We start from the raw sequence: 72,089 nt of genomic DNA, 5'->3' as shown, positions 1-72,089 counted from the left end.
CACATGACACAGCTGAGGATCAGACAGGAGGTTATAACTCACAAATACAGTCATTACAGTTTACATCATATACCTTTCTAACAGGTCAGTTTTGTGGGAGTGCTTCTTCAACTTTCTAGGTTGTGTCTTAGGGTACTTTCACACTAGCGTTATTCTTTTCCGGCATTGAGTTCCGTCCTAGGGGCTTAATACCAGAAAAGAACTGATCAGTTTTACTCTATAGCATTCTGAATGGAGAGCAATCCGTTCAGGATGCATCAGGATGTCTTCAGTTCAGTCTTTTTGACTTTTCAGGACGGAGATAATGCCGCAGCACGCTGCGTTTTATCTCCGTCCACAATTCCGGAACTCTTGCCGGAATGCCGGACCTGGCATTTTTTCCTGTTGACATGCATTAATGCCGGATCCGGCCCCGAGTGTTCCGGCAAAACGGATCTGGCATTGCGGTCTGCGCATGCTCAGACCGCAAAAAATTTGAAAAAAATAAATGCCGGATCCGTTTTTTCCGGATGACACCGGAGAGACGGATCCGGCAGGCAGTTCCGGCGATTAAAGTACCCTAAGGCTCCATTCACACGTCCGCAACGTGTTTTGCGGATACACGGAGCCGCGGATCCGCAAAACACGGACAGCGGCAATGTGTGTTCCGCATTTTGCGGACCGCACATTGCCGGCACTAATAGAATATGCCTGTTCTTGTCCGCAATTGCGGACAAGAATAGGACATGTTCCAATTTTTTGCGGACCCGGAAGTGCGGATCAGCAATTCCGTGTCCGGGCAGCACATCGTGCTGCCCCATAGGAATGAATGGGTCCGCAATTCCGTTCCGCAAAATGCAGAACGAAATTGTGGACGTGTGAATGGAGCCTAAGTCATATCCATGAAAGTAGCATGACCACAAAAAAAGATCAAAATTGCTCCTGGAGAGGCATAAGAAAAAAAAAAACTTGACATTTTGCCATGGGGTGACCGTTTCTTGATCCTAATAGCAACAACGGGACACTTGATGAGAAGGGAATGTCCAGATAGAAATGTTAATGGTTGCCGCCACTGACAGAGATACATACACACTACAGAAATTACTGAATTTACAGTCATTTTTAATGTTACAAATAAACCAAGAGACTAAATTCAGGAATCTGATATGACAACGGGCGCTTTTAATTTACTTTATGCTATTTCACTCCCATGCAGAAAAACAAATGGGGGGTTAAATTTTGTACCACAAAAGGAAAATCAGATCTAATTTTATGTAATCTGTAGATAGTAGTGACAGATTGTACACAGTCCGAAGAGATTAGGACCCTGCGTTATGTAGGACGATGTTCTGCACGTACAGTATGTTGTAACTAGGCAGAATTGTATGCGAGTTTGCTTCCAAGACTATTTTTATAAACCTGCTACTGGGTGACTGAAAAAAAAGGGGAAAGATCACATTTGGAGGGGAGGGGGTCAAACAACATTTTTTAAAAATTTATAGATCCACTTGGTAGATCCATTTTTTTGTACAACTTTTCAGAAACCTGCTACCGGTGTAATGAAAATATAGAAAATATATCACATTTGGGGGGAAGGGGTCAAATAAAATTAGATTTCTAATTTTATAGATCACCTGTTGGATCCATTTATTGTACAGCTTTTCATTGCAAATATGATTGATCAGATTCTGTTTATACAGTGCAGGATATTAGATCCTGTATTGTACAGTGTAGAGGAGACCAGATCCTGTATTCTACAGTATGAAAGAGATCAGATCCTGTATTGTACATTGTGGAGATCAGATTCTGTATTGCACAGTGTGGAGGAGATAAGATCCCGTATTGTAAGGTGTAAAGGAGATCAGATACAGTATTGTACAGTGTGGAGATCAGATCCTATATTGTAGATTGTGGAGGAGATCAGATCCTGTATTGTACATTGTGGAGATCAGATTCTGTATTGCACAGTGTGGAGGAGATAAGATCCCGTATTGTAAGGTGTAAAGGAGATCAGATACAGTATTGTACAGTGTGGAGATCAGATCCTATATTGTAGATTGTGGAGGAGATCAGATCCTGTATTGTACGGTGTGGAGGAGATCAGATCCTGTATTGTACATTGTGGAGATCAGATTCTGTATTGCACAGTGTGGAGGAGATAAGATCCCGTATTGTAAGGTGTGAAGGAGATCAGATCCAGTATTGTACAGTGTGGAGATCAGAGCCTATATTGTAGATTGTGGAGGAGATCAGATCCTGTATTGTACAGTGTGGAGATCAGATTCTGTATTGCACAGTGTGGAGGAGATAAGATCCCGTATTGTAAGGTGTGAAGGAGATCACATTCTGTATTGTACAGTGTGGAGGAGATCAGATCCTGTATTGTACGGTGTGGAGGAGATCAGATCGAGTATTGTACAGTGTGGAGATCAGATCCTCTATTGTAGATTGTGGAGGAGATCAGATCCTGTATTGTACAGTGTGGAGGAGATCAGATCATGTTTTGTACAGTGTGGAGGAGATCAGATTCTGTATTACCAGTATAACATGTGGAGGAGATCAGATTCTGTATTGTAGATTTTAGAGGAAAAAAGATCATGTATTGTAAAGTATGAAAGAGATCACACCCTGTATTGTACAGTGTGGAGGAGATCAGACCTTGTATTGTACAGTGTCGAGGGGACTAGATCCTGTATTGTACAGTATGAAGGAGATCAGATCCTATAGTGTACAGTGTGGAGGAGATCAGATCCTGTATTGTACAGTGTGGAGGAGACAAGATCCTGTATTGTACATTGTGGAGGAGATCAGATCCTGTAGTGTACAGTGTGGAGGAGATCAGATCCTGTATTGTACAGTGTGAAGGAGATCAGATCCTGTATTGTACAGTGTGAAGGAAATCAGATCCTGTATTGTACAGTGTGGAGGAGATCAGATCCTGTATTGTACAGCATGGAGGAGATCAGATCCTGTATTGTACAGTGTGAAGGAGATCAGATCCTGTATTGTACAGTGTGAAGGAGATCAGATCCTGTATTGTACAGTGTGAAGGAAATCAGATCCTGTATTGTACAGTGTGGAGGAGATCAGATCCTGTATTGTACAGCATGGAGGAGATCAGATCCTGTATTGTACAGTGTGAAGGAGATCAGATCCTGTATTGTACAGTGTGGAGGAGATCAGATCCTGTATTGTACAGCATGGAGGAGATCAGATTTGTATTGTACAGTGTGGAGGGGATTAGATCCTGTATTGTACAGTTGTGGAGGGACTAGATCCCCCCCTTCCACAAGACATAAAGAAGGATGCATGGTAGATGGGGCTGGTACTGTACAATTTAGGCAAGTTACAATTGGTTCTTTAAAAAAAAAAAACTCTGCGGTTCAATTCTTGGCTGGTGTGAATGGATGGGTTTATCAACCAAACACAGTACTGGTGTTTGTGTATGTGTGTGTGTGTGTGTGTGGAACCATCACAAGCAGGCTAGTAAACTAAAATTTTGGTTCTAATGATGGCTTTTTTACCTTTATACACCAAGTAGCTCAGGATATTGATACATGAACATCTGAAATAGTTTTATGACTATCTAACACTTGGGAATCAGCAGGACTTCAGTGGAGGATGAAAGCAATGATCATTCAGATCCAATCACAGGCATTTCTAACAATTATATAGACGCATTATTTCGATGTGCAGACGACAATAAGGACCATGATCTGGTCACTCATACTTAAAATGCAAGAGGTTAAATGTTTGCACAATGTGGGGATCACTTGACCCTCAGTCCATTCACAGCAAGACACCATTATGTCCTGAAAGTACTCCATCCAGACACAGTACAGGCAGGTCAGTCAACAGCAGCTTGCTGACAACCTCCAAGAATCAACAGGAGATTCTTACTTTGGCTAAATAAATAAATACAAATGCAAAAAAAAGGTAATAAAGAGATCTCACAAACATGCAAGATTTTATGTTAATAAGGGTACGTTCACACTAACGTTATTCTTTCCGGTATTGAAAACCGGTAACGGTCTCAATACCGGAAAACAAACTCATCGTTTTGTCCTAATGCATTGTGAATGGAAAGCAATCCGTCCCTGTACGGCATTTGACCAGACAAAATACCGCAGCTCGCTGCGGTATTTTTACGGACTAAATGCCGGAATAATACCGCACTTGCCGTATCCGGTCATTTATTTCCATAGAGATGTATTAATGCCGGATCCGGTACCAAGTGTTCTGGAATTTGCCGCGTCGCCGGATCCGCTTTTACGGTCTGCGCCTGGATATAGAAGGAGCTAGTTTCGCTTTTGATCATTTAAAAAAATGGACATACTGGATCCGTTATTCCGTTTGAAACCGGATGATAACGGATGAGACGGATCCGGTATATCACCGGATCCATCTAACGGATCCGGAAAAATAAAAAAGATATCCGTTTGCATACGGTCTGCCTGATTCTAACAACGCTGGTGTGAAAGTATCCTAAGCGGCAAATAAATTCTAAATTTCTATCCGCCAGTTATCGATGAGAGAGCTTTATCGTTGGGTCATAAATTGACATAAATGTAGTGACCACGACCCCCCCCCCCAAAAAAAATCATAGAACCTACAGTACGCCATCCTATATCTACACGCCGGCACATGCCGTGTACATGGAAATCCAATGACTACGCGACGGCAGAAGCGCTCCTGCAGTCGCAGACAGGTCACAGATATATGGATCACAGTGTTGCATAAAAAAAAAAGATCGCGGCGAGAGAAATCCCATACGGAACTGAAGGCGACCAACATATAGCGGGGGGAAAGAAATTCCAGACAATTTCACCTGTGCCACTTTTTTTACAGTCGCATTCCCCCACACTAACAAGTCCCCCTAAAAAAAAATCATTATAACACAGCCAACAAATAAAATAAAAAAATAACGCTGACGTAGAAGACGGGACGACGAAATTCCCAATGCAAAAGTCTTCACGCCCTAGGGAACGTAGTGGTCATCAGGCACGGAATGAACTCAGTCTGGAGCACTCTGCGGGGGGGGGGGGGGGGGGGGCTGGGACCATGTCCATGATGTTATATTATCCGTGCATCTAGAACACTTAGTGAAGACGCAGGAATCCGGGGGAAATTGTGACGGATCCATGAGCCCGGCTGAGGGAGCAGCGTGCAGTCCAGCGGTGAAGGGGTGCGCGGTGGACAGTCACCTGGGGCTCAGTGTCTTAGGGCACTGTGTGCTTCCAGTGCAGTAGATGGACGATTCCTTTAAGTGATTCCTATTCTATACATAGGCTGGTCACATCTGTATACAGATGCTGTGCAGATGCCAGAGCCGCCTCACATGTGACCTTCCTATAGAGACCCCCTCCCAATGTACACACACAGAACTGCTGACTAATGGCAGCCAGGTGTCTGTGCTACATGTATGTATCCCTAGCTACATGCATGTGCACTTGTCTCCTGCTGCACAGCTAGACAGGGATGACATGCACATGTATGATGCACTGCACAGATTACATACATGCAATCACCTATCCATGCAGCATGCACATGCAGACCAATGCACTCCCTGCCTATCACCTATACATTCTAGAGGATGAGAGCTTGCCCTGCATACACAGACATTACTCATGCATGCATGCATGCCTGCACTCACACGCATGCAGGACACAGGCTTCAGGCCGTGCCAGCACACATTTACTCACGATTTGAGGGGGTTGTGCAGGGCTGTGTTCATGGTGCTGCTGGGTATTAAGCAGGAACACTGCAGCCCCTCTAATATCACAATACTGTACAATTTCATTCATTCTGCACACAGCAGCCAATCACAGGCCAAGCTGAGGGAAGCCGGCCGCTGGGTAGGTCGGGATTTGTAGTTCCCAAGCCGAGCGCGGCGGACGGTGTGGAGACCGGAAGGAACTACGCTTCCCAGGGTGCCGTGCGACAGACAGGTCTGGGAGGCCGAGGAGGGCGCTGATTGGTGAAGAGGGTTAGGGTACTGTAAGAGGGGGAGGTGGGTGACAAAGAGAGGGGGGAAAAGACAGGAAGGAGGGAGGGGGGGACGTGAAGGGGTACAAGCAGTGGGGAGGAGGGAGATACTTCAAGAATGGAGGAAGGGGAGTGATTAGAGAAGGCAGGAGGTGTGCTGGGGAGACAGACTGAGGGAGGGGGTGTCTGGGCACACAGGTAGAGAATGAGACAGACATGGTATGTGAGGGAATGAGACAGACAGGTGGGAAAGGAATGAGACAGACATACTGATTACCAGGGGGGAAGACACCAGCTGCCTATATATATATATACACCCTCCTGAGTGTTGACGGCAGTCATTACTTATAGTAATATATATATATATACAGTATATATATGTGTATCTATAATACAGAGAATTGGGGTATCCATGGTGAAAAATGATTGACAGCTCAGCCGGTAAACTTGACCCGTCATATAAAGATTTACGTTCCGATTGTGAATTTACTGTACAGCGAAACGATTGGCAGAATCCTTACGCCTGTGAATAGCTGTCGCTGTAAGGACGCCACCCCGTCCCAATCTATACGGGTCCAGGGGTTTCCTACATGTCTGAGCGCCTCGGATCCCAGGAAGTGGGATGTGGGCAGATTCTTCGTCCAGTTATCTCACGGCCGCTTACCATTAATAACTTTTCAAAGTCCTAGTCAATGGGGATGAGCTGCAATACTAGACGCAGCCATGGACAACGGTGGCGCTATTTCTAGCAACCTACTTTAAAGGGGTTGTCCGGGTGTGTTATACTGATGACCTATCCTCAGGATAGGGTCCCCGTGATCAGCTGGTTGAAGGGGCGGTATGCACAGCGGTCTCTTCCTAGGCCTATGACGTCATGTTCATCTGTCAGTGGATGGTGCTGTGCTTGGTAAGCCGTGACGAGGTAGCAGCCCTCCCCGGAGTACTACCACCTCTTCAAACAGCTGAGGGTCCATTCACATGTCCGTAGTGTTTTGCAGATCCGCAATACACCCGGCCGGCACCCCCCATAGAACTGCCTATTCTTGTCTGCAATTGCGGAGAAGAATAGAACATGTTCTATTTTTTCCCGGAGCCGCGGCCCGGAGGATCGGGGGGCGCGCTCCGGAAATGCGGATAGCACACTGTGTGCTGTCCGCATCCACTCCTGCCCCATAGAGAATGAATGGGTCCGCACCCGTTCCGCAACTTCCCGAACGGATGCGGACCCATTCTACGGACGTGTGAATGGACCCTTATCGACAGGGGGTGTCGGGTATCGGACTTCCACCGATCAGATACTTATTACCTATACCTGTGATTAGGGATGATGAGCGAATTGACTTCGGATGGAACCGAACCGGAGTTTGGGAAATGTTTTTTTACAGTACAAATTCATTTATGAAGTTATTACGCAAAGTCTCGTGAGCAATAACCTCGGCTCATCGGAGCCAATGCCTTCTAATACTGCACGGGGCTCCTGCTCCGTACAGTATTAGAACAAAGTTTTATGCGAATCGACTTCGGATGTTTTATCCGAAGTCGATTCGCTCATCCCTACCTGTGATGGCTAACCTCCTGGACTCCAGTTGTGGTAAAACTACGACTCCCAAGATGCACACTTGCTTGGCTGTTCTCAGAACTCCATAGAAATGAATGGAGCATGCTGGGAGTTGTAGTTTCACCACAGCCGGAGGTTAGCCGTCACTGAGAGGATAGGTCATCAGTACTCCCTCCGTCAGGGTGAATTCACATGCTGCCGATGCTTACTGCCAAAACTGATTTGCAGTCACAAGAACTTCTGCAACGAAATCTGCCGCCTGTGAACATAGCAGTTTTGTTAACCTGAAGTAACTGGTTTTAATGGGACGCTCCAGTCTGGATCCATATGAGGGAAGTTGCTTAACTAACAATTCCATGATGGAAGTTTTTCATTGGAATCGTTCCATTTGCAAGCATCAAAATGGTGGCCGGCAGATTTTCGTGCAGTTTTTACTTGCGGATTTCGACAGATTTGCTCCAGATCTCGGGCTTTGCATTGTAAAAGGAGAAATCTGCCCTGAAAATCTGCACAAAAATGTACAAAATGCACTGAAAATTTCCGCACTGTGTACATTCGATGTTGCTTTGCTGTATTACGCTGCGGGTTTTCCGCTGTGTGTGCATGTGGCCTTATAGGAGGGCTATGCTCAAATGCTCATATTTCGGAGTTGCTAGCCACGGAACTTGTTTGCTCATCATTAAAGTGGGCCCCAATCAGACCTTCTTACAGGCGGGAGACTCTAGTGCTGTTCCTTTTGTGAACTGGTCAGGTCGGGAATGCTTTTGGCATTAGGCCAGCAGTAATAGTCCTGGCTCGCCTGAAGGCATACGTTTGCTGCACATGGAAACATTTTAGCCTGCAGTATGCTATCCAGGTGTCCCTGTGATCCCTAATCTTAACCGTTTTTGCATCAGAATACCAGATTTACTGCCGACCCCTCTACGTAATGGTATGGGTGTATATGTACATTTATACTACTATAGCTAGGGAGGGTCCCAGTTAGCTTGGATTACTGCTGGCACCCATGATTTCATGGGTGCTCATTGATTTCATCAGGTGCTTTCCAACCAGCAGTTCCCCTGGTGATGACAGCTGATAATGGGGTCCCAGTCAGGCAAATTTTGGGATCCAGTCCTTATAGTTCTTGTCTTATTCCAAGATTATTTCAACTTTTTATTGTGTGATTTATTATAGTGGTTGTTTACCTTATAGAAATATGTCCTGACATATATATATATATATATATATATATATATATATATATATTAGATATTATACATGTCTCAGGATCTGAAGGGTTAACGGCTAGTCCTGTGATTTGATCCTCTTACAGGATAAAACTGACCCACATGACGGTGCAGGGACAATACTGGGGCCACAGCGACATCTAGTGGCTGCATATCGGAAGTGGTTTTAACCATCATAGATCTCTTTTCATGATACAGTCCAGGCTTATTGTTATTCCAGAATAATTACAGTCATGGAAATTCCTTTCAGTTCTATTCTTGCCCATAGGGGGCAGTATTATAGTTCGTGTTGGTATAGTAATAATTGTATTCGTTTCTCAGTAGGCTTGAAGAGTGTGACAACCACTTTCCTGAACTTGAATTGGGTTAGGAATAGTTGTCACATCCCTTACACATCTTACACACTTCTTACACACTTATCACTTCTTACACACTTCTTAGCGTTTCAAGGGGTTCTCCAAGGTTTATTAAAATTTGTCCAAAAAAATGTCACACCTCTCCTGTGCTGTCGCTCCGGCTCCCGCTATTCCGATCGCCACCGAGTCTGCAGCGGTCAAGTGCTTTTCAGCATTCATGTTCATGACTAGTGATTGGGAGCGGCGGTAACGTGATCTATAACCATGAGAGGTGGGACATTTTAAAAGTGAGAGTTTTTTTTATTTTACATAAGCCCCTGTACCCTACTGAATTGTAATAATTCTTGGAGTACCCCTTTACAGAATCAACTATGTAACTACCCCGTGAGATGTCAGATGTTCTGGTTATTATAATGCAGTGGGAAATATTTTCATGGCTGGCTGATGTTACGGGGGGTTGTCTCATCTCGAACACTGGTGGCATATCACATTCTATCTCTAGTTCAGGACAGTGCACTGGGCATGCATGGCCGCCTTCCATTCGTTTCTATGGGAGTTCCAAAAATAGCTGAGCACAATGAATGGAGCAGCACATGCGCAGTGAACTATCGTTTTCTTAGGGAGCTTTGTTTTAGAGATAGGCACCTATCTAAGATTGGTGGCTTATCCTAGCGATATACCACCAACAGGGGTGCACCACCAATGAGGCCAGGTGAGGCGATCGGCTCAGGCAGCACCAGGTAGGGTCAAAAAAGGGGCAGCTGAATGGTATAAAAAATTGGCATTGGGGAGGGAGGGGCGCCATTTTAGTTTTTGCCTCAGTCAGCAAAAAGGCTAAGTGCACCCCGGACCACCAATGTTCCTGGTGAGACAACCCTTTTAAGCCCCGTTCCCACGACATTTGGGATATACATTAGGGCCAAAAATATATATGGTATACATGGTTTAGCCATAACAGGTGATAATCTTGTGTCATTTGCTACTGTAAGATATATTAGGAAGCAAGTGAACTGTCAGCTCTTGAGGTTCATGTGTTGGAAGCAGGAAAAATGGCAAAGGGTAAGGATTAGTAATGAGCGAACTTGCAAGTTCGGGTTATCTAAGAATTCCGTAATGGATTCCGCTACCACTGACCATGACGGAATTCTATGACGGCATACACCACGGAAGCCTATAAGAGGCATTCTGTATTGCATTCCGTCATAATAGAAGTATATGGCTGAACTTGCAATTCGATATTTAAAATGGAGGAATCTAACAGCCTCCTTGATTTTTCTTTATTCAGTGTTGATAGGGTTAATGACCACTTCCCTTTTCTCAGCTGTTGGTCAGTGGTCATCACTTCTACCCTTTATAGTCTGACCCCACCCTTCTGACTATGCGGTAGATAGCTTCATTTGGGTTTGGCTGAGCTGGTGTGAGGTCGTCTCTGGTGTTCCTGTTCTTCCATCTCTATAAAAGTTAAAGGGGTTATCCCATCTTAGACAATGGAGGCATATCGCTAGAATATGCTCCCATTGTCTAATAGGTGCGGGTCCCACCTCTGGGACCCGCATCTACAATGAGAACAGAGCCAGGGAGAGTTGTGGGGTCCGTCTACCACCAGACGCAGCTCCCCGCCTCTCCCATTGCAGTAAATCGGAGCACACCGCGCAAGCGCGGCCACCGATCCCATTCATTTCTATGGGGCCGATGGAAATAGCTGAGCCAGCGCTCGGCTATTTTCGGCGGCTCCATAGAAATGAATGAAGGGAGGCTGCGCTTGCGCAGTGCGCCCTCGTCTACTTTCTCCACTCCGTTCTCTTTGTAGGTGTAGGTCCCAGAGGTGGGACCCGCACCTATCAGACAATGGGGGCATATCCTAGCGATATGCCCCTATTGTCTAAGATGGGATAACCCCTTTAAGTGTTGCGTTTGTTTGTATTTGTTATATTCCCTGTTGTTTGTATCTGGGCCTGAGACAGAGACTTCTGTTTTCCCATCTGGGAAGGAATGGGTTGTCTCTGGTCATATACTTATTCCAGGGCCTTATAGGGAAATTAGGGCCTAGGTATCCTGCATATGCATATTCCTACCTTCAATGTCTATTCATATTGATATTGATAGGTGGTCAGGGCCCAGATTAGGGTTGTCTAGGAGGTGACCTGTTTCCTCCCTAGTTTCCAGGCCCAGTTACTGTTCCACTTCCCTCCTGTGTTCAGTGGGGCGTTCCCAACACACACACACAAATCGTGAAAGGACCAATGGTGATGGAAGGATGACTGGATCTGAATGTCTCCAAAATGACATGTCTTGTGGGATTTTCCTGGTGCATTATTGTTAGTACCATCTGGACATAGCCAGCGGCCATTTGACGAGCCCTGCACTTCCTGAAGCTCCATTGTTCCACTGAAGGAAAAAGCACCCCAGACCATTATGGCGCCCCCCCCCCCACTGTGGCGCGTAGAAAACATCTCAGGTGGGATCTGCTTGTCATGCCAGTAACCTTGGAAACTATCAGGACCATCAAGGTTAAATTTTTTCTCATCAGAGAATAAAACTTTCTTCCACCTTTGAATGTCCCATGTTTGGTGCTCTCTTGCAAAGTCCAAACTAGCAGTTCTGTGGCGTTCAAGGAGACGAGGTCTTTGAAGACGTTTTTTGTTTTTGAACCCTTCAGTCTCAGATGCCGTCTGATGGTTATGGGGCTGCAGTCAGCACCAGTAAGGGCCTTAATTTGGGTGCGAGGATCGTCCAGTGTCTTGACGGACAGCCAATTGGATCCTCCGGCTCAGTGCTGGTGAATTTTTTTGGGGTCTTCCACTTGACTTTTTTGTTCCATAACCCTCAGGATCATTTAAGAAATTCCAAATGACTGTCTTACTGCGTCCCACCTCAGCAGCGATGGCGCGCTGTGAGAGACCCTGCTTATGCAGTTCAACAACCCGACCACGTTCAAAAAGGGAGAGTTTTTTTGCATTTGCCATCACAACGTGTGACAGAAAATGACAATGAATCCACATCTTTGCACAGATTTGGCCTTTTAATGGCATGTGGTCCTAAACTTTTGATCAGCTGAAAAACAGCCTGTTTCAGTTTAATTGTTATTTTCAATTAATTGAATGCTCAAAAAATGTTTTGTCTCACTCTCATTTCTTCTTGTTGCATGTTGAAGCTCTACTTGGAACCTTGTTAAGATCCAACAATGTAAAATATGATTTTTTTGCCATTTTTTGATCAGGACTGTATATACACTGCTCAAAAAAATAAAGGGAACACAAAAATAACACATCCTAGATCTGAATGAATTGAATATTCTTCTGAAATACTTTGTTCTTTACATAGTTGAATGTGCTGACAACAAAATCACACAAAAATAAAAAAATGGAAATCAAATTTTTCAACCCATGGAGGTCTAGATTTGGAGTCACACTCAAAATTAAAGTGGAAAAACTCACTACAGGCTGATCCAACTTTGATGTAATGTCCTTAAAACAAGTCAAAATGAGGCTCAGTAGTGTGTGTGGCCTCCACGTGCCTGTATGACCTCCCTACAACGCCTGTGCATGCTCCTGATGAGGTGGTGGACGGTCTCCTGAGGGATCTCCTCCCAGACCTGGACTAAAGCATCTGCCAACTCCTGGACAGTCTGTGGTGCAACGTGATGTTGGTGGATAGAGCGAGACATGATGTCCCAGATGTGCTCAATTGGATTCAGGTCTGGGGAACGGGCGGGCCAGTCCATAGCATCAATGCCTTCGTCTTGCAGGAACTGCTGACACACTCCAGCCACATGAGGTCTAGCATTGTCTTGCATTAGGAGGAACCCAGGGCCAACCGCACCAGCATATGGTCTCACAAGGGGTCTGAGGATCTCATCTCGGTACCTAATGGCAGTCAGGCTACCTCTGGCGAGCACATGGAGGGCTGTGCGGCCCTCCAAAGAAATGCCACCCCACACCATTACTGACCCAATGCCAAACCGGTCATGCTGGAGGATGTCGCAGGCAGCAGAACGTTCTCCACCGCGTCTCAAGACTCTGTCACATGTGCTCAGTGTGAACCTGCTTTCATCTGTGAAGAGCACAGGGCGCCAGTGGCGAATTTGCCAATCTTGGTGTTCTCTGGCAAATGCCAAACGTCCTGCACGGTGTTGGGCTGTAAGCACAACCCCCACCTGTGGACGTCGGGCCCTCATATCACCCTCATGGAGTCTGTTTCTGACCGTTTGAGCAGACACATGCACATTTGTGGCCTGCTGGAGGTCATTTTGCAGGGCTCTGGCAGTGCTCCTCCTGTTCCTCCTTGCACAAAGGCGGAGGTAGCGGTCCTGCTGCTGGGTTGTTGCCCTCCTACGGCCTCCTTCACGTCTCCTGATGTACTGGCCTGTCTCCTGGTAGCGCCTCCATGCTCTGGACACTACGCTGACAGACACAGCAAACCTTCTTGCCACAGCTCGCATTGATGTGCCATTCTGGATAAGCTGCACTACCTGAGCCACTTGTGTGGGTAGTAGACTCCGTTTCATGCTACCACTAGAGTGAAAGCACCGCCAGCATTCAAAAGTGACCAAAACATCAGCCAGGAAGCATAGGAACTGAGAAGTGGTCTGTGGTCACAACCTGCAGAACCACAACTTTATTGGGGGTGTCTTGCTAATTGCCTATAATTTCCACCTGTTGTCTATCCCATTTGCACAACAGCATGTGAAATTGATTGTCACTCAGTGTTGCTTCCTAAGTGGACAGTTTGATTTCACAGAAGTGTGATTGACTTGGAGTTACATTGTGTTGTTTAAGTGTTCCCTTTATTTTTTTGAGCAGTGTGTATATATATATATATATATATATATATATTGCTTAAAGGTGACTTGAGGAGTATAGCTTAATTTGTGTTTGGGATCATTAAAGAGATTTTCTGGAGTGCTAAAAAAATAAAAGAAGCCTTACCTACCTGTCCGATCCCTCGCTGTTCTAGCGCTGGTGCTCCGTTCCTCTCCGTGGTCTTTGTTTTCAGAGCTGCAGTGATAACATCCCGACCACCCTGGCTTCTGCAGTCATGTGGGAGGCTGGGTCATCGCTGTGGCCCCGTAAAAAAAAAGACTGATGTGAAGCAATGGAGGAGCAGAGCTTGAGCGACAAGGGATCAGGCAGACGAGTAAGGTTTGTTATTTTTTATTTTTATAGCACTTTCTGCCGTTACACAAAATTTTGGAGGTCTTGGATCCTTTAAAGGATTCGTTCCCGAAGGGTGCAATCACACATTGTGGGGGGGGGGGGGGGAACCGAGCTGCAGACCATTTACCACTAGATGCTGAGCTGCTCGTCTACCTGTTATAACAATGGCAGCGCAGATGCAGCCCGACATTAAGCGTCAAACCACATGTGGGTACCACAGCTCAGCCACATGTGTAATGGCAGCCTCATGATGCACCCTTCTCCAAAAAAAAACCAAAAAACTTCAAAACAATCAGCTGATTGCATCAAGTTCAGCTTCTGGAAGCCATGACACTAAAATATGAATTTCCACGTGGCCAGCTGCAACCATGTAATACACAACTGAAATTGGCGGATTCGGCTAGAATACAGCTAATGTTTGTGGTAAGCTTTAGGCCTCTTTCACACGTCAGTGAATCACGAACAGCACGCGTATCCATTGATTTTAATGTGTTTATTTACACATCAGTGATTTTCCATTGACCGTGGGTCAGTGGAAGAACAGAGACATGCACTACCAGGGCTGGCTCCAGGTTCATGTGGGCCCTTGGGCGATAAATCTCAGTGGGCCCCCTTGTGGCATTTGTCATATGTCACCACGGCGGGGAACGGAGCCTGACTGCCTGCATGTCGGACGCTTGAGCTCGAGCTTCTGCTCCACAAACCCGTGTTCCACTGCTAATTTGCTATAACTTCGCTGATATGGTGAAAATAGGCAAAGACAGACCTGCTGAACAGATGGAGACCCCCAAAAAGAAACGAGGTCAGTCGGAAATAGACAAAATCTGGAGAAGAAGACAGTTGTCACCTCGAGCGGGAAAATCTAAGATGGCGCCGGATCCTGCACTAGAGTCAGACGTTACTGAAGACTCAGACATGGACTCAGCTGAACTAGGGGCAGCCGCACATGACACAGACAGGGCCCCACTGTCTCAGAGCATCCTAAAAAGGACATTAGAACAAGCTCTAGCCCCAGTTCTAAAAGAACTTGCGGACATAAAGCATGAAATGCGACACATTGGGAACAGGGTTGAGGCACTTGAATCCAACCAGGCCTCCCTTATCTCATTCAGCGCTGTGGTGAAACAGAAAATCGCTTCACAAAATGAGTCCCTGAACTTGGCGCACATGTTAATAGAGGACCAAGAAAACAGAAGTCGTAGGAGAAATATACGCATAAAAGGCCTACCTGAGGGGCCAGGAGAAGATCTACAGGCTGTCGCCAAGACCCTCTTTTCCCTACTACTGGGCCAAGACCAAGGAGAAGTCATAACAACTGAGAGGGTCCACAGAGCTCTCAGACCACGACCCAAGCAAGGAGAACCCCCAAAGATGTCATTTGTGGCTTACTCAGCTATGTGGATACAGCCGCCATACTCACTGCTGCGAGAGAGTGGAAAGAGCTGGAACTAGATGGGGCACAAGTCCTCTTCTTCCAAGATCTGGCGCCCTCCACACTCGCTAAAAGGCGCATGCTGCGCCCACTCACGGAGCTATGGACACAACTTAAGATCATGTGTAACATCCCAGAGTTATGTTACGAAACTCTTTTACCCCACTACAACCTGTTAAGTGTATTTGTACGGTCATCTAATGTGATTTATCTTATATTCTCACAAATGTGCATATTCTAAGCCTGTTACATGTATTTTGCTGTAATTTCCATGTACACCAGCAGGTGGCAGCAATGTGTTACCAGAGACTTAGTTCAGTTTAGCATTTCTAAACTGGAATAGTACATTCCAGTTTAGCTCCCCCTCTTTGAGCAGGTGTGGAATGTTCCCACATCCTGCCTCATGGGTGGGGAAGGAAGTTACAGTTAGTGTGCCAGCCCCCCCGGCTAGGGGAAGGCTGTGCTGGTAGGAGCTCCCAGTTCTAGGGATTCCAACCCAGGATCTTGTCTCGGCTGAGACCAAAGATCATTCCCAGCCTGAGCCTTCAGCCTCAGCTGGTAGAAAGCAAGCAGCCATCTCCAGAACTCCAGGATAAACCATACCCTGTCAGCTAACTGTGAGTACCATCCAGAGACCAGGAGAAGCCAAATTCCTCCTCAACTAGTCAGTCCCATACACAGCAGAAGACAGAGCAGAAGATAGTAATTCCTGCCATATTCTCCAGGCATATGATAGAAGCAGAAGAAAGATTCCTGCCATACATTGCCAATACCTGCTGGGACCAAGGACTATTGCTGTATCTCGTGTGGATTAATGCTGCATCAAGTAAAGACCAGTTTGAATTATATTCCAAGTCTGGATCTCATTCATTGCTACCAAGTTCCTCAATTACTCCTACTAGGAACACACTCATTTATTGCAAGTGAGCCAGGATCCAGGAGTCCAGCCGTACCAAGGTAGGAGACACCTTTGACACTATTGCCACTATCACACAGAGACATTATACCACTCTGGCATTCCTAACCTGGTACGTGAGTTGCAACACCTTAAAGGGCCCTGAGACGGTACCCTGCGCACGCTGCAATTGGCGTCACAAACAAAAACTCTTAACTGTCATTTACACCTGACCCAGTCATTGCATATTATAGCGTCAGTGTGCATTATTCCAATCCGGTTTACTGCACATGTACAAATGGCTAATCCCGTTCGGGATCACGTTTTTGGTGGAGGGCCAAAGAAGAGTGATCTACAAGATCTACTGCCAATATGGAGCCTCTTAAATGTGGAACCTATGAACATCCCTTCGTGGCTAGCGCTGCCCAGCTCTGGAGATAAGTGGCTAGTCCTGTCGGAACAAGAGAAGTCCCGAGTCAGAAGAGCAGTAGGATCAAAGCACAGTCTGACCATCATATGGACTAAACGTGGGGACTCTGAGGGTGGTAAACTCAAGGTGGTGAGTGGCGCTGCCCGGGGCATGCAAGTGTTGGGGATCCAGGTAGGGCCTCTCTGTAGATCGGGTAGTCTCAGTTACTCGGGCCTCTTGGCCCTTTGTTCTAGTTAGCGGAAGATCTTAAGAACTGGCTTAAAGTTTATCTAAGCCATATCGTACATTTATATTCTTCTCAGGCGCTAAAGCAGGTTAATAATTTAGTTTAACAGTTTTTATTAGTGAAATGCTGGAACGTGGGTGAGGAGACACCATTCAGGATAATGACGTTGAGTCATATTATCTCCTTCCCCATCATATGGAGGGTTCAGAGCGGTGAGGGCTTTCTGTGCCTATTAGTACTATCTGTACAATGCTCTTCATCCACTCTCCCCCTTCGATTTATGTTTCTCTTGAGAGGATTATTCATTTTACTTTTTATTCTCCATTGTTTTGTTTGTTATGTTTTGCTTTCCTTTATCTGGTGGCGAAAGGTAGGGGTGAAGATAAATGCTGGACTTGGTACATGTTTCGTTTTAAGCTATGCCCAGTATTAAGGTAACGTCGTTTAATGTGAGGGGTATGAACACCCCACAAAAGCGTTCACAGGTGTTGGCCACGTTAAGGAGGACCAAGGCAAGCATTTGTTTTCTTCAGGAGACACACTTTAGAACAGACCGTGTTCCAAGGCTGCCACGCTCCCTTTTCAGTAACTGGTATCATAGCACGCATAGCAGTGCCTCTCGAGGTGTCAGCATTGCCATTGCAAAGTCAGTCCCATTTACACACCTGGAGTCTTGTGTCGACCCAGAGGGACGCTTCATTTTTGTTAAAGGGATAATAGGCTCAGTGAAAATATCACTAGCAAACATATACAGTACAGACTAAAAGTTTGGACACACCTTCTCATTCAAAGAGTTTTCTTTATTTTCATGACTATGAAAATTGTAGATTCACACTGAAGGCATCAAAACTATGAATTAACACATGTGGAATTATATACATAACAAACAAGTGTGAAACAACTGAAAACATGTCATATTCTAGGTTCTTCAAAGTAGCCACCTTTTGCTTTGATTACTGCTTTGCACACTCTTGGCATTCTCTTGATGAGCTTCAAGAGGTAGTCCCCTGAAATGGTTTTCACTTCACAGGTGTGCCCTGTCAGCTTTAATAAGTGGGATTTCTTGCCTTATAAATGGGGTTGGGACCATCAGTTGCGTTGAGGAGAAGTCAGGTGGATACACAGCTGATAGTCCTACTGAATAGACTGTTGGAATTTGTATTATGGCAAAAAAAAAGCAGCTAAGTAAAGAAAAACTAGTGGCCATCATTACTTTAAGAAATGAAGGTCAGTCAGTCAGCCGAAAAATTGGGAAAACTTTGAAAGTAAGGGCTATTTGACCATGAAGGAGAGTGATGGGGTGCTGCGCCAGATGACCTGGCCTCCACAGTCACCGGACCTGAACCCAATCGAGATGGTTTAGGGTGAGCTGGACCGCAGAGTGAAGGCAAAAGGGCCAACAAGTGCTAAGCATCTCAGGGAACTCCTTCAAGACTGTTGGAAGACCTTTTCAGGGGACTACCTCTTGAAGCTCATCAAGAGAATGCCAAGAGTGTGCAAAGCAGTAATCAAAGCAAAAGGTGGCTACTTTGAAGAACCTAGAATATGACATATTTTCAGTTGTTTCACACTTGTTTGTTATGTATATAATTCCACATGTGTTAATTCATAGTTTTGATGCCTTCATAGTCATGAAAATAAAGAAAACTCTTTGAATGAGAAGGTGTGTCCAAACTTTTGGTCTGTACTGTATGCGCCGAATAAAATGCAGATTCCCTGGCTGATTAATACTCTGCAAACATGTAATGCATTTGCAGAGGGGATCCGTGTTTTTGGTGGGGACATTAATGTAGCTCTAGATCCAGCGCTGGACTCCTCTACTGATCTTTCTATACACATGCAAAGATCCCTGGATCGTCTCCACAAAGCTTTTCAGAACTCTCGATTGATAGACACCTGGAGACTCCAAAATCCTTCATCAAAGGATTAGGCCTCTTTCACAGGAACGATACGGATTGGCTTCGGATGCATTCAGGGTGCATTCAGTGAAACTCGCACCATTTTGCAAGCAAGTTCAGTCAGTTTGGTCTGCGATTGCGTTCAGTTGATGCCCTTTGTCTCCTTCCCTTTTTATTTTGGTGATGGAAACCCTTTTGAGAGCCATTAGGAACCACTTAGGTATTGAGGGCCTGAGGGTTGGTGATCGGGTGCATCCTACAGCAGCCTTTGCAGACGACTTGTTACTACTGATCACCAACCCCTCCCAGGCTTTTCCCCATATTCTCAACCTATTCGAGACTTTTAGGAAAGTCTTGAATTTTTAAAGTGAACTACAGCAAGTCAGAAGCACTTAATATTTCAGTCCCAGATAGTGTGGTTTCTTCTTTAAAGAAGAATTTCTGCCTCACAACTGACATATGTAGGTATACAACTCACGAAAGACCCTGGGAAGCTTTATCAGGCAAATTTTGTCCTTCTGTTGCATAAGGTGAAGACACAATTAAGCACACCGGCTGTTCCCTATGTTCCTGTCACGATAGGTAGGTAAGCGGGCAAATAACCAAACACAGGAAAGCAAACAGAACAAATGACTAGGCCCAAAAGCTAGGGAGAAAAGGGTCACCTCCTAGCGATCCCTAAAAGTTTTCCCTAAACTGCTGTGCCCATGTGCATACCCTAATGGTGGATATGCACAGGCCCTCGTACCTAAACCTATACACCCTGGGCAAACCCTAAGCTGTAGGGAAAAGGGAAGAGGCAACCTGCTTCTTCGAACCCGGAGGAAGCAAGCGTCTCCCTAGAGGCCTAGATAAAAGACACAATGGGAAATAACGGAGAGGACTTATCTTGAGCAGAGCTGGAGCAGACGATCCACCACACATCCAGAGCTCACAGGAAAGAACTATAACCCGCACAGGCCACTGGGAGAAGGAGGGATAAATAGCCTCACTAACAATCAAACCCAGTACACCTGAGGGAAGGTGGATCCAGCTCAAATCCAAACCAAAACAAACAGAGAAGTCAGACATGTGCAGCTAGTCTGACAGACCTCCGCACATTCACAGGGCAAGGTGTGACAGTTTCATGGGTGGAGAAAAAAAATCTGACGAAGACATTCATTATGCCCAAGTTCTTATACCTGTTACAGATGGCTCCCATTGGCCTTCCTAAGACATTCTTCCTACAGGTGAAGTCCTTATTTTGCACTTTTTATGGCAGAGAAAGAAGCCTTGCATCTGCTATGACAGACTAAAACTGAGGAGGGAAATGGGAGGCTTTGGTCTTCCAGACATCTTTACATATTATAGAGCTGTCCAACTTAGACGCTGGTTGCAACTACGTAATGCAAAATACCATATCCTGGGCACAGATTTAGAACTATGCTCATTACACAAAACACAGATGGCCAGTTTGTGGGGATTGACACCAGTAAAATACATCTCATACTGCCTTACCAGGGGAATGGCTGTGTGTATTCAGACCCTCAACTCCGACCTGTCCTTGTTCTCCAAGCCATCACCTATTTTACTAGCTCCCATGATCCCGTTTCTGCTTCAGCCCGAATCAGGAAACTGTTCTGAGATATGGAATAAGCTGAGTGACCATTCATTAGAGTCTATTTTGCAGATATTGAGAGGTGGGGATGGGGTGATGGGATTTTGTGCTGGGATTTGCTCCCCGTGTAACTTTCTGGGGTCCTTGGATCTGTCCTCATCTTTATCTCTCTTAATATCAAAATACCCATCCTTGCCCTCCTGCACATGGATGGAGAAACTGCTCCAGATTCAATAGCCTCCTCAGAAGCTAGTTTCCCTGTTATACAATGCCTTGTTAACAACTAAAAGGCGGGAGGTACCGGCCTACATCAGGACATGGGAAAGAGAACTAAATAGATCTTTTTCTGAAAAGGACATAGCAACTATACACCTTAGGTCACATGGATTTTCAAGATGTGTTAGAATACAAGAACACTTTTATAAGATTCTCACCCAGTGGTATAAAACCCTGAGTCAGCTATACCGTAGAGGCTTGAGGGATTCTAGTTTATGCTGGAGATGTGGACTGGAGGAAGGGACTATGAGCCACATATTCTGGCTGTGTCCAGTTATCCAGGAGTATTGGAAAGAAATTGGAAGCAAGATTAATGCCATTTACACAACCAACATAACATTTGTCTTCCCACACATCTACTACAGGCGGCTAGACTGCTTATTCCCTTGAGGTGGCTAAGTAAGGATCCCACCACAGTACAGATGTGGATTGAGAAGGTAGATATGATATGTAGGCTTGAGGAGCAGGCTAGCTGGGAACAAAGAACACATCCTTGGAAAATATTCAGGTCTAGAAACCATTCTACATAAAAAGATACCAAGGCCCTGATGTGGCCCAGGCCCCGTCTTGAGATGTCTATGTGAAGGGTTCTTGTGCAGTCCTAAAGTATTTGGTCCACACATGACCATTCCTTGGCTAGAAGGACTTTAGTGTACCATGGACAGCTTATAAATAGAATGGGTTTAATTACCCAACCTAGCTTTAATGTGTACTCGCCCTTGTGACCTTCGCTGCTATTACTCCTAGGCCTCTTTCACACAGGCATCATGTGTGAGGGCCGGACAAGATGCGGGTGCCTTGAAAGAAAATGCGCGATTTTTCTGCGCGAGTGCAAAGCGTTTTAATGCGTTTTGCACGTGCATGAGAAAAATCGGCATGTTTGGTACCCAGACCCGAACCCGGACTTCTTCACAGAAGTTCAGGTTTGGGTTAGGTGTTGTGTAGATTTTATTATTTTCCCTTATAACATGGTGATGGACCATGTGACGGACCATGTGATGAGCACAGTGACTTCACCAAAGGTCCTTTTCCTCCCAGGTCCTCAAAGAAGAAGAAAGAAGACAAGCCGGGCTACGTGAACAAGTGGATGAGGTGAGTTTAATAATTTTTATTTATTTTTTAACCCCTCCATCCCTAATTTACTTAGCATTCTGTATTAAGAATGCTATTATTTTCCCTTATAACCATGTTATAAGGGAAAATAATAAAGATCGGGTCCCCATCCCGATCGTCTCCTAGCAACTATGCGTTAAAAAAATCGCACCGCATCTGCACTTGCTTGCGGATGCTTGCGATTTTCACACAGCCCCATTCACTTCTATGGGGCCTGTGTTGTGTGAAAAATGCACAATATAGAGCATGCTGCGATTTTCACACAACGCACAAGTGATGCGTGAAAATCACCGCTCATCTCCACAGCCCCATTGAAGTAAATGGGTCCGAATTTAGTGCGGGTGCAATGCGTTCACCTCACGCATTGCACCCGCGCGGAATTCTCGCCCGTGGGAAAGGGGCCTTATTATTTAATATTTTTACTTTTTACTCATCTATTTGTTTATTTAACCATTTATTTATCCTTATCTATTTAATTATTAATATTTTGTTATTGTACTTTATTTAAATACTCCTCTCTTCCTCTCTTAATTGCATATGTCATGCGTCTCATTTATGTCAGTATGCTGGATGATTTATACATTGTAATGTACATGTGCAATCAAAGTGTTTATACTTTAATGTTCAATAAAGAGATTTATACAGACACAGAAATGTCACCACGGCATCTGAAGTGCGGGCTTCCTGCTCAGACGCTCCTTCCCCCCAGGGGACGGGGAAAGCACCCTGTTCTAAAAATGAGCCGCAGCCTGTACTAGGCTTCCAGGCTCATTATTAGTATATCCCAGTTCAGGCCACTGGGTGGCAGCACTAAACTGTGATATAGTGATTTCTATACAGAATAATTATTCTGTATAAGGGTACTTTCACACTTGCAGCAGAGTGATCTGGCAAGCAGTTCCGTCACCGGATCAGGCAATCTGCATGCATCCGGATGCGGATCTGTCTCACAAATGCATTGCAAGAACGGATCCGTCTGTCCGTTTGTCATACGGACAAATTGATCCTTTTCTATTTTCTTTCACATATTTACCGGTCTGCGCATGCGCAGACCGGAGGGACGGGTCTGGCATTGCGGTATTTTGAATGCTGCATCCGACACTAATACATTCATATGGAAACAAAATTCAGGCAAGTGTTCAGTTTTTTTGGCCAGAGATAAAACCGTAGCCTGCTGCGGTATTATCTCCTTCCTGAACAGTCAAAAAGACTGAACTGAAGACATCCTGATGCATCCTGAACGGATTGCTCTCTATTAAGAATGTATGGGGATAAAACTCATCAGTTCTTTTCTGGTATTGAGCCCCTAGGATGGAACTCAATACCGGAAAAGAAAAACGCTAGTGTGAAAGTACCCTTAGTTGCAATCTGATGAAAAGTAATAAAAAAGAAGTAAAAAAAAAAAAAGTTTTGAAAATATAAAAAAACTTAAGTAAAATCACCCCACTTTCCCCCAAATAAAAATAAACAAAAAAAGAATAGCATTATGGGCATTGTCGCATGTGAAAACACCCATACTATTAAAATATTTTAAAAAAGTTAGCCCATATGGTTAAGGATGTAACAGAAAAAAATAAAAGGCTGAATTGCCGTTTTTTCATCACTTTATCTCCCAAGAAAATGTAATAAAAAGTGATCAAGTCATACACATTCCAAAATGGTATTGTCAAAAAAGACAGATTTCCCTCAAATGAGCCCCCACACATCTCCGTAGACATTACTATGAACAAAAGTTATGGGGGTCACCGGGAAGCAGGGGTTCTGTTAGGGTTGCCACCTTTCCCCAAAAAAAATAATAGTTACACAAATTAAAAAGGTTAGTGTGTCTATTTAAAGAGGACCTTTCACCGATTATTACACTATGAACTAACTATACAGACATGGAGAGCGGCGCCCGGGGATCTCCCTGCACTTACTATTATCCCCGGGCGCCGCTCCGTTCTCCCGCTATGTCCTCCGGTATCTCCGCTCACTAAGTTATGGTAGGCGGAGATTCCAGTCACTAAGTTATGGTAGGCGGAGTCTGCCCTTGTTCTTCTGTAGCGCTGGCCAATCGCATTGCAGAGCTCACAGCCTGGGAGAAAATAACCTCCCAGGCTGTGAGCTCTGCGCTGCGATTGGCCAGCGCTAGAGCAGAACAAGGGCAGACTCCGCCTACCATAACTTAGTGACTGGAATCTCCGCCTACCATAACTTAGTGAGCGGAGATACCGGAGGACATAGCGGGAGAACGGAGCGGCGCCCGGGGATAATAGTAAGTGCAGGGAGATCCCCGGGCGCCACTCTCCATGTCTGTATAGTTAGTTCATAGTGTAATAATCGGTGAAAGGTCCTCTTTAAGTTTTATTTAGCCTCTATTTCTAAATCAGTATTGATTTAAATGATGATATATATCTGAGGTATGATTTTCTATATTTTTTTTTAGTAATTACACATTTATTTTGTGACATACATTTTTTTACAATTACAAAAAAAAACTGTAAAATGATACTTCTGCTGTATAGGAATACATGAGAAACTACTATGAGGTTTTTCTGTCCAGCTTAGCATTGAACTTTATAGCTCAGCGGTTAAGGTCCTTGCCTTTAATGTAGAAGGTTGTAAGCTCAAATCCCAGAAGTAACATTACAGAAAGAGAGAGTAATTATACTTAAAGGGAACCTGTCATCAACTTTATACTGATCTCACTGAGGACAGCATAAATTAGTGACAGAAATGCTGATGTCAGCGGTGTGTCACTCATGAGCCAAAAGTAAGTGGTTGCCGAGAACCAGCATCATAATCATTGCAGCCCAGGCCTTGAAAAGAGTCAAATCTACCTGAGAAGAGTCCTGGTTATTCATAAACTCCTGCTCTCCCCTCCTATCTGCTGATGATTGGCAGTTCTCTCCTAAAGAGAAAGAGAGAAAACTAGGTAGAAGACTGTCAGCCATCAGCAGGTGGGCAGGAGAGCAGGAATTCATGAATAACCAGGACTCTTCTCAGGTGGCCGGGACTCTTTTCCAGGCCCAGTCTGCAATAATTACTTTTAACTTATAAATAACAGATCGCTAAAATCATCTCACCTGTCTCTACTTTATTCTGCCTTTAGTATGGGCAGCATAAAGTTGATGACAGGTTCCCTTTAAATACACAGGGTGTCCCCAAGCATACTGACAATGCATGGGGACACCCTCTTCATGGTCATAGCACTGATTCCATATATGGAGGCAGAGCAGGGACTCCTAAGCCAGGAAGAGTCCAGACTTTGCGGGATTCCCCACTGTTCAGCGATCTGCCACTATACCTGAGTGGGCCCCCCAAGAGCAGTGGGCCCCAGCACTTGCGGTTGCCATGTTTACGGTTCTGTGATTTTCACGGACTATCAATAGGAGATGTGCTGGAAGCTAATTGTCTGCTCAGCAGTGTATGTGAAATACAGGTGACACATGAAGAGCGAAAAACGGGCACATGGACCAAACATGGATCCTTCACGGATGAACCACTGACTATCTTGTCATGTCATCGGGGACATGGACATGTTAAAAAGGCCTTAGTGTAGGTGCACACGCTAGGATTTTTTGGCGCGATCCAACAAATTTTTATGTATAATTCACCTGCATTCGGTCTCATGTTTGGTCCATGTGAGATCCACATTTTTGGCGTCTCGCACATGGACCTGTTCATTTCTATGGGTCGGCATAACACAATAAAAAACCAAAAAACGGACAGCACATGGATGTCATCCATGTGCTGCCTGCATCCGTGCGGCCGGGCCGTAGATTATAGAAACTGTCCTATTCTTGTCCGTTTTGCAGACAAGAATAGGTTTTTTATATAGTGGGTCCAGCAAAAATTGCGGGATGCCCATGAACCACATCTGTGTATTGTGGATCCGCGATTTGCGGACCACACAAGGGATACGGCTATGTGCAGGGGGCCTTACTTGCATTTGGTTAACCATACTGAAATTTAGAAAGAGTACGGTCCTGTAATGGAGGTAACTTCAGATCTGCGGAGTGTGAGGGGTGGAGAGGCAAGTAAATCACCCGGCCTGGCACGTCGTTGGCTGCGACTCTCTGCGACCAATCACAGTCCTGTCATATTTCTTGTACTCCAGGATCCTAATCTGATTTAGTAGCCGGGGATGAGAGAAGATTATTTTTTTCCGAAGGTACCTGTACAAGTTTCAATAATTACCCCTCCCTCTCCCGCCGCCTCTGCTCCCTGGGTAATTGAGATCTATCTGTTCCATAAATCTGCAGGAACCTCCCGATACTGCTGCTGCATTGCGCAGAATGCCGTTTTTTTTATTTTATTAAATCCATACATAACGGGAACATTTGTAAATTCTGATGAAGAGGAAAAGGTGATGCGAAAGAACTATTCCAGGAGGATTTATAGAGTACCATCTATACTATATCGTTTTTATATGTATAGATTATATGCATCTCATAAATAGGTGCAAGATTTACGGTAAAAAATTCTGTGCATCTCCTGCACCTCATCTCTGGTGTATAACACCCTGGTAGCTGCAAACAGATTTTAAAAAAAGGCTGGATTCCGAAAATTCCTTTAAGTTTTGGCCTGTAACATTCATTGTACATGCAGGAGAAGCTGAGCAGATTGATACCGGTATATAGTTTGGTGGGAAAAGATTAATTGCACCTTGTAATCAGTGACAGCCAGCCATATTGTAAATATGGGAGCATTTTTTGCGGGATTTCAATGGTCGTTCACTGTGGATGGAGACGCCCATTTCTAATGTGGATTTGGAGCTTTATACAGATGCGTCGGGCTCTTGCGGTTATGGTGTTTTTTGTCAAGGACATTGGAGCGCAGGCAGGACCGGATTAAGAGCATCATGGGCCTGGTGCTGAGGATTTTGCTGGGCCTTTTTATGGAACTGCACTCAGTGTCTTAATTACATATATATTTTATCGATACCATTAAAGTATTTTGTTCCTGCAACTACCCCTTCATTTGGCGTCTATCTTGGCAACATGGAGGGGGACCACGGGAGGGGGACCCTGAGGGTGGGGGCACCCTCAGGGCACTATAGTGTCAGGAAAACTGCTTTGTTTTCCTGACACTATAGTGATCATTTAACATGACTATGAAGATTACTGTTTTCTAGCTGCTGTGGACTGTGGACAACAGCAGCTAGAAACAGTAATTTTCATAGAGCTGTGTTATGATTTATGGACACAGCACTCAGCATGCTTAGCCAGTCAGATAGAAGGCCGGCTAAGCATGCTGAGAGCTGTGTCTAAATAACATAACACATTAAAGGGATTCTGTCACCAGGTTTCACCCCTGTCAGCTAAAAATATGCTGATGTTCAGGGCGTCTTCACAATTCCTAATGTGGGCTTCTAAATGTCATCTGTGGGCTTATTTAGCTAAAAAACAGCTTTTACTAACCTGTCAGTCAAACAAAAAAGGTGCCCAAGGGGATGTTAATGGATGCAAGGTGCCAGCCGCACCCGCCGCCGTCCGTGCCCAGCGCCGCCTTTCCAGACTTCTGCGCCACCTCCTAATCCTCTGTGCCGCCTCTCGCTCTCCCTCCCTCCCCCCTCCTCCTGCTGTAAGATCTCACGCATACAGGGGTTGCGCGAAGTGTCGGCGCATGCGCACTTCACTGTAAGAAGCCAAATGGAGAAGTCTGCACGGGCGCATCAGGCAGAGCCCTGTGCGCAAGCGCGAGATCTTACAGCAGGAGGAGGGGGAGGGAGGGAGAGCGAGAGGCGGCACAGAGGATTAGGAGGCGGCGCAGAAGTCCGGAAAGGCGGCGCTGGGCACGAACGGCGGCGGGTGCAGCCGGCACCTTGCATCCATTAACATCCCCTTGGGCACATTATTTGTTTGACTGACAGGTTAGTAATAGCTGTTTTTTAGCTAAATAAGCCCACAGATGACATTTATAAGCCCACATTAGGAATCGTGAAGACGCCCTGAACATCAGCATATTTTTAGCTGACAGGGGTGAAACCTGGTGACAGAATCCCTTTAAATAAATTACTGTTTCTAGCTGCTGTGGACTAGCAGCTAGAAACAGTAATTTCTTTATGTGTTATGTTATTTAGACTGAGCTCTCAGCATGCTTAGCCAGTCAGTAATTTTGTGCTGTTATGATTTATGGACACAGCTCTCAGCATGCTTAGCCAGCCTTCTATCTGGCTGTGCTTCTTGAGAGTCACAGTCCACAGGCTCAGAAACAGCCAGATAGAAGGCTGGCTAAGCATGCTGAGAGCTGTGTCCATAAATCAGAACAGCACTATGATTGCCCTCCCTTCCAACTGGATGAGTTTATCTGATACCTGCCCTGATCCAGAAGCTCCTGCTGTCTCGCGGGCTGGTGTGGCTGATCGCTGTGGGCCGTGTGCTGGTCGAAACTGCTGAGCAGGCTGTACACAGCGCAGCGTGCAGGAGGGATAACCACGGGCGCACTGAGGTCATATCCGGCGGGCAGGCATTACAGGAACCGCACCAGCTGCTCTGATGTCCTGCCGCCGGATATCCTGTGACGTATATCCGGCGGCAGGACGTCAGAGCAGCTGGTGCTGTTCCTGTAATGCCGCGGCCCGCCGGATATGACCTCAGTAGTGATGGGAATCCCTCCTGGCACGCTGCGCTGTGTACAATAGTGATGGGAAGTTCGGATATGACCTCAGTAGTGATGGGAAGTTTGGATCTTTCAGATGAATCGGTTCATGAATAGGATCTTCGGTTCACTTGCTGAGTCACTGACTGCTGAGCTGACTCGCAAGTGAACCGAAGACTCTAGGTGCAGGTGCGCATGCGCAGATGCTATCCATTCGATTCACTTGCTGCTGCTGACTCAGTCGGCTCTTCAGCTCTCTAATGAGTGAGTCCGGATCAGGAAGAGTGATTGATTATAGTGATAGTGAAGGGAAGCTGAGGCTGACGCCGGACAGGAGGACTCAGGAGCTGTCACTGTGGTGTGCATTGTTGTCTGTTGTGCATTGTTCCCCACAGTGACAACAGTCTGACACTGACAGTAGTACAACGAACCAAGTGAAGTGAAATGTGAATGCACAGGGAAAACTATGTGCTGAACTGATAACAGTATTACAGTAACACAGTCACTGGCTGAGAATAAAATAGTCCCCACTTAACGGGAATCCATAAAGGAGATGTGAACCCACCCTTAGTTATATAGCTACTGAATGAGATGCTTTAACATATATATCTCCTGAGAAGCCAATTTGATCCTAAAGGGTTAATTCAACCTGTAATCTAAACTCTGTGTCATCTGTCACTTCTCTTATCTCTCTGCTCCTGTCCCTTAATCTAAAGGCTCTTTCACACTTGCGTTATTGTCTTCCGGCATAGAGTTCCGTCGTCGGGACTCTATGCCGGAAGAATACTGATCAGGATTATCCTAATGCATTCTGAATGGAGAGTAATCCGTTCAGGATGCATCAGGATGTCTTCAGTTCCGGTACGGAACGTTTTTTGGCCGGAGAAAATACCGCAGCATGCTGCCGCTTTTTGCTCCGGCCAAAAATCCTGAAGACTTGCCGCAAGGCCGGATCCGGGATCAATGCCCATTGAAAGGCATTGATCCGGATCCGGCCTTAAGCTAACGTCGTTTCGGCGCATTGCCGGACCCGACGTTTAGCTTTTTCTGAATAGTTACCATGGCTGCCGGGACGCTAAAGTCCTGACAGCCATGGTAAGTGTAGCGGGGAGCAGGGGAGCAGCATACTTACCGTCCGTGCGGCTCCCGGGCGCTCCAGAGTGACGTCAGGGCGCCCCAAGCGCATGGAATCACGTGATCACATGGATCACGTCATCCATGCGCATGGGGCGCTCTGACGTCATTCGGGAGCGCCCGGGGAGCCGCACGGACTGTAAGTATACCGCTCCCCCGCTCCCCACTACTACTATGGCAACCAGGACTTTAATAGCGTCCTGGGTGCCATAGTAACACTGAAAGCATTTGGAAGACGGTTCCGTCTTCAAATGCTTTCAGTACACTTGCGTTGTTACGGATCCGGCAGGCACCTCCGGCAACGGAAGTGCATGCCGGATCCCAACAACGCAAGTGTGAAAGAGGCCTTATCACTGCTGCAACAAAAGCATCAGCCGAGAGCCACAGCCTCAGTGTAACCTGTTCTAGAGTCTGACTCACGGCTCTTTTAACTCAAAGAATCGAATGAGTCTCTAACTAATCGGATCTTTAGATTCTTTTAACTTGTGACTCATTCGATTCATTTCTATTCTTAGGGCTCTTTCACACCTGCGTTCTTGTCTTCCCGGCATAGAGTTCCGTCGTCGGGGCTCTATGCCGGAAGAAATCCTGATCAGGATTATCCTAATGCATTCTGAATGGAGAGAAATCCGTTCAGGATGCATCAGGATGCATCAGGATGTCTCCAGTTCCGGAACGGAACGTTTTTTGGCCGGAGAAAATACCGCAGCATGCTGCGCTTTTTGCTCCGGCCAAAAATCCGGAACACTTGCCACAAGGCCGGATCCGGAATTAATGCCCATTGAAAGGCATTGATCCGGATCCGGCCTTAAGCTAAACGTCGATTCGGCGCATTGCCGGAGCCGACATTTAGCTTTTTCAGAGTGGTTACCATGGCTGCCGGGACGCTAAAGTCCTGGCAGCCATGGTAAAGTGTAGTGGGGAGCGGGGGAGCAGTATACTTACCGTCCGTGCGGCTCCCCGGGCGCTCCAGAGTGACGTCAGGGCGCCCCAAGCGCATGGATCATGTGATCGCATTGGACACGTCATCCATGCACATGGGGCGCTCTGACGTCATTCTGGAGCGCCCGGGGAGCCGCACGGACTGTAAGTATACCGCTCCCCCGCTCCCCGCTCCTACTATGGCAGCCAGGACTTTAATAGCGTCCTGGGTGCCATAGTAACACTGAAAGCATTTGGAAGACGGTTCCGTCTTCAAATGCTTTCAGTACACTTGTGTTTTTCTGGATCCGGAGTGTAACTCCGGCAAGTGGAGTACACGCCGGATCCGGACAACGCAAGTGTGGAAAGAGGCCTTAGGCCTCTTTCACACTTGCGTTGTCCGGATCCGGCGTGTACTCCACTTGCCGGAATTACACGCCGGATCCAGAAAAACACAAGTGTACTGAAAGCATTTGAAGACGGAACCGTCTTCCAAATGCTTTCAGTGTTACTATGGCACCCAGGACGCTATTAAAGTCCTGGCTGCCATAGTAGGATCGGGGGAGCGGTATACTTACAGTCCGTGCGGCTCCCGGGGCGCTCCAGAGTGACGTCAGAGCGCCCCATGCGCATGATGACGTGATCCATGTGATCACATGATCCATGCGCTTGGGGCGCCCTGACGTCACTCTGGAGCGCCCGGGGAGCCGCACGGACGGTAAGTACACTGCTCCCCCGCTCCCCGCTACACTTTACCATGGCTGCCAGGACTTTAGCGTCCCGGCAGCCATGGTAACCACTCTGAAAAAGCTAAATGTCGGCTCCGGCAATGCGCCGAAACGACGTTTAGCTTAAGGCCGGATCCGGATCAATGCCTTTCAATGGGCATTAATTCCGGATCCGGCCCTTGCGGCAAGTGTTCCGGATTTTTGGCCGGAGCAAAAAGCGCAGCATGCTGCGGTATTTTCTCCGGCCAAAAAACGTTCCGTTCCGGAACTGAAGACATCCTGATGCATCCTGATGCATCCTGAACGGATTTCTCTCCATTCAGAATGCATTAGGATAATCCTGATCAGGATTCTTCCGGCATAGAGCCCCGACGACGGAACTCTATGCCGGAAGACAAGAACGCAAGTGTGAAAGAGCCCTTAGACTCCCTGTACAGACGACTCAGAGCTGCTAGTGCTTGCCTTGCCTCAGCTCTGATTGGTTGGTGGTTGGGAGGGGAGGGGCTGGCAGAAGCTGCTTCCACTCTAGGATCATATTACGCTCCTCCCGAGTCCCTCCCTCAGGCTCCTGCTGCCAGCGTGAGGTGAGCGTCTCTGCATTGTCTGTGTGCTATGTGACGCTGCGCTGTGTACAACAGAGGACTTTTAGCGCGGGCCGCTCCCGACGGCCTTTTGGCTGGCAGATGGGCCTATTTTATGGTAGGGGCCTGGAGCTGCAGCTCCATCAGCCCCTACGTTAATCCGGCCCTGAGCGCAGGTCCTTGGCCTTGAGAGTGGCGTTCGGCAGGCTTCCTTTTTAGCTTTGTTGGAACTGTTTCCGATCGTGCTGGCAACAGAGCTGTGGGGGGATTGGTTTGCGAAATAAACGGGTGCGATTTTATTGTAACAATTTGAGTGTAGTTCACGCAATCAATGGACAGTCAGCAAGTTCACCACCAGTGTTGCGTTTGCTTTGCCATTTAGTTCTTCAAGGTTTGAGGTTGAATGCATGTTTTGCGGCAATGCATGTTTCGGGTGTGGAAAATTCAGTTGCTGATTCTTTCTCGTTTCTAGTGGGACTGTTTTCGCAATTTGGTGCCGGGAGCGGACGTTCATGGGCTTCCTTGTCCTCAATGGCTCTGGAGCAAGGCCTTGGGGTTTCATCAGATTTGATTAGGCAGTCCGTGAGTAACAGTACGTGGTCGGCGTACTCGTCTGTGTGGTCTCAGTGGGTCAGTGGGAACGGTTGATGGATCAGGTAGGGGGCTGTGATATAGTAGATGATTTTCAGTTGTTACTGGTTTATTTTGTGGGGCAGGCTTTTAGTTTGGGCGTGTCTTTTTCAGTTGCGTCAGGGAGAGTGGCGGCGGTGGCCTTTTGGTTGAAGCTTTGCGGTTTGGTTGATGTGTCCAAGAGTTTTTTGGTGCGTCAGGCGTAGAAGGGCTATCGCAGTAGTGTGATAAGAAAGGATACTTGTCGCACAGTTTCTTTTTCAGTGTTGCAGATGCTGTGGGAACAGGTGGGGATTGTGTGTGCATCTAGGTACGAAGTTTGTTTGTTTAGAGCTGCTTTTTTTTCCGTTAGCATTTTTTGGTGCATTTAGGATTTCGGAACTGGTGGCAAGTAGTCGGGTGCGTGCTGGTGGGTTGTTGCGGGAGGATGTAAGCATTGGCGGGGAAGGTTTGCAGTGTGTGGTATGGAGGTCAAAAACCGACCCAGAGGGTAGAGGCGTTTGTATTATATTAAGCCCTTTGGCGGGGTCAGTGCTGTGTCCGATTCGATGCTTGGAGCAATTTTTGACTTTCGTTTTGTGCGTCGCCAAGGGGGTTTTGTGGTGCGACACAGGGAGTTGGAGACGGCATTGCCCCCATTCTTACGGGATGATGGGGTGCACCTTAACGATGTGGGTATGGATTTGTGGGCCTTAGGAGGGTTTGGAGACAGCCCTTAATGTGTGGCAGGACGAGCATAGGTGCGATGTCACCTATGTTCGTCGGTGGCAGGTGAATGGAAGGCAAAGCAATAGTTAAAAGGTGCATGACACGTTGGAGCGTGCATCTCATGGTTTGGTAAGCTGAAGGCTGGGGGCTCCTGTTTGGGCTAAAAGGCCTACAGGGGTATATATTTATATTGGAGGATTTGGTTCCCTTGGGTCGGTGAGTGAGGCCAAGGGTAAGGTTGCAATACAAGTGGAGGTGGTGACTGCAGTAAGCAGCTTGCTTGTGTTGCCTTCTAGGATCCTTTCACAATACGGGAGGTTATAATGAGGGGTAGGTTGTCTTATGTTGGGATTGTAATGTTATTGCACTTTATTATGTGTGTTTAAATTAAAGAGGTTTTACTGTTATCATTTATTTTATTAATAAATCAGCCGCTACGGCCTTACACCAAGAAGTAAGTCTCTGAGTTTTCTTTGGTGGGATTGAGGGAGGGTCGTTTGGTAGCCGGAATTCATCTTCTATCCTAATAAGTCTGAAAAGGGGACATGATTTAAAAGGGTTTTCCAAGATATTTTTTTACTGATAAACTAGGTCATCAGTATGTGATTAGTGGGGGACTGACGCTCGGGACCCCTGCTGATCAGCTGTTTTGAGAAGGCACCTGTGCGGTCTTCTCTGTGCTTACAAAACACAGCTCCGTCCACTGTATAGCAGTTGTGCTTGGTATAGTGCTCAGTCCCATTAACTTGAATGGGGCTGACCTGCTCCTAGACCACGTGCCAGATGGTTTAGGAAAAGACATGAGAAGGCCGTGGCACTCACAGAAACAGCTGATCAGGTTCCCGGGTGTCAGAGGATAGGTCATTAGTAAAAAAAAAAAAAAAATTTAAAAATGTATTTTAGTTGCACTTTGTTCTACTAAAAGAGCAAAAGAACTAAAAAATATGTGAATAATAGATAATATTTTTTCTGTCGTTAAAGGGTTTTTTATACTGATGACCTATCCTCAGAATCGTATCAATATCTGATTGGTGGGGGTCCATTGTCCGGCACCCCCGCCTATCAGCTGAGACTGCCTCCTCTTACAAGGCCATCGGTCACATGGGAGGAGCTCAGTTCTGTTTTACGGGGTTGTCCCACGAAAAATATTCTACAGTTTTCAAACCAGCCCCTGGATCTGAATACTTTTGTAATTGCATGTAATTAATAATTTAGTATAGCCACTGAGTTATCCAATAAAATGTATCTGTATAGCGCCACCTGCTGTTTGCTTTTTTTCTTATTTCTTTGACCAGCTCAGTAAGAAGGCCGCACATGCTCAGTTTCATCCTTCAATTACCTCCTGAGCTGTGATAGGGAGAGCATGGACACGCCCCCTGAGCTGTGATAGGGACAGAGCTCCAGCAGAAAAGACACGCCCCCTGAGCTGTGATAGGGAGAGCATGGACACTCCCCCCTTAGCTGTAGCAGAGAGGACACTCCCCCTGTGCTAGCAGCTTCATATAAATCTAGCAGAGCAATGAATGTGGAGATCTCTGGACCCGTGTGAGGTACAGGGCTGGTTCTATCTTTGTTAGAAAGAGATTGTCATGTCCTATATGATGTCTGATTTTAATTTTTTACATTAATCGTGGAAAAACCCCTGTAAGTGAATGGGGCTGAGCTGCCATACCATGCACAGCCACTATACATTATACGGCGCTGTGCTTGGTAAGCTGGTAAGCTCACTGGAGTGCCGCGTCCTCTTCAAATAGTGATCGGCAGTGGTGCCAGGAGTCAGACCCCTGATCCCGAGCATAGGCCATTAATGTTGTACCCACAGAGAACCCCTTTAAATCATGTCACAAGCAATGCATTAGAAAAATGTTATATACAAATATATACTGTAAAACCAATACAAAATCAATATAAAATCTTAGGAAAGCAAAGGTCCCAAGTGCCAGAGTCCAATTTCAAACACTCTCCATTCTGTAGTCCTGTTCAGCCTGGGCTTCCTGGTTCCTGAATGTCTGATACATAAGCACAGCGGGAGGGCACTGGGATGCAACAATGCAGATTTAAGCCTCATGCAGATGTCCGTACAATGCCAGTCCGGTATCTCACGGACCGTGTTCCACAGACGTCTGCATAAGGCTTTATTCCACATCTGTGGTAGGATGGATGACAGCCCTAAATATTATTAGCAGAAGTCCATATCGTTAGATCGTCAGATCTCAGCTTCCTGGACCCTGTCAGACATATTTAGGATTAAACGTGGTCACACCCAAATTTTCAGGTTTCAAGCGGAGTCTGGTTTTAGACATAAGATTCCAGTTTAGGGGTGAAATTCTCCATAATAAAGCACAATGTTGGGTTACCATGGCAGCCGGCTCTCTTTTGTGCCAATCTGTACAGATCTCAGTAAGTGTTAGTTACAAACCGCGTGGGATCGCCGCCACTTACCTCAGACTAGAACATACTGGCAGACTGAGCTGTTATTATGGCCGGGTACAGAAATTTGTGCCCGGCATACAGTTTTTCCACAAACATTTTGTGTGCTGTGAAGACCAGGAATAAAAGGGATCAATGGGGGCTCCACGTTTTACTGTAGACCCTCGAAGAGCTAACGATCATCTCATGTAATACAGTGCACCCTGCCCGTAACATTGCACATCTGTGTGTGTCCTGAATTACAGACTGACCCTATCTGGGTATAGGTATATTTTTACAACATATAGGATACATGCACACGACCGTATGTGTTTTGCGGTCCGCAAATTGCGGATCCACAAAAGAAAACGGATGACATCCGTATGCCATCCGTTTTTTGTTTTTTTGCGGATCCATTGTAACAATGCCTAAAACGGACAAGAATAGGACATGTTCTATTTTTTTTGCGGGGCTACGGAACGGATATACTGATGCGGACACGCTGTGCTGTCCGCATTTTTTGCGGACCCATTAAAATGAATTGGTCCGCATCCTGTCTGCAAAATAAAACGCAACGTACACGGAAACAAACAACGTTCGTGTGCATGTAGCCATACAGAAAGGTCCTAACAGACAAAATACCAGCTTTAGGCCTCTTGCACACAAACGGTTTTTAGTTTCCGTTTCCGTTCCTTTTTGCGGATTCCGTTTGCAGAACCATTCATTTCAATGGGTCCGCAAAAAAAAACGGAATGTACTCCGTATGCATTCCGTTTCCGTATTTCTGTTCTGTTCAAAGATAGAACATGTCCTATTATTGCCCGCAAATCACGCTCCGTGGCTCCATTCAAGTCAATGGGTCCACACAAAAAAAAAAATGCATCCGTATGTCTTCTGTATCCGTTCAGTTTTTGCAGAACCATTATTGAAAATGTTATTCCCAGCCCAATTTTTTTTATGTACTTACTGTTTAAACATTATTGTATGCTTCTGTTTCCGATCCGCAAAAGAGGGATCACAAACGGAAACAAATGGAAAAACGGAACAGCAAAACGGAACGGAAGCGGAAACAATACTGAAACAAAAAAATTGATCCGTTTAAAACCGACCGCAAAACCATACGGTCGTGTGCAAGAGGCCTTACCCAGATAATAATGTCTCAGTAAGGGCTCGTTCACACGAATGCGGAAGCCCATGCCCGTGTTGTGGACCGCAAATTGCGGTCCGCAATGCACGGGCACCGTCCGTGGGGCAGCGGCCTGGGGATCGTGGACCCATTCACTTGAATGGGTCCGCGATCCCTCCGTTCCGCAAAAAGATAGAGCATGTTCTATCTTTTTGTGGTTCGCAGGCACGGAACGGAACCCTAGGAAGCACTCCGTAGTGCTTCCTTAGTGTTCCGTTCAGTGCTTCCGTTCTGCATCTCCGGATTTGCGAACCCACTGAAGTGAATGGGTCCGCATCCGTGATGCGGAATGCACACTGAATGGTGCCCGTGTATTGCGGATCCGCAAATGCGGCCTGCAATACAACAACGGGCAGCACACGTTTGTGTGAACGAGCCCTAAAGCTGGTATTTTGTCTGTTAGGACCTTTCTGTATATGTTGTCCTGAATCATGGCACAGACGCTTCTCGGCGGCAGGAATTGGGAAATTCTGGCGATTTCTCCTGATCAGGTTGTCGAAACCTCAACTAGATCACATTGGTAGATGCGGCAACAATATATTCACATTCATCTAAAATGAATATGAGGTTCTTAGCAAATATATTCTGATCAAAATTATTTGTGCCTATCCACCACGGCAAGGTGATCACTTATGGGATGGGGATCTACAGTCGTAGCCAAAAGTTTTGAGAATTACATAAATATTGGAAATTGGAAAAGTTGCTGCTTAAAGGGAGTCTGTCACCACATTTCAGCATATTAGACCGATCAAATAGGGTTATATGATCCACCCAGAACTTAAAAACGGTACCTTTGTTGTAGAAAACGGACTTTTCTTTTAGCCGAAAATGAACTTATAAGGTTATGTTAATGAGCCCTCTCAAGTGCCCAGGGCGGTCTCTCAATCCTCGGAGCCCCAGGCAGCACCTCCTAAACGGCTCATAACCCCGCCCTCCGTGCGCCTCTGCCCGCCCGTTTACTCCCCTCCCCTGTCCTTTTCCACTGCGGCTGTGCGGTCCAAATCGTAGCGGGCGCATGCGCAGTAGGTATTGCGATGCCCTGCCAGGAGCGGCCATCGCATTGCGCATGCGCCCGCTACGATTTGGACCGCACAGCCGCAGTGGAAAAGGACAGGGGAGGGGAGTAAACGGGCGGGCAGAGGCGCACAGAGGGCGGGGTTATGAGCCGTTTAGGAGGTGCTGCCTGGGGCTCCGAGGATTGAGAGACCGCCCTGGGCACTTGAGAGGGCTCATTAACATAACCTTATAAGTTCATTTTCGGCTAAAAGAAAAGTCCGTTTTCTACAACAAAGGTACCGTTTTTAAGTTCTGGGTGGATCATATAACCCTATTTGATCAGTCTAATATGCCCAAATGTGGTGACAGACTCCCTTTAAGTTTTTATAATAGCAATTTGCATATACTCCAGAATGTTATGAAGAGTGATCAGATGAATTGCATAGTCCTTCTTTGCCATGAAAATTAACTTAATCCCAAAAAAAACTTTCCACTGCATTTCATTGCTGTCATTAAAGGACCTTCTGAGATCATTTCAGTAATCGTCTTGTTAACTCAGGTGAGAATGTTGACGAGCACAAGGCTGGAGATCATTATGTCAGGCTGATTGGGTTAAAATGGCAGACTTGACATGTTAAAATGAGGGTGATGCTTGAAATCATTGTTCTTCCATTGTTAACCATGGTGACCTGCAAAGAAACGCGTGCAGCCATCATTGCGTTGCATAAAAATGGCTTCACAGGCAAGGATATTGTGGCTACTAAGATTGCACCTCAATCAACAATTTATAGGATCATCAAGAACTTCAAGGAAAGAGGTTCAATTCTTGTTAAGAAGGCTTCAGGGCGTCCACGAAAGTCCAGCAACGCCAGGATCGTCTCCTAAAGAGGATTCAGCTGCGGGATCGGAGTGCCACCAGTGCAGAGCTTGCTCAGGAATGGCAGCAGGCAGGTGTGAGCGCATCTGCACGCACAGTGAGGCAAAGACTTTTGGAAGATGGTCTGGTGTCAAGAAGGGCAGCAAAGAAGCCACTTCTCTCCAAAAAAAACATCAGGGACAGATTGATCTTCTGCAGAAAGTATGGTGAATGGACTGCTGAGGACTGGGGCAAAGTCATATTCTCTGATGAAGCCTCTTTCCGATTGTTTGGGGCATCTGGAAAAAGGCTTGTCCGGAGAAGAAAAGGTGAGCGCTACCATCAGTCCTGTGTCATGCCAACAGTAAAGCATCCTGAGACCATTCATGTGTGGGGTTGCTTCTCATCCAAGGGAGTGGGCTCACTCACAATTTTGCCCAAAAACACAGCCATGAATAAAGAATGGTACCAAAACACCCTCCAACAGCAACTTCTTCCAACAATCCTACAACAGTTTGGTGAAGAACAATGCATTTTCCAGCACGATGGAGCACCGTGCCATAAGGCAAAAGTGATAACTAAGTGGCTCGGGGACCAAAACGTTGACATTTTGGGTCCATGGCCTGGAAACTCCCCAGATCTTAATCCCATTGAGAACTTGTGGTCAATCCTCAAGAGGCGGGTGGACAAACAAAAACCCACAAATTCTGACAAACTCCAAGAAGTGATTATGAAAGAATGGGTTGCTATCAGTCAGGAATTGGCCCAGAAGTTGATTGAGAGCATGCCCAGTCGAATTGCAGAGGTCCTGAAAAAGAAGGGCCAACACTGCAAATACTGACTCTTTGCATAAATGTCATGTAATTGTCGATAAAAGCCCTTGAAACGTATGAAGTGCGTGTAATTATATTTCACTACATCACAGAAACAACTGAAACAAAGATCTAAAAGCAGTTTAGCAGCAAACTTTGTGAAAACTAATATTTGTGTCATTCTCAAAACTTTTGGCCACGACTGTACACTGTTGGTACCTCTGTCTGTGCCAACTGGCCTATGATATAGGCGGAGCAGGATCCACATATATGCTGTGTCTACTCGATTTGTTAGGCTACTTTCACACCTGCATTTTCCTTTCCGGCTTTGAGATCCGGCAGAGGATCTCAAAACCGGAGGAAAACGCTTCAGTCAATGGGGACAAAACTGAATAAACCAGAACGGAGTGCACCAGAATGCATTCCATTCCAGTTTGTTGCGTTCCCACGGTCGGACACAAAACGGCTGCAAGCAGCGTTTTTATGTGTGGCATGGAATACCGAACGTGCCGGATTTGGCGGCAAAAACCATGTAAGTCAGTGGTGCCAGATCCGGGTTTTTTTTCGGACACGAGCTTGTCCTCTCTTGCTAAAAACTCTCTCCCTGTACCAGCTACTAGCAGATGATACAACTGATGGCAGCTGAACTGAGCATGTGCGACCACCTCAGCCAGGTGGGCAGAGAAATAAGGAAATGAACAAACAGCAGGTGGCGCTATATAGCTAGATTTTATTGAATAACTCCATGGCAATACTAAATTTTTAATGACATTTAATTACAAAAGGGTTCAGATTCAGGTGCTGGTTTGAAAAGTGCAGAATATTTTTTTTGGTGGGACAATCCCTTTAATTCCAGGTATCACCACCAGAGGCACTGAGCAGAGGCATCACTGAAAGACAACAAGATAGCACAATTGAGCCAATGTGGACAAGAAAGAAAATACATTCTCCTCTTCAGGAGAAATAAAATAATATTATAGCCTGCAGCTTTGCCAGAGTCTGCAATGTAGGCCACAGGTGTGAAGCTAGGGTTTTCTCACATCTGCATCAGAGGTCTCCATAGGAGCCGCCATCACAGATCGTGTTGAGGAAAAGAAGCAGGATAACAGGAAACCGCGGATCCTGAAAAAAAGGAAGCCGCCCGTGTGCCTTCCTCAATTTGCGGAACGGAACAGGCGGGCCATTGTAGACATGCCTATTCTTGTCTGCAAAACGGACAAGAATAGGACATGCTTTTTTTTTTTGCGGGGCCTCGGAACGAAGCAACGGATGCGGACAGCACACGGAGTACTGTCCGCATCTTTTGCGCCCCTATTGAAGTGAATGGGTCCGCATCTTTCTGCGGCTCGGATGCGGACCATAACTACGGTCGTGTGCATGAGGCCTAAGGTGACTAAAGGAAACCTAACAGACTCCATTAAGTGAGGTTCTATCATGTGATAAAAAAGGTGCTTAAATAAGCACTCCTACAAAAAAAATATATATTCTCAGACCTGTCAGAAAGGTACATGATGTAAACTGTAGTGAAGGTACCAGTAACTGTATTAGTGAGTTATAACCTCCCTTCTGATCCTCAGCTGTGTCATGTGACCAGCAATGAGACTTTCCAAATAACACAGCATCTTGTGTGTGGACAGGAAGCCAGTTTCTCTGTGTATTCCTAGGGGAGCCCCACGGTCAGTCTCATAGGAATGAATAGAGAAGTAACTGACTTCCAGTCCTGTGTCAGTTGGAGATCAGAGTTGGTCACATGACACAGCTGAGGATCAGAAGGGAGGTTATAACTCACAAATACAGTCACTGGTAAGACAATTACCTTCACCTCCGTTTACCTCATGTACCTCTGAGCTCTGAGAATACATTTTTTTGCAGGAGAGCTACTAAGTGCTGCTAAGTTATTTTCGGCTGTTTAAAGTATACATTGAAGGAAAAAAGAATAGAAAAGCGTAGCACACCAGGCTTTTCTATCCTGCAGAGTCCAGTAAAAAAAGTATACGTTTTTTTTTTACAATGGAACTCTATGGTGACGGTTGCCACTGCATGGCATCAGTCTGAGGCATCCATTAAGGGCTCATGCACACAAACGTATTTTTCTTTAGTCTCCGTTCTGTTTTTTTACAGGTCCGTATGTGGAACCATTCATGTCAATGGGTCCGCAAAAACACTGCATTCCATTTCCGTATGTCCGTTCCGCAAAATGATAGAACATGTCCTATTCTTGTCAATTTTGCGGACAAGGACAGGCATGGTTACAATGGATCCGCAAAAAAAAAAGGATGCAATACGGATGTCATCTGTTTTTTTTGCGGATCCGTGTTTTGCAGACTGCAAAATATATACGGTTGTGTGCATGAGCGCTACATTTACACGACCATATGTGTTTTGCAGTCCACAAATTACGGATCCGCAAAAAAAAAAGATCACGTCCGTAGGGCATCCGTTTTTTTTTTGCGGATCCATGGTAACAATGCCTATCCTTTTCCCTAAACGGACAAGAATAGGACATGTTCTATTTTTTTTACGCGGCAACGGAACAGACATACGGATGCGGATAGCACATTTTTTGCGGACCCATTGAAATGAATGGGCCTGCATCCTATCTGCAAAAAAAAACTAAATGGACGCGGAAACAAAATATGTTCGTGTGAATGTAGCCTAATGTATAGAAAAAAAGTCTTTGAAGATGGCGTCCGCTCACAAGAGCAGCAGGCAACATAGCCACTGCAGGCACATATCCATAGCCACATCGATGATGGCTAACATTTAACCCCTCAAATGTGACCACGGCATCAGGGAGCGCAAAAACGCGGAAGCGCGTGTGTGCACTGGCTCCCCAATCCCCACTAGCATAGTGTGTGCGTCCGTATTCCTGAATGATACAAGGCTGCCAGTGGCAGGGCTCCATAGGAACTCGTTAATTTCTAAAGATAATTTGTTTTCCCTTAGTCCTAACAGTGGCACAAATGGGGTATTCTGCCCCTGTGGACTGGTTAGGACAGGTGGAAGTTTAATGAACAAATAAAAAAACACCGGCATGCACACGCCCTCCCTGCCCCCAATAAAGAGGGGTGTGACCCTCCAAAGGATGTGTAATTACAAGTAGACAAACATAATCATAATAACATAGGGGGGGAATTTGTGTGCCACTGTTAGGACTAAGGGAAAACAAATTATCGTTAGAAATTAACGATTCCCTTACGTCCTAACCAGTGGCACAAATGGGGATTTAGCAAGTAGAAACCCCCAAGGGAGGGTCCTCATGCCTGGCGGAAGATAACACTGTCCGGCCAAATGAGGAATAACTATGTATTCTGGTATCCACTCTATAGTGTGAGATAAAAGTGGAGTGAGAACTCCAAGAAGCTGACTTACAGATCACATCCAATGGGATCGAGCTTCTCTCTGCAAAAGAAGTGGCCACTGCTCGAGTAGAGTGGGCCCTTACAAATTCAGGGGGCTCCGAACCCTGAGACATATAAGACTCCCGAATTGCCTCTTTAATCCAACGACTGATGGAGGGCTTAGAGGCTTTCCTCCCCTTATGGGTACCGGAAAAAAGGATAAGGAGGTTTTCATCCTTCCTAAATACCTTGGAGCGTTCCAGGTAAATCCTAAGACATCTCGCAATATCGAGGGTATGGAGCCCTCTTTCCTCAGAGGAGGGGGGTGGAGCCAAAGTTGGTAGGGAGATCACCTGATTAATATTGTCAAAGGAAGGAACCTTTGGGATGAAGGTAGGTAAAAATTTTAGAAGTACCCGATCCTGTAGGAACTTTGTATATGGCTCAAAGGCAGAAAAAGCCTGGAGTTCCCCAACTCGCTTTGCAGAGGTAACAGCTAACAAGAAGGTGATCTTCCAGGTCAGGAACCTGAATCCCGCCTCCTCTAGGGGCTCAAAGGGGGGAGATGATAACCCCCTGAGCACGACCGACAAATCCCAGGCCGGGATAGGTCTGATTACTGTAGGCTTTAATCTTGAGGCTCCCTTCAGGAATCTCTTGATAAGGGGGTCTTGAGAAATAGCTCTGTTGAGACAAGCAGAGATAGCTGAAATCTGCACTTTAAGGGTAGCTGGTGATAGCCCCCTGTCCAGACCGTCCTGAAGAAATTGGAGGATCATCGGGATGGAAGCTTCAGCGGATCTTTGCTGATGTCTTGTACACCAGGATGAAAAGATCTTCCAGATTCTGGAGTAGGCTTTATTAGTAGCTTCTGATCTGGAGTGCTCCAGGGTTCTCAAGACAGACCCCGATAGCCCTTCTATCCCTGGAAGGGACTGATCAACCTCCAGGCCGTCAGGTTGAACATTTGAAGATTTGAGGAGACCTGGGTGCCCCCGGACACCAGTACTCTCTCTGGGGGAAGCCTCAGAAATTGACCCCGACTCATCTGTAAGAGTTGGGTAAACCAAGCTCTTTTCGGCCAGTATGGGATAATGGCGATAACTGACGCTTGGTCCTGCCTGATCTTCATCAAGACCCTTGGTATCAAGGAAATTGGAGGGAAGATGTAGGCCAGCCTGAACCTCCATGGGATTGACAGTGCATCTATTACCACCGGGTTGTCCTCCCTGTAAAGGGAGCAATACTTCTCCACCTTGGTGTTGAACCTCGTTGCCATGAGATCGATCTCTGGCATGCCCCACCTGAACGTTATCTCCTTGTAGACCTCTGGATGGAGTGACCATTCTCCTGTTTGAAGACCTCGGCTCCGACGATCCGCAATCACATTGTGAACTCTGCGAATGTGAACGGCTGATAAGTGGGTGAGGTTCAGTTCTGCCCAATCCAAAATCACACCTATCTCTCTCAGGAGATTTTGTGACCTCGTGCCTCCCTGCTTGTTGATATACAGTACAGCGGTCATGCTGTCTGACTGTACCTTTACTGCTTTCCCTCGAATGATGGGAGCAAAATGAAGAAGAGCTAGTCTGATTGCTCTGATCTCCAGGAGATTCGATGACAATAACCTCTCCTGAGGTGTCCAAGTTCCCTGGACTGTCTTGTCCTGAAGATGCGCACCCCAGCCTACTAGGGATGCGTCTGAAGTAAGTATGATCCAAGAGGGTTGGATCAGGGACTTGCCGTCCGTGAGGTGGGACCACCACCTCAGAGAGGATCGGACTTTGTAAGGCAGGGAGAGCACGGAATTGAGTCCCACCGGACTGTGATTCCACTTGGCTAATACCTCCGACTGAAGCGGACGTAGGTGCCATAATGCCCAAGGTACCGCCTCTGCGGTTGAAGACATTAGTCCCAACATCCTCATCCACGTTCGAATCGTTACCTGTTTTGGTACAGAGAGAGAACGGGCTGTTTGTTGCACGGATTGCCTTCTTTCGGGAGTGAGATGAATTGTCATCCTGATTGAATCCACCATAAACCCCAGGAACCTTACCGAGGTGGCTGGTTGAAGTTGGGATTTGTCCCAATTGATTATCCATCCTAACTGATGTAGGAATGTAACAGCCTGTTGGATGTGTTGGGACAGGATCGCTTGGGAAGGAGCTCTGAGGAGCCAGTCGTCCAGGTATGGAACTATGCTCAGGCCCTGAAGCCTTAGAGCGGCCACCACAGAGACCACTACTTTGGTGAAAGTGTGTGGGGCTGAAGAAATTCCAAATGGGAGGGCCACAAACTGAAAATGTTTTAGGACCCCCCCAATGTTTACCGCGATCCTTAAGAATCTTCTGGACCCAGGATGGATGGGAATATGGAGATAAGCATCCTTGAGGTCTAAGGTTGCCAAGAAATCTCCCGGCATAAGAAGATTGGTCACTGACTGGATAGTTTCCATAAGGAACTTCTTTTGTTTTATGAAACGGTTGAAGAACCTCAGATCTATAATCATCCTCCAACCTCCGGTATTCTTGGGTACCAGGAAAACTGGGGAGTAGATACCTGTTCCCCTCTCTTGGAGAGGAACCTCCTCTAAGGCCCCCTTCTGGAAGTATTCTAGCACGTAGCTTTCTAGAATCTTCTGTTTGTTGCTGGGAAGAAGCCTTGTCTGAACAAACTTGTCCAGAGGCAAACTGCTCAAGTCTACAAGGTAGCCATGCGAAATTACACGCAGGACCCAACTGTCCTGGATATGATCCTGCCAACAAGGTAGAAAGTGCTGTAGGCGGCCGCCTACGGGAATGTGGGGAGAAGGGAGCCCGAGATCTCCAGTCAGGCCGGCTAAATACCAAGAGCCTCGAGGAGGCCCGCAATCAGAGCGCCGAGGACTTCTTGGGGGGTCTAGAACCCCGAGAGGATCTTCCTCCTCTACGGGAACCCCAATTCCTCTGGGGTCTGTGTTGCGGTTCCGCTCTGGAACTATACCCCCTGCCCCGACCACGAAAGGACTGCTAGGGAAGGGACTTGCCCTTCTTGTCCGACAGCCCCTCCATTATGTGGTCAAGCTCTGCACCAAAGAGTTTGCCGGGTTCATATGCCATGGCACAGAGGTTATGTTTTGAGGCCATATCGGCCTTCCAAGGTTTCAACCAAAGCGGACGCCTGCCCGCGGTTGAAAGAGCCATGGTCTTGGATGCCAACTTCAGTTGTTGTGGAGCTGCGTCACACAAGAAGTCAATGGCTAGGCTGGCCGTCTTGCATGAGGCCAGAATGTCGTCCCTAGAGACCCCTTGGTCCAGGTCAGACTGGATTTGCGAAAATCTAGATCTTAGAAAATTCGCCACTTCGGACGAGGAAATTGCGACAGAGGCGGAAGCGGAGGCCGAGGAGTAAGTGCGCCTAAGGGCGCAGTCCGCCTTCCGGTCCATTGGGTCTAGCAAACTTGACCCATCGTCTGAAGGGATCAGGGTCCTTCTGGATAACTTTGCTATAGCCATGTCCACTTTAGGGACAGGCCCCCAGGACGATACCTGATCCTCTTTAACCGGGAACACCGCCTTGAACCTTTTGGTCAACACTGGACCTTTCTCTGGCTTTCTCCACTCTGTTTTCATCAGAGATAGGAGAGAATCATCCGCTTTAAAGGCCCTAGGCCCCCTAGAGGCAGAGGATGAGGCTTCCCCCGGATCAACGTCCTGGTCCCCCGACCGGACGGATTTTAATAGTCGCTGGGCCTTCTCCAGCAGGAAAAAATATGCGAAACCATCCTCCTCATCCGAGGAGGAAGAGGCTGAACCCTCTCTCGCCTCCTGAGCCCCTGAGACCTCCATAGCACGATGGGGGGAGGAGGGACGATGACGCTTGGAGACCAGGGCACTCTTCAATTCTTGTATGGAGGCGTTGACCTGGGACATGTTGGACTCCATGTACCCCTTCACCCAGTCGACCACGTCGTGGACAGATGGCTCCAGCGGGGGGAGGGTCTTGGCCCTGCAGGATGGGCACCGGGAGAAATCGTAAGAGTCCTCCAGGACAATCTGACAGTCATGGCACTGCAGGTGGCGCCTCTTGCCCGCGGACTTCCTGCCGGGCTCTCGCTCACCGTCACCGGTAGACGACATGGCTGAAAATTAAAAAGAGAGATGAATTTAGCAAAATTCAAGAAGACAAGGCTTAATCGCAAGCTTTAGGATCTTTACCCAGAAGATCCTAGCAAGCTCAATATAAACAGCACAAAGAAGAATTTTCAGCACAGAGGTAACAACACTCTAGCACCAAACCACACTCAAGGTTGACAGCAAGCTGCGCTCCAGGAGACTGAACCTGGAGCTTCATCCAGTTTAAATAGGGTTGTTGGCGCCAAAAGAGAAAGCCTTGCCCACAAGGGGGCGGGGTAAGCCTCTGAGTTTATATCTTTGAACTAAAGACGAACAAAAAGAAATAACTTTATATTGTGGACCTAGAGAGGGCCCTGAAAACATTAAAAGGCCTCCCACGGCCCTATAATATGAAAATACACCTCCGGCCGATGCCCGATCGGCCGGAGCGAAAACCCGGAAGTGACGTCACCTGACGTCACTTCCGCAGGATGGCGGCGCCCAGCAGGACATGTGGGACGCAGCCACCACCGCTCCAGAACTCCAGCACGGAAAAGGAGGTAAGCCCCACAGTAGCAGGGCTCTCTGCAAGGGAGGCAACCAGCGGCATAACCGGAGGACCCCCTCCGCCGCATCGGAGGAGCGGAGCAGTTCCCAAGGGAACATGTAAACCCTTATGGGATTCAAAAATAGAATAAAAAAGGGGGAAAAAACAACACTCTCTCCACCGAGGGATGGAGGAGTGCACCACCCGTCCCGTCCTGTCCGCAGGACAGAAAAAAACACATCCTTTGGAGGGTCACACCCCTCTTTATTGGGGGCAGGGAGGGCGTGTGCATGCCGGTGTTTTTTTATTTGTTCATTAAACTTCCACCTGTCCTAACCAGTCCACAGGGGCAGAATACCCCATTTGTGCCACTGGTTAGGACGTAAGGGAAATATCGGGTCATTTATCAAACTGGTGAAAAGTCGAACTGGCTTAGTTGCCCATAGCAACCAATCAGATTCCTCCTTTCATTTCTGACAGCTCCTTTGGAAAATGAAAGGTGGAATCTGATTGGTTGCTATGGGCAACTAGGCCAGTTCTACTTTACACCAGTTTGATAAATGACCCCAATAGTGTAAGTCTCATAGACACCAGTGCTAGTGCATTGGGGTCTAGGAGAGAAGCAATCTTATGATTGCTTGTTCAAGTTCTATAAAGAACTATAAAAAGGTGTAAAAAATATAAATGTTTTTAAAAATATATAAAAAATGTAAAAATTCAAATCACCCCCTATCCCCAAAATCAAAATAAACAATAAAAAAAATAAAAATTGTGGGCAACGCAACATGCGAAAACGCCCATACTATTAAAATCTAAAAATATTTTTCCCATACGGCAAAAAAGTGGAATAAAAAGTGATGAAAAAGTCATATACACACCCCAAAATGGTATTAATGAAAAGTACAGACTGCCCCGCAAAAAATGAGCCCTCAAACATCTCACACATCGTACATATAACTAAAAAAGTTATAGGGGTCAGAATATGGCAATGAAAAGAAAAAAAATATATTTTTAAGGTTTTTATTTTTTTCAGTATTAAAACACAAAAAAACGACATAAATGTGGCATTGCCATAATCGTACTAACCTGGAGAATAAAAGTAACAGGTCATTTTTTCGCAAATAGGGATCGCCGTAAAAACAAAATCCATAAAACCAGAATTGGCAGAATTGCATTTTCTTCCAATTCCACCCAATTTGGATTTTTTTTCCAGCGCCCCATTCCACCGTAATGCAATATCTAATGGTGGAATTAAAAAGTGCAACTGGAAAAACAAGCCTGCATACGGCTATGTGGACAGAAAAAGAAAAAAGTCACGGTTCTGGGAAGGCGGGGAGTGAAAAATGAAAAGCGGTCACAGGCGTGATGTTTATTTGCGTCATGTGATGGATCCGGCTGTTTTTTTTGTTGTTTAGTTTTTTCTCTGTGAATGAAACAGAAAAAACAACCCGAACAGATGTGAGGTGTCCATTGGGTTCTGCCGCGGTGTCCGTCATTTTGTCGAAAAAAAATGATCAATCCAGTGCTAAAAAGACAGACACCTCTGTGGAACGTGACGGATGAGGGCAATGGGGTCCGTCGTGCTATGGCTCTGGCACTGTGTTGTGGCTTCTGTTTAGAAAACGCTGGTGTGAACAGATTCCAATTGCACCAGAGGCGGAAGCTTGCTGCAGTAACGCGGCCTGTCCTCTAGGTGGCGCTGCCGAGCTCCGCCATGGTTTGTAAACACTGAAAGTGAAAGTACACGGTAAAATGTCTGCTGCTTGTAGCAGGTAGGTGGTCACGTCTGCTCCTGGCCTGGACCATGTCTGCCAACCTCCTGGAGCATCCCCTGACCACGAAGAGTGACCAGCCGGAGGAGGAGGAGGAGGAGGTCAGCTTCTTATTGGTGGACGACAACGAGAACCTGCAGGTAGGAGGCGAGATCAGTGCGGGCATGGAATACATACAGTCCGGGCTATAGAGGACAGAGCACATAGTGCCCCCCGGTGTATTCCTGTACCAGTGTGTGCCACTGTGCCATCCATACCTCCCACAGAGCCCCTAGTGCCTTCAATACACCACAGTACAAGCCACAGAGCCTCCCAATGCCACTATACCACCCGCAGAACCCCCCCAGTGCCAGTCACAGTGCCACTATACCACCCGCAGAACCCCCCCAGTGCCAGTCACAGTGCCACTATACCACTCACAGAGCCCCCCCAGTGCTACTATACCACACACAGAGCCCCCCAGTGCCACTATAGTAACATAGTACATAAGGCCGAAAAAAGACATTTGTCCATCCAGTTCGGCCTGTCATCCTACAAGTTGATCCAGAGGAAGGCAAAAAAAAAACCTGTGAGGTAGAAGCCAATTTTCCTCACTTTAGGGGAATAAAAAATTCCTTCCCGACTCCAATCAGGCAATCAGAATAACTCCCTGGATCAACGACCCCTCTCTAGTAGCTATAGCCTGTAATATTATTACACTCCAGAAATACATCCAGGCCCCTCTTGAATTCCTTTATTGTACTCCCCATCACCACCTCCTCAGGCAGAGAGTTCCATAGTCTCACTGCTCTTACCGTAAAGAATCCTCTTCTATGTTTGTGTACAAACCTTCTTTCCTCCAGACAGAGGATGTCCCCTCGTCACAGTCACAGTCCTGGGGATAAATAGCTGATGGGATAGATCTCTGTACTGCCCCCTGATATATTTATACATAGTAATTAGATCTCCCCTCAGTCGTCTTTTTTCTAACGTGAATAACCCTAATTTTGATAATCTTTCAGGGTACTGTAGTTGCCCCATTCCAGTTATTACTTTAGTTGCCCTCCTCTGGACCCTCTCCAGCTCTGCTATGTCTGCCTTGTTTACAGGAGCCCAGAACTGTACACAGTACTCCATGTGTGGTCTGACTAGTGATTTGTAAAGTAGTAGGAATATGTTCTCATCACGGGCATCTATGCCCCTTTTGATGCAACCCATTATCTTATTGGCCTTGGCAGCAGCTGCCTGACACTGGTTTTTGCTGTTTAGTTTGCTGTTTATTAAAATTCCTAGATCCTTTTCCATGTCAGTGTTACCGAGTGTTTTACCATTTAGTATGTACGGGTGACTTGCATTATTCCTTCCCATGTGCATAACTTTACATTTCTCAGTGTTAGGCCTCTTTCACACTTGCGTTGTCCGGATCCGGCGTGTACTCCACTTGCCGGAATTACACGCCGGATCCGGAAAAACGCAAGTGTACTGAAAGCATTTGAAGACGGAACCGTCTTCCAAATGCGTTCAGTGTTACTATGGCACCCAGGACGCTATTAAAGTCCTGGTTGCCATAGTAGGAGCGGGGAGCGGGGGAGCAGTATACTTACAGTCCGTGCGGCTCCCGGGGCGCTCCAGAATGACGTCAGAGCGCCCCATGCGCATGGATGACGTGATCCATGTGATCACATGATCCATGCGCTTGGGGCGCCCTGACGTCACTCTGGAGCGCCCGGGGAGCCGCACGGACGGTAAGTACACTGCTCCCCCGCTCCCCGCTCCTACTATGGCAACCAGGACTTTAGCGTCCCGGCAGCCATGGTAACCACTCTGAAAAAGCTAAATGTCGGCTCCGGCAATGCGCCAAAACGACGTATAGCTTAAGGCCGGATCCGGATCAATGCCTTTCAATGGGCATTAATTCCGGATCCGGCCTTGCGGCAAGTGTTCCGGATTTTTGGCCGGAGCAAAAAGCGCAGCATGCTGCGGTATTTTCTCCGGCCAAAAAACGTTCCGTTCCGGAACTGAAGACATCCTGATGCATCCTGAACGGATTACTCTCCATTCAGAATGCATTAGGATAATCCTGATCAGGATTCTTCCGGCATAGAGCCCCGACGACGGAACTCTATGCCGGAAGACAAGAACGCAAGTGTGAAAGAGCCCTTAAACCTCATCTGCCACTTATCTGCCCAAGCCTCTAATCTATCCAGATCCCTCTGTAGTAGTATACTGTCCTCTTCAGTGTTAATTACTTTACACAGTTTAGTGTCATCTGCGAAAATTGATATTTTACTATGCAAGCCTTCTACAAGATCATTAATAAATATATTGAAGAGAATAGGGCCCAATACTGACCCCTGAGGTACTCCACTAGTGACAGTGACCCAATCTGAGTATGTACCGTTAATAACCACCCTCTGTTTTCTATCATTGAGCCAGTTACTTACCCACTTACAGACGTTTTCTCCGAGTCCGAGCATTCTCATTTTATATACTAACCTTTTATGAGGTACAGTGTCAAATGCTTTGGAGAAGTCCAGATACACGACATCCATTGATTCGCCGCTGTCAAGTCTAGTACTTACCTCCTCATAGAAACTGATTAAATTAGTTTGACATGACCGATCCCTCACGAAGCCATGCGGATATGGCGTTATTTGCTTATTTCCGTTAAGATGCTCTAACATAGCATCTCTCAGAAAACCTTCAAACAGTTTACCCACAACAGATGTTAAACTTACCGGCCTATAGTTTCCAGGCTCTGTTTTTGGACCCTTTTTGAATATTGGCACCACATTTGCTATGCGCCAATCCTGTGGGACATTCCCTGTCAGTATAGAATCTGCAAATATCAGAAATAAGGGTCTGGCTATGACATTACTTAATTCCCTTAGGATACGGGGGTGTATGCCATCCGGTCCTGGCGATTTGTCTATTTTGATCTTTTTAAGTCGCTGTTGTACTTCTTCCTGGGTCAGACAGGACACTTTTAATGGCGAATTTATTTCAGCATTCAGCATTTCATCTGACAGTTTATTTTCCTCAGTGAATACATTGGAGAGAAAAATATTTAACAGCTTTGCTTTCTCCTCGTCGCTCTCTGCGACTCCCCCCTCATTACTCTTTAAAGGGCCGACACCTTCAGATTTATACTTTTTAACATTTATATAATTGAAGAACATTTTAGGGTTAGTTTTACTCTCTTTGGCAATTAATCTCTCGGTCTCTAGTTTGGCCGCTTTTATTTGTTTTTTACATGTTCTGTTTTTTTCCTTATAGTTTTTCAGTGCTTCCGTGCTACCCTCCTGTTTTAGTGTTTTATATGCTTTCTTTTTGTCATTTATTGCTTTCTTTACAGTTCTGTTTATCCACATTGGTTTCTTTTTGTTCCTTAACCTTTTATTCCCATACGGTATGTACCTCTCACAATGAGATTTTAGGATGTTTTTAAAGATATCCCATTTTGTGGATGTATTTTTATTTTTGAGGACTTTGTCCCAGTTAGTTAGGCCTATGGCCTCTCTTAGTTGGCTAAATTTAGCTTTTTTGAAGTTTGGTATTTTTGTTCCTCCCTGTAGAAACGCTCTTTTGAATGATAATTGGAAGGTTATTACTTTATGGTCACTATTTCCCAGGTGTCCCCCAACCTGCACGTCTGATGTTCTGTCAGGCCTTTTGGTTAATACTAAGTCCAGTATGGCCGTCCCTCTAGTCGGGTCCTGAACCAGTTGGGAGAGGTAATTGTCTTTGGTTATTGCCAAGAACCTGTTTCCTTTATGAGATATACAGGTTTCAGTTTCCCAGTCTATATCTGGGTAGTTGAAGTCCCCCATAATAACCACCTCATTATGATTTGCCGCCTTGTCTATCTCGTTTACTAGTAGATTTTCTGTGGACTCTGGTATATTAAGTGGTTTATAGTAAACTCCTATTAGTAATTTATTGTTGTTTTTAGCTCCATGTATCTCTACCCACAGTGACTCCACATGTTCATGTCCCTCACTTATATCTTCACGGAGTGTGGGCTTTAGACAAGATTTTACATAAAGGCAGACCCCTCCCCCTCTCCGGTTTTGACGATCCTTTCTGAACAGACTGTAACCTTGTACATTAACTGCCCAGTCATAGCTATCATCCAGCCATGTCTCAGTTATTCCCACTATGTCATAGTCCTCCTCAAACATCACTAATTCCAGTTCACCAGTTTTATTAGTCAGGCTTCTGGCATTAGTATACATACATATGAGAGGTTTATGTATATTTTTTACCCTACACCTTTTCCTTCTGAACTGTTCTAGTCCATCCTTCCATTCCTCCCCCAGTCCCACTACCTTGCCCCCGGTCTCTATCTGCACTATCTTCCCCTTCTATAGTGTAATTACCCTCCCCCCCAGTCCCTAGTTTAAACACTCCTCCAACCTTCTAGCCATCTTTCTCCCCAGCACAGCTGCCCCTTCCCCATTGAGGTGCAGCCCGTCCCTACGATAGAGCCTGTAGCCGATAGAGAAGTCGGCCCAGTTCTCCAGGAACCCAAACCCCTCCTTCCTACACCAGTTCTTGAGCCACTTGTTAATCTCCCTAATCTCCCGCTGCCTTTCTTGTGTAGCCCGTGGTACCGGTAGTATTTCGGAAAATACTACCTTTGAGGTCCTTGCCCTAAGCTTTTGCCCTAAATCCCTGAAATCATTTTTAAGGACTCTCCACCTACCCCTAACTTTGTCATTGGTTCCGATATGGACCATGACCGCTGGATCTTCTCCAGCCCCTCCCAGTAATCTGTCAACCCGATCCGCGATATGTCGAACTCTAGCGCCAGGAAGACAGCACACTGTTCGGCGATCACGGTCTTTGTGACAGATTTCCCTATCTGTTCCCCTAATAATTGAGTCTCCCACTACCAGCACCTGTCTGGCCTGCCCTGCTCTCCTGGTTCCCTGCTTACCGGAGCTGACATTCCCCTGACTGGCAGAGGAAGTGTCCGGCTGCGGCAGTGCCGTCCCTGGACTGACATCCCCCTCATCTGCCAAACGTGCAAACTTGTTGGGGTGTGTCAGATCAGGGCTAGCCTCCCTGGCACTCTTCCCTCTACCCCGCTTTCTAACTGTTACCCAGCTAGCTACCTCACTTTCCTCAGCCTCCTCTCTGTCACCCTCTCCCTCATCTACCCCAAAGAGTGCTTGCTCGGTGAGAAGCAAACTTTTTTGCAAATTGTCAATGCCTCTCAGTGTTGCAACTTGCCCATTTAGAGACTCGATTAGCGATTCCAAACGGGTAATTTGCTCACATCTTGAACAAAGAAATTCGCCCTGGAACGGCTGTTCCAGGACTGCATACATCATGCAAGATGTGCACTGGACTGCGTTGTCAATTGTGCAACACATACTAAATGGGGATTACACCACAAAAGCAAAAAATACAATACAATGTAGTAATAAGATACAGGCTAATTGCAGTCCCCCACTGAAGTCCCTGAATCTAAAGTCACTTAATCTTAAGTCACACACTTAATCAACCACGCGTCGCGGTCAAACTCGCGTTATATATCTGCTTATATTAATATAAATGCAGCTCACTGCACCAGCCTGGTTTGCTTCCCCTCTGGAATCAAAAAGGCTGTGCTGTTCTTACTGCTGAGTTTTTAAAGTCTCCTAATTAGACAGCCACACCCACAGAGCCCCCCACACCCACAGAGCCCCCCCCTATACAACCCACAGAGCCCCCCAGTGCCAGTCACAGTGCCACTATACTACCTGAAGAGCCCCCCAGTGCCACTATACCACGCACAGATCCTCCTAGTGCCACTATACTACCCATAGAGCCCCCAATGCCAGTCACAGTGCCACTATACCATTTACAGAGCCCCCTAGTGCCACTGTACCACCTGCAGAGCCCCCCAGTGCCACTATACCAACCACAGAGCCACCCAGTACCACTATACCACCCACAAAACCCCCTAGTGCCACTATACCACCTGCAGAGCCCCCCAATGCCACTATACCAACCACAGAGCCACCCAGCACCACTATACCACCCGCAGAGTCCCCTAGTGCCACTATACCACCCACAGAGCCCCCCCCAGAGCCAGTCACAGTGCCACTATAGCACTCACAGATCCCCCCAGTGCCACTATACCACCACAGATCCCCCCCAGTGCCACTATACCACCCGCAGAGCCCCCTACCCGTGCCACTATACCACTCACAGATCCCCCCAGTGCCACTATACCACCCACAGAGCCCCCCAGTACCACTATACCACCCGCAGAGCCCCCCAGTGCCACTATACCACCCCAGTGCCAGCCACTATACCACCCACAGAACCCCCAGTGCCAGTCACAGTGCCACTATACCACCCGCAGAGCCCCCTAGTGTCATTATACCACCCACAGAGCCCCCCAGTGCCAGTCACAGTGCCACTATACCACCCACAGAGCCCACCCAGTGCCACTATACCACTCACAGATTCCCCCAGTGCCACTATACCACCCACAGAGCCCCCTATGCCAGTCACAGTGCCACTATACCACCTGCAGAGCCCCCCAGTGCCACTATACCACCTGCAGAGCCCCCCAGTGCCAGTCACAGTGCCACTATACTACCCGCAGAACCCCCCCCAGTGCCACTATACCACACACAGAGCCCCCCAGTGCCACTATACAACCCACAGAGCCCCCCAGTGCCAGTGCCACTATACCACCTGAAGAGCCCCCCTAGTGCCACTGTACCACTCACAGATCCCCCTAGTGCCACTGTACCACCTGCAGAGCCCCCCAGTGCCACTGTACCACCTGCAGAGCCCCCCAGTGCCACTGTACCACCTGCAGAGCCCCCCAGTGCCACTGTACCACCTGCAGAGCCCCCCAGTGCCACTATACCACCTGCAGAGCCACCCAGTACCACTATACCACCCACAAAACCCCCTAGTGCCACTATACCACCCACAGAGCCCCCCAGTGCCAGTGACAGTGCCACTATACCACTCACAGATCCCCCCCAGTGACACTATACCACCCGCAGGGCCCCCTACCTGTGCCACTATACCACTCACAGATCCCCCCAGTGCCACTATACAATCCACAGGGTCCCCCAGTGCCAGTCACAGTGCCACTATACCACCTGAAGAGCCCCCCCAGTGCCACTATACCACTCACAGATCCCCCCCAGTGCCACTATACCACTCACAGATCCCCCCCAGTGCCACTATACCACTCACAGATCCCCCCCAGTGCCACTATACCACTCACAGATCCCCCCAGTGCCACTATACCACTCACAGATCCCCCCCAGTGCCACTATACCACCCGCAGAACCCCCTACCCGTGCCACTATACCACTCACAGATCCCCCCAGTGCCACTATACCACCCCAGTGCCAGCCACAATGCCACTATACCACCCACAGAACCCCCAGTGCCAGTCACAGTGCCACTATACCACCCGCAGAGCCCCCTACCCGTGCCACTATACCACTCACAGATCCCCCCAGTGCCACTATACCACCCACAGAGCCCCCCAGTACCACTATACCACCCGCAGAGCCCCCCAGTGCCACTATACCACCCCAGTGCCAGCCACTATACCACCCACAGAACCCCCAGTGCCAGTCACAGTGCCACTATACCACCCGCAGAGCCCCCTAGTGTCATTATACCACCCACAGAGCCCCCCAGTGCCAGTCACAGTGCCACTATACCACCCACAGAGCCCACCCAGTGCCACTATACCACTCACAGATTCCCCCAGTGCCACTATACCACCCACAGAGCCCCCTATGCCAGTCACAGTGCCACTATACCACCTGCAGAGCCCCCCAGTGCCACTATACCACCTGCAGAGCCCCCCAGTGCCAGTCACAGTGCCACTATACTACCCGCAGAACCCCCCCCAGTGCCACTATACCACACACAGAGCCCCCCAGTGCCACTATACAACCCACAGAGCCCCCCAGTGCCAGTGCCACTATACCACCTGAAGAGCCCCCCTAGTGCCACTGTACCACTCACAGATCCCCCTAGTGCCACTGTACCACCTGCAGAGCCCCCCAGTGCCACTGTACCACCTGCAGAGCCCCCCAGTGCCACTGTACCACCTGCAGAGCCCCCCAGTGCCACTGTACCACCTGCAGAGCCCCCCCAGTGCCACTATACCACCTGCAGAGCCACCCAGTACCACTATACCACCCACAAAACCCCCTAGTGCCACTATACCACCCACAGAGCCCCCCAGTGCCAGTGACAGTGCCACTATACCACTCACAGATCCCCCCCAGTGACACTATACCACCCGCAGGGCCCCCTACCTGTGCCACTATACCACTCACAGATCCCCCCAGTGCCACTATACAATCCACAGGGTCCCCCAGTGCCAGTCACAGTGCCACTATACCACCTGAAGAGCCCCCCCAGTGCCACTATACCACTCACAGATCCCCCCCAGTGCCACTATACCACTCACAGATCCCCCCCAGTGCCACTATACCACTCACAGATCCCCCCCAGTGCCACTATACCACTCACAGATCCCCCCAGTCCCACTATACCACTCACAGATCCCCCCCAGTGCCACTATACCACCCGCAGAACCCCCTACCCGTGCCACTATACCACTCACAGATCCCCCCAGTGCCACTATACCACCCCAGTGCCAGCCACAATGCCACTATACCACCCACAGAACCCCCAGTGCCAGTCACAGTGCCACTATACCACCCGCAGAGCCCCTTAGTGCCACTATACCACCCACAGAGCCCCCCAGAGCCAGTCACAGTGCCACTATACCACTCACAGATCCCCCCAGTGCCACTATACCACTCACAGATCCCCCCCAGTGCCACTATACCACCCGCAGAGCCCCATACCCGTGCCACTATACCACTCACAGATCCCCCCCAGTGCCACTATACCACCCACAGAGCCCCCCAGTGCCACTATACCACCCCAATGCCAGCCACAATGCCACTATACCACCCACAGAGCCCCCAATGCCAGTCACAGTGCCACTATACTATTCACAGAGCCAGACCCGTAGAGCCCCCCAGTACCACTGTACCACCTGCAGAGCCCCCTAGTGCCACTATAGCAACCACAGAGCCACCCAGTTCCAGTCACAGTGCCACTATACCACTCACAGATCCCCCAGTGCCACTATACCACCTACACAGCCCCCCAGTGCCACTATACCACCCACAGAGCCCCCAGTGCAGCTACAGTGCCACTATCCCACCCGCAGAGCCCCCAAGTGCCACTATACCACTCCCAGAGCCCCCCAATGTCTGCCATATACTCCCAGTAACAGCCACAGAGCCCATCAGTGCCAGCTATAGTGTCCCTACAGCAGCCACAGTGCCCTCCGTGCCTTCCATATACCCCAGTAACAGCCATGGAGTGCCCACTGCCAGTCAAAGTGCCATGTGTGGTGTGTTCTCCTTTCACATCGGATTCCCGTTCTTCAATTAAGAGTGGGTCCCCTACCTATAGGACATTTATGGCATATCCTATTAAAATGCTATAAATGTCCAGATAGGACAACCCCTTTAAGATGGGATTCACAGGTCGAGCATGCACATTGCTGCACCGTCCATCTGTATGGGAGACCCATGGGTGGAACGCCACGCCAATTTCATAGTTATCCCCTATCCACCGGATAAGGAGGGTACCCCTTTAAGTCTTTGGCGATGCAGAAGTCTTAGAAAAAAGGAATATAAAGGTGTATTAGAAATATAAATCAGCAGAGAAATATAGTTCAGGAGTGCGCACTGAGAACATCTGGAAGTGTGTCATGGAGAAAATAGGGCAGATTACTTTTGTCTTCTTCGCCCTTCACAGCTCACATTTAGGATATTGGTTATTTTTATTCTTGAGACTCATTTGGACTGAGCCTGGGGAAAACCATCTGGGTTCAGTGCAATCCCAGTGAGTAAATGCACTGATTAACAATGAGTCCGGAACGTCTGCTTATCTAGACCACAATGTCCTGACATGGAGAGCTAGACTGTAAGCTCAGCTGAGCATTCGGAGACTTCCCATCAGAACAGAAATGCTATTCACAGGCGCGTTTAGTATAATGAAAAAATGCATTACTTAAAGGGATTATCCAAAGTCTAACACATGCCCGCCAATGCCCGGTTCCCTCATATAGATTATACTTACCTGCTCCCCGGCACCCGCGTCGCTCCTGATCCCTGCATGGCCGCCACTGCATCTCCCCGACGCGTGGATTAAAACATCCGGGGGGGGGGGGGGGTTCAGCCAATAGCAGGCCACGCCAGGGAGCTATCCTCAGGATAGGTCATCAATATCAGATCGGCAGGGGTCTGACACCCGGCACCCCCGCCGATCAGCTGTTTGAAGAGAAGGCAGGCACTGTGCCAGCGCTGTCGTCTCCTAACTTTTGGATCTGCAGCGGTGAGCAGGTGTAATTACACCCAAGCCGTCCCATTCATTTCAATGGTACGGATCGCTGTATAGCTGGCACGGCACCCGCCTTCTCTTCAAACAGCTGATCGGCGGGGGTGCTGGGTGTCGGACCCCTGCCGATATGATATTGATGACCTATCCCGAGGATAGGTCATCAATAAATATAACTTGGACAACCCCTTTAATGGCACATGGTTGGTGGGTGCCCTATTGCGTTACAGCCCAGAAGCTTCATGTTAAACCTCCACCATCAACAGATATGTTGAATTACAAGAACCAGAAATGCAGACTGCCATCCTTTAGAAACATCGGATCCATCAACAGCACTTCTTGCTCTGTTTTCCATGTTTCCTGTAATCAGAACGTTTTACGTTTCTGTCTTTCAGGTGAAAGATGTTCCAGAGCTCATTACCAAACTCGGGTGTAGTCCACAAGAGCCAGTTAAAGTTCTCAGTATTTTTGGCAACACCGGAGATGGGAAGTCCCACACACTCAACCATATGTTTTTTGGAGGTGTCGAGGTCTTCAGAACCTCCCCTTCTCAGGATTCTTGTACCATAGGGGTGTGGGCTGCCTACTACCCATCCTTGTCTCTGGTCCTGCTGGACACTGAAGGTCTTCTTGGGGCAACTGACAAGCAGAACCAGAGGCTACGTCTTCTTCTGAAGGTCCTTGCTGTGTCAGACCTGGTGATATATAGAACACGGGCAGAGAGGTTACACAATGATATGTTCCAGTTTCTTGGGAATGCTTCCAAGGCTTACTTGAAGTTCTTTACCCCGGAACTGAAAGCGTTATCAAGTCGCTGTGGTCTGGAAGTCACCTTGTCCAGTCTTGGACCAGCACTTCTTATTTTCCAAGAGACTTTACGGACAAATCTGCTTGGTCATGGTGAGAAACTTCTGTTGTATGTTGGAGATACCATATTTGTAGTTTATAATGCTGATGTTAAATATGTGTACCTTGTTTTCTGATATTCCACAGGGAGTAAAATCCACGGACAAGCAGAGATCGATCTTCTAAAGAGATTCCATGATCTCGGGACCCCTCCAGAGGCCTTTAGTTCAATACAGTACGTGGGAACAAAGACTGTTGTCCCTCCTACAGATTTCTCCCAATTAAAAGAGACCGTGAAGAAGCAGGTGTTGGATACATCCACTCGTTCCTCCAGGCCACTGGCCCACGTGTTCACAGCTTTACAGGTATGATGCACGTACATCCTAAGGGTACTTTCACACTAGCGTTATTCTTTTCCGGCATAGAGTTCCGTCAAAAGGGCTTAATGCCGGAAAACAACTGATCAGGCATATCCCAATGCATTCTGAACGGATAGAAATCCGTTCAGTTTGCATCAGTATGCCTTCCATTCAGTCACTGTCAGGCGTTTTGGCCGGACATAATACCGCAGCATGCTGCGGTATTATGTCCGGCCAAAATACCTGATCAGTCGCCGGAATGCCGGATCCGGCATTAATTCCCATTGACTTGCATTTGCGCCGAATCTGGCATTGCAAAACAACTGAAGGACGGATCCGTCCTTCCGGTTTGCGCATGCGCAGACCGGGAAAACTGTGAAAAAGACTGCAGGACGCATGACAAGCGGAGAGACGGATCCGTTCTTGCAATGCCTGCCGGATCACACTAACGCTAGTGTGAAAGTACCCTTACCTTTTCAGGACGGAGAATATACCGCAGCATGCTGTGGTATTTTCTCAGTCCAAAATTCCAGAACACTTGCCGGAATGCCGTCCGGCATTATTTTCCATTGAAATGCATTAATGCCGGATCTGGCCTCAAGTTTCCCGGCAAAACTGATCAGTTTTTGCGGTCTGCGCATGCTCAGAACTTTAAAAATGTGAAAAAGATAAATACCGGATCCGTTTTTCCGGATGACACCGGAGAGATGGATCCAGCATTTCAATGCATTTGCATCCGGATCCGTCTGACAAATGCCATCCGTTTGCATACGTATTGCCGGCGATGGAACTGCTTACCGGAATCCTCTAACGCAAGTGTGAAAGTACCCTAACATGTCCTCCTTTGCAACCATTTGTTATAATCCATCTAAAAAATAAAATAAAAAAGAACCAATTCTGCAAATAGTATTGATTAAAATTCTACCACTTGTGTTTACAGCTCCTCTGCAGAACTGTGTTTCCATGGTTACAGACTACATACAAGCCATGTGTAGTCTGATAGTGTAGTCATGCTTCTTGCCGACATACATTTGGTAGGACCCGGCCCCATGAGGCATCGTATTCTTACACAGAAGCCATATGACTCTGGGAGAATAAAAGAAATATGTGTTGTCCTTCCATACAGAATAAAAAGGCATGCACTTGTATGGCCATGCACAGAGCCATTCATTCAAAGCAAGTAGAGATTTTAAAAATGTGGTGAATTGTGGAACACAAAGACAGAAAGGGGTTATCTGAAGTCTCAAAGACCCCCCCACGCCCCCCCCCTTCAATGCCAGGGTCCCCATCGGATGTTTTGATCCGAGTGACGGGGAGCTGCAGCGGCGGCCGTGCAGGGATCCGGAGCGACTCGGGTGCCGCGGAGCTGGAAAGTATAATGTATACGAGGGGCCCGGGCATTGGTGGGGAATCTTTTAGACATAGGATAACCCCTTTAAAGGGTTTGTGCCAAGTTTGTAGTGTAACCTCTATTCAGGATGGGGGTCCTTTCCCTACTCATATGAATGGAAAGGCGGGCAAGCATGTACACTGACGCTCCATTCATTTCTATAAAAACTGCCAGAGATTTTTGAGCGCTGTACTTGTCTGCCACTCCATTCATTTGATCAGCTGGTGTCAGACCCCCGCAGATTTGAAACTGATGACCTATCCTGAGGACAACCCCTTTAAATCTTGGTACACCCTTTTTTTTCTAATAGTGTAACGCCTGTGTTTTTTCCTTTCAGAGTCTAAGCGAGCGCTTCTCAGGGGATATCCCAGACGAGCAGGTTCATATCACCTCCTTCTTCCCAGACGAATACTTCACCTGTTCCCTGCGTTGTCTGAGCTGCCGGTAATTCTGTGCTTCACAGATATGTATTTTGAATAAAGATTATTAGGAGACAGTCTTCAATGGTGTTTTCTCACAACTGACATTTATCACCTATCCACAGGATAAGGGCTCATGCACACGACCGCATGCCCTCCGAGACATACAGTCCCGTGAGCGGGCCATATGTCCCGGAGCGGCATACATCGTGCGCACGGGAGCACACAGCATCATAGGTTACAGGTTATTGTCCCGCACTCATAATATCATATGATGACAATAGTCCCGCAGGCGGCCCGATGCGCACAGTATCATAGTAACCTATGATGCTGTGCGCTCCCGTGCACACGATGTATGCCGCTTTGGGACATATGGGCCTGCTCACGGACAGTATGTCTCGGAGGGCATACGGTCGTGTGCATGAGCCCTAAGTGATACATGTCTGACTGCTGGGACACCCACAATCACTAGAATGGTGGTCCTGAACCCCTCCCCTGTTCCTCCAGTTTAGAATGGTGGTCACACATGCATCCTGCTGCTCCCTTCTGAGCACTATACTCTGCTATATCCGTTAGGGATAAGTTGATGATTGTGTCTTAACCAGAAGAGCTTGCACTCCGTTTTCACAAGGATACAGTATAGATCATAGCCTAAAACTGGGACTACAGTTAAACACCCATTACTAGCACTAGGCCATTCTATGGCAGCAGTGGAACAAACCTGCCTTCTATGGGGATGTTCCAGCGTCTTGTGAAGGCTTTAGCCAGTAGGCTTGATGCAGTGAACTTGCTAGGCTATGTGCTGGAAGGGGAGCAAAGTAGATATTCACTGATAACTCATTTAATTGCGATTCAAAGTCCATATTTAACCCTAACCATTCTTACGTGGAGAGTCCGTGCTGTAGGTTAATTATTTCTTAAAGGGATAGTCCACCTTTTAGATATTGATGACCTTTTCTCTGGAGAGGTCATCAATATTAGATCAGTGGGGTCCGACACTGCCCCCAAATCATCTTTTTGCAGCTCCAGAAACATAACAGTGGACTGAGGCGGAAGCAGAAGGCTTTTTCCACTGTGTGTTAGCCGTGCCAGCAGACTGGAACTCACTCCTTGCAGTTTAAGACAATACCATTAGCATTACATTTGTGAGGTGGATGATTTTGCGGTGTTGTTGCCTCCTTTGTAAATATATATTATTTCTAACCAACAGGTCTCGATGCAAGAACAGGATGAACCATCTGAAGGATGGCGTTCCCCACCAAGCAGATGGTTTGTGCCAATATGCCCATGAATATAACAACAAAGCTTTGATATGCAGGGTAAGTGCGAGGGATGAGCAGTAATAGAATAGGAACATTGTGAGGGGCATTCATCAAAAATGCATTAAAAGGTCACAAATTATGGCGCATGGCTATAATTTGAGACTTTTTGAGCTCCTCACCATTTTTCTAAAGAGGGCTTCCCTCGGCCGCTGGATTTACTATAACTTTTGCCAGAAACTGTCGTTGGTTATAGCTCAAGTCTACGCCAGCCCCTAGCTGGATTAGATTTAAGTCTCTAGCGCACAAAGTGCCAGAGATGCCCCTAATTTATAAAGAGGCGTCGGTTTCTTTAAAATAAATGAATCATAAGTTCTGTCTCTTTCTCACAGCGATGTTATGAGAGTGGACGAGAGATGCTGGTCATCCCAAGGACTGTGGCATCCACAGACAGCCCCTGGTTCGGTTTGGCAAAATACGCCTGGTCTGGGTATGTTGACGTTTTCAAAATTAGTCACCAGTGAAGCTCCGTCTCAAATTTGGCTCACTAACGCAGGGTTATGGCATTTTTAGGCATTTTTTTTCTCAGAATTTCAACTCCCCTGATAATGAACAATGCCAAACATTTGTAATGCACTTTTCTCACAGGGACTCAGTGCAGGAATATCTGTGGCTGAGGCGACTCCCTGGGAAGTCAGTGGCTGCCATATAGGTGCTCCACCCCAACACACAACGCACACTGGGGTCAATTTTGTAGGAAGCCAATTTGCCTATTGTATCTTTTTGGAGTGTGATAGGAAAACTGAGTACCCAGAGGAAACCCACTCAAACACGGGGAGAACATACAGTACAGACCAAAAGTTTGGACACACCTTCTCATTCAAAGAGTTTTCTTTATTTTCATGACTATGAAAATTGTAGATTCACACTGAAGGCATCAAAACTATGAATTAACACATGTGGAATTATATACATAACAAACAAGTGTGAAACAACTGAAAATATGTCATATTCTAGGTTCTTCAAAGTAGCCACCTTTTGCTTTGATTACTGCTTTGCACACTCTTGGCATTCTCTTGATGAGCTTCAAGAGGTAGTCCCCTGAAATGGTTTTCACTTCACAGGTGTGCCCTGTCAGGTTTAATAAGTGGGATTTCTTGCCTTATAAAGGGGGTTGGGACCATCAGTTGCGTTGAGGAGAAGTCAGGTGGATACACAGCTGATAGTCCTACTCAATAGACTGTTAGAATTTGTATTATGGCAAGAAAAAAGCAGCTAAGTAAAGAAAAACGAGTGGCCATCATTACTTTAAGAAGTGAAGGTCAGTCAGTCAGCCGAAAAATTGGGAAAACTTTGAAAGTAAGGGCTATTTGACCATGAAGGAGAGTGATGGGGTGCTGCGCCAGATGACCTTGCCTCCACAGTCACCGGACCTGAACCCAATGGAGATGGTTTGGGGTGAGCTGGACCGCAGAGTGAAGGCAAAAGGGCCAACAAGTGCTAAGCATCTCTGGGAACTCCTTCAAGACTGTTGGAAGTCCATTTCAGGGGACTACCTCTTGAAGCTAATCAAGAGAATGCCAAGAGTGTGCAAAGCAGTAATCAAAGCAAAAGGTGGCTACTTTGAAGAACCTAGAATATGACATATTTTCAGTTGTTTCACACTTGTTTGTTATGTATATAATTCCACATGTGTTAATTCATAGTTTTGATGCCTTCATAGTCATGAAAATAAAGAAAACTCTTTGAATGAGAAGGTGTGTCCAAACTTTTGGTCTGTACTGTATAAACTCCATGCAGATGTTGTCCCTGATTAGATTCAAAGGACCCCAGCGCTGTAAGACACCAGTGCTAACCACTGAGCCACCGTGCTGGCCCATAATACCGCCATAGAATGCACAAATAATAGGCAGTAGCAAAAAAGTAGTCCCTTATAGAGCCCCCATACTACCACCATAGAGTTCAGTAATGATAAGCAGTATCAAAATTATACTCCTTTATAGCGCTCACATAATAATGCCATATAGTGCCAAAATACTAAACAGTATCATAATACTGTCATTTACTTTTATAGCAAATAATGTCACCAAACCTGCTAAATAATACTGTGTGACTTTAGTTTTCCCCTGAGGTTCCACCCCTTAGGAGGCCCTCTAGTGAACAATACCCTGTGCTATTGCCCACTTTGCTGACCCCGCCGCTAAGGCTGACCCTTTCAGCCAGCCCATGAGGCTAACCAATAAAGCACTTTGCTGTCATAAAATGGTCTCATAACTCTTCTCTTCAGGTATGTTCTTGAATGTCGGGTGTGTGGGATAATTTACCGCAGTCGACAGTATTGGTACGGAAATCAAGAACCAGATGGATCAGTTGTTCGTCAGGAGATTCGACACGTCTGGTCTGAGGTACTTGCAAATATTGATTCATGCAGTATTGTCTAATACGTAGCAGGGTAAATGCAGTTAGGAATGCCCAAAGTGCGCATCGTCATGTGTGGTGATGTTGTTCACTGTCCTGCTGCGTTGGGAAGTCCAGATGAGGGTGCGAACAGTCTGCCAACGATCCTCCTGCAGTCAAGATCACTGAGAGCTCCCTAGTTTAATCTTAAAGGCATCATGGAGGTGCCTGTAAAGTGCACGTGTCTCATGACAAGCCTGGCCGCCTTAGCTCTATGTCCCTTGTCACTTAAGTGCTTGTTAACCATCACCCAGGAATTGATTCACTTCTGTGTTTCTGTATACTTTTCTGCAGAATGACTCCTGCTCTTTGGACCAACACAACGCAGCCCAGCGAGTATTGGACGGGGTGACTCTCGTCATTCAGTCCGTGAATGAGTACAGTTCTGGGCCCACCCGTGCAGTCACTTCCTGGGTAACTGACCGTGTGGCTCCTTCTTATTGGCGACCCAATGCAGAGATTACAGTAAGTTACAATCACACTAGGTGTTGGGGTTTACTCACCTCTCCCATATTTATTCATTTTACCTGTCATCCTCCTACAGGAGTGTCACGGGTGCAAGAACATCTTTCAGGAGGCTGAGCGGAAACATCATTGCCGAGCGTGTGGAGAGGGCTTCTGCCATAACTGCTCCAATCAGAAAATGCCTGTTCCTGAGAGGGGCTGGGGACCGTCGCCTGTACGCGTCTGTAAGAAGTGTCACAGTAAAGGGCCTGGAAAAGGTGAGAGGTAGAGAGAACTGTAGGACCCCATTCTGCAAACTGAGGCAGGCACATAAAGGAGGACACTAAGCTTGCAGAATGGGATTGGGGCCCTCTGTTCTACTGTTTATTGGGGCCCCAGAGTAGTCCAACACTAAGATTTCCAATGGGAATAATGGTTCCCCCGTCACACTTCCATGGTCACTCTCTGTACAAGTAAATGCGAGATGTAAAAACCGCAAAGTGACGCGATGTTTTTGATTGTACCCACAGGTCTCCAGACAGTGAAAGATGATGGGAGTAATCTCTTACCTCGCAAAGTGACTGAGATGGCTCAGAGCTCGCTGAACATGGTGTCATCTGTCATAGACTTTCCTCTGCGTAATGTTCTTTTCTTTTTTCATGTTTAGTCTAATTTTATTAAGTTTTGAAGGAACACTCCAGGTGAGACTTCAACTCTGTTATGCTTAAGCTACTTTCACATTAGCGTTTTTCTTTTCCGGCTTACAGTTCCGTCACAGGGGCTCTATACCGGAAAAGAACTGATCAGGCATATCCCCATGCCTTTTGAATAGAGAGCAATCCGTTCAGGATGCATCAGGATGTCTTCAGTTCAGTCTTTTTGACTGATCAGGCAAAAGAGAAAACCGTAGCATGCTACGGTTTTATCTCCGGCGAAAAGAACTGAAGACTTGCCTGAATGCCGGCATTTTTTTCCATAGGAATGTATTAGTGCCGGATCCGTCCTTCCGGTCTGCGCATGCGCAGACATTTAAAAATGAGAAAAAAATAAATACCAGATCCGTTTTGCCTGATGACACCGGAAAAACTGATCCAGTATTGCAATGCATTTTTCTGACTGATCAGGCATTTTTCTGACTGATCAGTCTGAAAAATGCCTGATCAGTCAGAAAAAATGACATGCGTTTGCATACAGTTTGCCTGATCAGGCAGGCAGTTCAGGCAACGGAATCAAACAACGCAAGTGTAAACCCTTAGTGCCCGGCCAAACAGAGCAAAGCCATGACACAGAGATGTAAAGAATTGTTGTGTCAAATCCTGGTAAACTTTGACCAGATAGTCAGAGATGTGCCGGGTTTATCACAGTGGCTCACAAGGTATGATACATTTAGTCTATGTTTCTAGACATGTTAAGGCCCCTTTACACTGCCCGATGAAGCTGACAATTGTTGGGAAGGAAGCGTTCCATCCTGACAATTGCCTGCTCGTCAGTGGAGGAGACTGCTGTACTTACATGCAGCGATCTCCTCCACAGTATAGGGAGGAGCGCTTGTTAATGCCATCGCTCATCCCCATACAGAATCATTGTTTAGACAAGTATGATCTGCTGCCCACAAACAATAACTTTAGGTGACTGCACCAATGATCTATTATGATTGATCATACCTTTAAATGTCTAGATTATCCCTAACGTGTGTTCATAAGAATTAAAAATTTTGGGGCAGTGTGGGGGGCATTCAAGTCACGTCCATCCCCTCAGTGCCAGAATTGTGGCACATTTAGCTTACTAAATCTCTCACCAATTATATCTTCTTAGTAGCCATGAAAGTAAGAGGAGTGATAAGTTTGAAAATGTAGGTGCCTGTAGTTGCTGTTTAGACACCTTTAGGGCTGTTGAACACAAGCGACTCCATTGCGGAAATCACACTCCATGTGTGAGTGTGAACCTCCGTTCTGGACTTGCAGGGGAGCACGGCATTATCATGATTTGTAATGTATGTGCCTCTGCTTCACCTTACTGATACAGGATCATAGTGACATAAAGCTGTCAGTATGATTCTGTAGTAGTAAGGTCAAGCAGAGGCACACAGCATTATAAATCATGATAATGCTGTGCTCCCCTGCAAGTCCAGAAAGGATGATCAAGCTCACACACGGAATGGACTCGCTCGTGTGAAACAGCCCTTAGGGTTTGTCCAGGAAATGCTAAATGGTCTGTGTTTTTGTTTTTGTTTTTTTTCCAGAAACTGCGCAACTCTAGTACATTGGATTGGCTGTGTCTGATATTGCAGCTCAGCATCATTCACTGGAAAGGGGATTAGCTGCAATACCAAAAGCAGCCATGGACAAGCATGGCGCTGTTTCTGGGGGGAAAAAGCAGACCCTTTTTCCTAATTCTGAACAATCCCTTTAAAGCAAATCTGCCATGTGATTTCTGCTTCCGTATCTGAGATCAGCATATGATAGAGGGAGAGGAGCTGAGCTCTGTGATATATAGGTTTATATGATTTGGAGCAGGATTTCTGAGTAAAAAGCAGATTTACTCCTGACAGGACTCCTAGGAAAGATGGTGAAAGTTCAGCTATTGACGGTCTTCTCTGTACATGAACTGATACATGGAGAGCTGTCAATCATCATATGTGGGTGGGGAAAGCAGGACTCTTAATGTCTATCCTAGGAGTCCTTTTTTGCTCAGAAATCCTGCTCCAAATCATATAAACCTATATATCCCAGAGCTCACATTCACTCTCTTTGTCACATCCTGCTCTCAGATAGGGCAGCAAAAACGAGGTTCTTTTTTAACACTTTTACCATAGTATTTTCTAAGGTATCATTGAATTCATCTCATTGTTCTCTCTTACAATTTACAGATTTTGTGAAGGCAGCGGCACGCCCCAGTTACTGGGTATCAGACCAAGAGATCACCCAATGCCATGGGTGCAAAAAAACATTCACACCTACGATGTCACGACATCACTGCCGGGCTTGTGGTCAGGGTTTCTGCCAAGTGTGCTCTGATTTTCAGCGGCCTGTCCCTTCTCGTGGGTGGTATCATCCTGTCCGGGTGTGCCAGAGTTGTAACATTAAGAAGGAGGAACTGTAAAGCCAAATATGTCTCGATCCATTGTGGTGGCTGATGGGTGCACCAGGTGGAAGAGCTCACTAGAGACTTATATAGACTATACCTATAGTGGATATCTGGAGTAATCGCCTGCTATGGCACAATAACGGAATACCACTATGCAAAGTGGGTCTGGAACATAAACTTGATTAATTCATCTCTTTCAGGAATATTCATGTGATCTTCAGACTGGAATCATGTTCACTAGATCATTGAATAGTGGAACTTAGTGTAAACCATTGAAAGGGCATCTGTCAGCAGTTTTGTACCTATGACACTGGCTGACCTGTTACATGTGCGCTTGGCAGCTGAAGGCATCTGTGTTGGTCCCATGTTCATATGTGCCCGCATTGCTGAGAAAAATGATGTTTTAATGTATGCAAATGACCCTCTAGGAGCAACAGGGGCGTTGTCATTACACCTAGAGGCTATGTCCTCTCTGCAACTGCTGGACACTCTTACCTTTGACAGGATCAGGCAGTGTAAGGGTTCATTCACACGTCAGTTTTTTCTTTCCTGATCTGTTCCGTTTTTTGCGGAACAGATCTGGACCAGATCTGGACCCATTCATTTTCAATGGGTCCTGGAAAAAATCGGACCACACAATGTGTGCTGTCCGTTTCCGTTGTTCCGTTCCGCATGTCCGTTTAAATATAAAACATGTCCTATTCTTTTCCGCAAAATTCGGATCCTGGTACAATACAAAGTCAATGGATCCGCAAAAAACGGAAGACATTCGGATGTCATTACGTATGTCATCCGTTTTATGCGGATTCCGTTCCTGGAAATTACATTGAATTTTTTTTTTTTTCAAAGAAATCCAAACAACTTTATTTGCTTATTGAAATTTATACATGTTTCCGTTTTTTGCGGATCCGCAAAAAACGGATGACATACGGAAACATTTTCAGGAACAACGGATCCGCAAAAAACGGACCGAAAATCGGGATATAGAAAAATACTGACGTGTGAATGTAGCCTAAGTGTCATAAAGACTGGTCCTGTCAATCAAAGTGCAGAGGGCGCAGCAGCTGCAGAGAGAGCAGAGCCTCTAGGTGTAAGGGTAACGCCCCCGTTGCTCCTAGGGGTTAATTTGCATGTATTAAACCATCATTTTTCTCAGCAATGCGGACACATATGAACATGGGACCAACACAGATGCCTTCAGCTGCCAAAAGCACATGCATCAAGTCAGCCAATAAAATCTGCTGACAGATGCCCTTTAAATATAGACACTAACTAACTATCTATGCAATGGGAGGTAGACTTAACACAGAGCATGTGCTGTATACCTACCACACAAAGCCCCAGAAGACAAGGATGTACTTACCATAGAGGCAAACCATGCAGTTGCTAAGGAGCCCTTAGAGAGAGAGGCCTAACCCTGGTTGATCCCAACCCCTGAGGTTGTGGAAAAGGAAATAACCACTAGGCCCTACTGTCCCGGGTGCCAAAACCCTGCACCATAATGGGGGGTCCATTTAGATCTTTGCTATGGGATTCCCTATGTCACTGACAGGAGGCCAGTCGCAGGAGAGAAAAGGGAAAGATGGTCTTCAGCATTCTCGGGCCCAAGGACAGGACAAAGTCTATGCGTGACCTACAAGGATCCATTACTAATTATAATCATTCTTTTATTTTAACTTGGTTTGTATGACCATAATTAATTTTTTAATAATTGCAGCTCAGGTTCTCCGTAGGCTCTAACCTGTAGAAAGTCTGTCTTGGCTCATCTCCTTCATAGTGGTCAATGAATACAGAGACTTATGGAGAAAATCGTTTTCTGTACTTGGGGTGAAGCTTCTGAAATGTTGGCACTTTATATGAGATTACAGTGTAAGATTAATCGGTCTAATGTAGAAAGGCATCATTAAGCATTCACAATTATATATAGGTGTAAACTATCTAAAAGTATCATCATGCATATGTGTAGGGCATGGCCACCACTGTGTTGTACCGATCCTAAATGATGTGGTCACAGTTCTGCT

The 72,089-nt window shown here is 46.8% G+C and overlaps 1 protein-coding gene across 1 annotated transcript; it reads left to right on the top strand.

Moving 5' to 3' along the window:
* Positions 1-49,378: 49,378 nt before the first annotated feature.
* Positions 49,379-70,585, top strand: LOC121009388 (zinc finger FYVE domain-containing protein 1-like). The gene is made up of 11 exons (XM_040442476.1): positions 49,379-49,567; positions 60,203-60,707; positions 60,801-61,018; positions 62,740-62,846; positions 64,032-64,140; positions 64,473-64,570; positions 66,368-66,485; positions 66,832-67,002; positions 67,082-67,259; positions 67,512-67,619; positions 69,851-70,585. Exons 1-11 carry the CDS (start codon positions 49,460-49,462, stop codon positions 70,081-70,083), a joined length of 1,953 nt encoding a protein of 650 aa, XP_040298410.1. The 5' UTR covers positions 49,379-49,459; the 3' UTR covers positions 70,084-70,585.
* Positions 70,586-72,089: the final 1,504 nt, after the last annotated feature.

Source organism: Bufo bufo, chromosome 8 (genome assembly GCF_905171765.1).
Source record: "Bufo bufo chromosome 8, aBufBuf1.1, whole genome shotgun sequence".
Classification (NCBI taxonomy): Eukaryota; Metazoa; Chordata; class Amphibia; order Anura; family Bufonidae; genus Bufo; species Bufo bufo.
The sequence above is the reverse complement of the archived record's forward strand: the minus strand, read 5'-3'. Positions and strand labels throughout refer to the sequence as shown.

Excerpts from the sequence above, each read along its gene's own strand:
- LOC121009388 (XM_040442476.1), top strand. The coding sequence starts at position 49,460 with ATGTCTGCCAACCTCCTGGAGCATCCCCTGACCACGAAGAGTGACCAG. Across the intron at positions 49,568-60,202 it reads ACGACAACGAGAACCTGCAG|GTGAAAGATGTTCCAGAGCT; the intron begins GTAGGAGGCGAG and ends TCTGTCTTTCAG. Across the intron at positions 64,141-64,472 it reads ACAAAGCTTTGATATGCAGG|CGATGTTATGAGAGTGGACG; the intron begins GTAAGTGCGAGG and ends TCTTTCTCACAG.